Here is a 65,584-nt window from a genome sequence, read left to right on the forward strand (position 1 = left end):
ATGACGCGAAACACTGGGGACAAAGTTTAAAATAGTGCTGCGTTAATATTTTTATCAGAAATTAAATTTAAAATTGATTTTCTGAATTCTGTATTTCAGTATTCTGAAATAAAAAACACGAATTTGTAAAAAAAAAAAATTATTTCAGAAACAATTTTTTTCTTTTTTTAAATCAGCAGTGGGGACAAGTGAGGGAATGACATATTGGTATATTTTAATTACCTAAAATAAATAAAAAATAAAAATTGACAATTTTATTTTTATTCTTTTGTTAGCTTGCATTCTGAAGGACACTTTCCCTGAATTTTTTTTTTCGTAAGCTGTAAAACAAACATAAAATATACTGGGGACATGAAAATGACTGTTTTTGTGAGAATGACCCATATATATATATATATATATATATATATATATATATATATATATATATATATATATATATATATATATATATATATATATATATATATATATATATATATATATATATATATATATATATATATATATATATATATATATATATATATATATATATATTATGTAATGTTAAAACAATTATATATTAAATATAATCCATAAATAGAGCATTTATCTAACGCGCAAACGTTTAAAAACCTTTCCCACAAGAAAGTAATAATATTGATCTAATTATCTCAAAAAATGTGATGATGTGGCTTTAGTAGCTTGGGAAATTGATCAGACCCACGCTACTGAGACCTATTAACATTTAAATATATTGTCCAGAAAGATATAAAAATCCTCTTTCCAAGGTCAAATGTGTTATTCTCTACCTATCCACCAGCATGTAAGGTTGTCATTCTGGGGTTCTGGCCCTTACTTTAATAAAATTATATTATGATTCCTGCATTTTCCTGTATCTTTTTCAAGAAGCACCGGCCACACTACGAACTTACAATGTTTAGGCTTTCAAAGCGTAACAAATATATATATATATATATATATATATATATATATATAAAGAGAAAAACATATAAAAAAAATTTAAATGAACATTGGAGCAAGGCTTTTCGTTTCGATGTTTTGTCACATGAACTGTGGAATGTGATTTAATTAGTTCACCTGATTGTTTCACTTATCATAAAAGATCAGAAATACCAGACTTTTTATGTTAAACATAGCTTTATAGTGCTGCCATCTATGTGTGAATGAGAGTATCGTATTATAATAGTCCAGGGTCACATTGGACACAGTAAACTCTTCATGCGTTGAGAGGAAATGGGTGTCAGGCGTTGGGGCATTGCTGGAAATCGAACTCCCGTTCTGTCTCTCATGTGATGGATTGATTAGCCCTCTCGGCTGTAATATGTACCCAGCTGCAAGGAACTAAGAGGTTTCATTAGATGGGACTAATTGGTGCAATAAAATTCTGATTGTTTAACCGTATTTTGTGAAAGCTGTTAATAAACAGTTTTTCTCACAGATAATGGTTACCATCTAATTTATGGTTATTTGACTGATTTTTTTTAATATGGTAAAACAACAATTAAATAAATTTGTTATTTTCCTATTTTTCTGAGAAATTTCTAACAGTGTGGCTTTAAGAACAAAGGAAGAATAACAAAGAGTTTGATAATTTTTTTCGAAGTTCTTTGGTAAAGATTTTGGTGAAACTAACAGTGAAATAATATGTTAAATTATGTAATGAAATTTGGTAAATGTGGTAAATTTAGGTAATTTTATCCTGATACCTAATAGCATAGTACAGAAATAATTTATTCGGTAAAATTTACTTTCAAGTTTCGCACTTTTACTAAATATGTGGTAATAAGAACTTTAATTTTGAAAACCTGAATTTCCGGTTAACCGTTACGATATAAACAGAAAAAGTATTAACTGCTTGGTTTAAATGCCGTAAATTTAAGTCTTATAAACCAGAATTGTGTTTTCTTTAATCAGAAAATATCATTACCATGCAGCGCGATAACTTAACTAGAATTTTCTTCTCTGTGCATATTGTATTGAAAAAACTAAATATTTAAAAAAAAGTTTGAATTAAGAAGTCTAAAAAAAGAAAAAACTAAATATTTGAAAAATGGTAATTTCTATTATTTTTAATTTAAAAAAAATGCTTTTTCTTTTTTTATAGTTCTTTGAAACTTAACTTTGATCATAGGCTGTTTTCTACGATTAAAACATTTTATTTATTTATTGAATTCTTTTTTTACTGTTTATCGTGTCTAAAACCAGTTTTGACGTCAAGAAGCAATGCAACTTAGGAATTTTACAGAGTATGCAACACTGGAGATAAAAATAATTTTAAAAAGTAATTTCATTAAATAGTAAAACACATTCCCGCAAAAAACATTCAAAATATTCGTAATAATTCAAGACAGCTAGGCGACTCCCAATGACTTGACAGTGTTCGTAACAGTGAACTTCTTACAAAACCCTCTTCTTTCTTTTTTCAATCTATTTCATTTTCCAGCTTAATGGTATACTTCTCAACCCAACTTAATACCACCTATTCCTCTTGCACGTCATGAAATTCGTAAACGGCATAACGGCACGCGTCACATTTAATGACGCTTCAGTTGACTGACACTACGAACATAGGTGCCCTTCTAACCCTCAGTCAATTAGAGGGAAAAGTGCATAACAGGCATTTTTTTCCCGTCTCTCCGCCCCATTTTTAAATTCCTACAATTTTTTTAAACTTATTTTGTAATTAGTAAGATTATGTATCGGGGGATGGGGAAAGCATTTTGTGGTTGTTTAAGGGAGGGAGAACAAGATAAGGGGAATGTTTGTTGTTTCGATTGAATTTGCAATCGAAAATCTGTTTTCCCAATAAAGAAATGACTATTTTTGCGGAACAGATTGTTGCAAACTCGGAAGGAAACGTTTTGCTAAAAGTTGGATGAATGATATGTTTCTGCTATGATGATTTCAAATTTGCATGTTCGGAATTACAGCTTTCCATTTTTATCAATTTTATTTTATCAATTCTTATCCCTTCTCAAGAAATTTTATTTACTTGTGTGTAATATTTTTGTAACAAAAACTTACCTACGTGTTATAAAAGAAAAATATTTAATTATTTCAATTATTTAATTTTCGAAATTCCCATGTAAAATTGTATGGGAATTTCGTATTGCTAACATATTGCTATCATGTATTTGCTTTGAAAATAATTTACACAGCATTAAAACATAAATTGTTTTGTTGTATTTGATAAAGTCACACTTAAAACATAAAATTTCCTTTCCTTTTTTATCAATGTTTTTGTGAGAAATAAGAAATATTATTTACCTGTGCATAATATTTTAGTAACAAAAACCTATTTTATAAAAGGAAAATATTTAATATTTTTTTTCTTAGTGTATGATACGTACTGTAAAAAAAATCTGATTCAAATTACAGTACAAAGTTCTGGCACCTTGGGTACATTATTTGTAATATCATTTTTACCGTTAAATACTATATCGTAATTTTTACTGAAATATTTATTTCATTAAAGTAATTCCGGTTAAAATGGATTTTACTGTCAAAGTTACCGGCACCCTGGCTGCCAGTATTTTTTATCGTAATTTGATCTGAAAATTTTCACAGTGCAGATAGTAATTTTTTCAGGTTTATTTGAAATTTTTCTGGGATATTTTACTAATCATTAAAGTTATAGCGTAAATGTTTCTAAAATTATTTCTTGTTGTTTTGTTAAAACCTAATGTTATAAATTTAACATTATTATAAAAAAATTCGAAAAAGAAGTAATAATTAAATTAAAAACAAGCAAATAAATTTTTTATGAAGTTAAGCTATACACCGAAGAGCCATTACATTATGACTACCCTCTATCTATACCCTTAATTCTCATAGAACAATCCCTGACGTCTGTAAGCTACTTGAACATAGTTGCAGACCAGGTTCACCCATTCATGGCAACAGTTTTTCCTGAGGGGGATGGTGTTTACCAACAGGATAATGCACCATGTCATAAGGGTCGAATCGTCATGGATTGGTTCGAGGAACATTCCAGTGACTTTCAAGTCATGTCTTGGCCCCCAAATTCACCTGACCTTAATCCAATAGAGCATTTGTGGTCCTACTTGGAAAACCAAATTCGTGCTGCCACGCTACCCCCTCGCAATGTGAGGGAATTGCAGGACCAGTTGGTGAGAGCTTGGTGCCAGATACCTCAGACTACCTATCAACACCTTGTGGAATCAATACCACGGCGGATGCTAGCAGTTTTGAGGGCTAAAGGTGGTCCTACATGTTATTAGCAGGGTGGTCATAATGTAATGGCTCTTCGGTATATAATTTTGTAATAACAATTGTGAAAAATTTGTTTTTTAATTTATTTAGAGGCAAATATTAATTAAACAGTAAAGTTTCGTTTTTAACAAATGTTAACAGTTTTTAATTTACCTTATTAACGCGTCATTTTGCATTCACATTTAATTACTCAAAATCTGGTGATATGTATAGTAACTAAATTTATTGTTGCCAAAGATAATGCAAAATATATAAATCCTCTATTTTATTTAAGAAATAAAAATCGTCTTAATTCATAATTCCAATAAGTTGTGGAAGATAGGGTGCTAAAATGATTTTAAGCGCTTTATATCTTTAAAACATTGTTGCGATTTTGACAGTAAAATGATTAATAATGGGTTCTGAATTATATTTTTATAGGTTCTTATTGTTTTTAGTTCAATCTAAAAAAATTCCAGCCCTTCCTATCAGAGAACATTAAAACTTCGTTTACAAAAACAATATTAAGTATAAAATCAATAAAAAGCTTTTGTTTCATTAATGGTAAGAATTTTTAAGAAAAATATTTTAGATGGGGACTTTTGTTATCCTCTTCTCCTATTCAATATTATATTTTTTTGAACGCTGGAATTTCTGAAGTATAAATTATTGTTGGAACTCAACGTCAGTAACAGAAGTAGGTTTATTCATTCCACTTTTAAAATTAATGAATACGCATATAAATGGCTCTATTTTAAGATATTGGATTAAATTATTTTAAAGTCATTTGCATAAATATGAGCAAAGTAAAAGCTAGAACTATGAATGAGATATTAAATCTGAAGTTTAAAGAGATTCAAGTAGAAAAATGACTTAATTTCAATGAATAGAAAGTATTATAAAAATGTTTTCGAAAATTAATTTTGTTTCGGTGATTTTTGTTTAACTGATGTTATTTTGTTGCTTGATTTAAATGCAAGGTTAAAACTTTTAAGGAATTAATTAATTCTTGCGAATCCTTTTAAGTAACTGAGACAACTTTTGAACAAAACGTGCTTTTCTCAGAAATTTTTTTTTATTTAAAAAAGAATGTTTCTGTGGGCTTCCGAAACTGTATTGGCTAGTCCCAAATATTTTTAGGCAAAATTTTTTTAAAACATATTTTTTTTTCAATAAAGCAAAAAAAATTTTTTTTTTACATATTTTTTGCAATAAAGCAAGACCTAGAATAAGAATAAACATAAGGTTATATTTAACGTTAGTTTGTTACTTATTTTATTATAAAAAAATTTTGTTTCAGTACTTAAATTGAAGCGCTGCATTCAGGAATGCCAAATGCAAAAAAAATATTAAAAAATGAAGAACATTCCATAATAATGTACTTAAGGTGATCAAATTTTAATTTTTCACAAAAAATTTTTCTTTAAAGAGGGTTTTTTTAATCGAATGTAAAATGTAATTTTATTTTATAAACACCCTTTCTATTTTGCTATCCGATATCTTTCTTGCACGCTTATGTTAACGAATATATTTGGTTGCTAATACACATTTTCTCTGTTCTTAGTCCAACAAAAAGATGTCTAAGCTGCTGTTTATCACTTCATTTACATGTCCATTGAAGATCCATCAATGATCAATCGGTTACAGATTCAAGCAATATGTATACGTTTCTATTGCGATAAAAGTATGAATCGTTCAATAGGAATAGTGAAATTGATTGAATGATAGTCGAACACTGACCTAGTTCAGCCTCTGTCTTAGACATATCTATTGCACGATTTATTTATTTAGGTCTCAAAATATGCATGGTTAGTTAATTTCTCCTTCTGTTGTTGTTCTTGACGTATGCCTGTTTAGGCAGAGGGGGTGCGATTGTTCTTGTTTTTCCAGTGGCGCCATCTATGGCTAAGAATTTGACTTTTGCCACACCATACGTCACACCCGTTTATAGGGCGGACCCATTCATACATCCATTCATTCATTCACAGATCGTAGTTTTGACCTAAATCAGAGAACGATCGATCGATATGATCCAGTACCCCCAGAGGTATTGATTTGTTATGGGAACATGGAGGACTTTTGCGACTCGACAGATTTAACGTGCATCAGTCACTTTACTACACGGGGAGTCTGCAGCCGGCGGGGTTCGAACCCACGAACTCTCGGACATGGGACCAGCTCCCCACCGACCAGACTATCCCGGGCCTAATTTCACCTTCTAGAATTTCTAATAGAGGCAGTAAATACGATTAGTAATTAAAATACAATAATAAAATATTTCTTTTTATTTTAGCGGCATTTCTAATTAATAATTAGAAATTCTAATTAATAATTCGAAGTTCTAATCAATAATTAGAAATTCTAATGGACGCTGTGGTTAGAGACTTTAATTCGAAGCGTATTTATTATAAATTCTAATTACAAACTGTAGTTAGACATTCTAATTAAAAACTCTAAATAGAAGCTAATTCTAACTAATTAGAATTTTTAATTAGAAACTATGTCGAATTTTTAAAACAAGGAAATTTCTTATGTGCATGAATTTTTAATATTTCAGAGACTGGGTTTTTTCATACACTTAGAAATGCATTTGAAATAAATAAATTTAAAAAAAACACTTGTTATCATGACAGAAAAAAAAAATGCTGTGGCATAAGTACATCTTAAAGTTAATTTAAAACATCACTTGCTTTCATTTGAAATAAAAAGCCTCGCATTTCCCAGAAGTTAAAATTGTTTTTAATTCGTAATGATAATGAATCATTTTAAGATGAAGTCAAAAAATTTAAAAAATTAACTATTAAAAATATGGATAAAAAGTTTAAGTTGATTCTTAATGCTAATTCTCAAGTTCTCAACAAAATATACTTTACATAAGATATTATCTGTATTTGAATCATTTATGAGCATAACAAAGGTATTAAAACCACGAATAATAAATAATTATTCAGATTTTCATTTTCTTTCAAAAAGAGTACTAGAGAAATTGCTTACTAATTAGTTAAAGAGTACTAATAACGCTTTGACTCTATACTTTATCTTTTTAAAAATAAAAATGCGCAAAATTATGAACAGAAAAAAATGATGTAAAACTCTTCCGCCACAAGGTGTATTTTATTTAATTTGAATTGAGCAGAAAAAAATTAATTGTTGCATCTGTCACGGAGCATTTGTTCGACCACTTCAGTTTCCGTCGCAAGATTAAAAAAATATTTATAAATTAATGGACGATAATTGGTTAATTAGTTTCTGTTTGAAATTTGAAAAATTGATTACATTTCTGTTTATATTGAGATTTTCAGTTACTTTGTGAGTAATTAATATTTTATTTCTTAGTACGCTTCCCTAGTTATTCTGACTGAAATTTCAATTTGAATGCAACTGAAAAAATAAAACAAAGCTAAATTTATAGCAAATAACTAAGCAATTTTATTGCTTTTCTATATTTTTGTAAAGAGTTAGATTTCTTGAAAAATTATAGACTGTATACTTCTTATTTCGTCGAGGAAATTTTTATTTTCGTTAATGTGGTATACGATTTTTTTAAGCGTTTGCATATAATTTTTCTTCTTGCTACAAAGATAAAGAAAATTTTGTCTTCAAAACATTTCAATATAAGTGGTTTATTATAAATTAACGATGAAGAAAATATAAATGTTATTTTCCATAATGATTTGTTTTATTTGTCTATGACATCATTTGCAAGACGGGAATAAAATTTTTCATACATTTTCTTATTTTGCTTTTGAAATAAACAATAAATTTGAAATTTTTTTTTTTTACATTTAAGATTTATAAATTGACGTTGCGAAAATATGAAGACGTATTATTTGTATTTTTATTGGTATTTATTTTTTTATTAGCAGCTATATTTTTGAGATCATATTAGTTCATTACTTTTCGTGAGTTTTCTTATTTTGGTTACTAAAACTAACTTCATTTCTGCTTTTAAATATTTCTTCGATAAAAGCGATTTAGTATGAAATAATATTTCTTCAAAAAATTTGCTTTTTCTTAGTTTTTTTTCATTTCTACGTCGGCGCTTTTATTTACGGGATATTTATTTTAATTTTTTTTTCCCTGGTAACTGAATTAAAACAAAATTTTAGTTTTCAGGTAAAAAGTTAGATAAAAATCTTAATATAACATAACGTTGTAGTTTAAATACTTTTTACAGTGTGAGGCAAAAAAGCTATTGTACCATAGAATAGAAATTAATTAATTTCCTTTTAATTTCTGCTTTCTTTTGTCAACCATTTTAATTATAAAATATTTTATTATATATTTCTTAGTCTACGTATTTCTTTTTGACTCTTTTACAATTTCAAGCAAAAGATCTGCTATTTTGGAGATTTTTAAGCAAGGAAAACGACAGTGTGAGCAAGTGTTCGTTTGCTCTGCACACAATCGTTGTACGCAAATGTTTGGTCTCTCTTAAGCAATCGCTTCGGTGGGAATAGAATAAATAAAAGAACGAAGGCTTGTGGCCCATTGTTGAAAACTTCAATAAGTTACATTTTTGAAATAAGGATAGTTTCAAATTTTTCCAACACTGTCTCCTTCTTGATTCTAAAGTTATTAGCATTTTGGCGTTACAATATCATCAAATAAATGGTAATACATTTTCTTTTGTTTAGTTATTTTATTTGTAAAAGGATCATAATACCAGGTGCAATCAGGAAAAAATCATTTAATTTAAATTTCTTTTAGCAATATATTTAGAATTTTTTTATTGAATATTAGAGAAATTTTCTGTTTTATTTAAATATTTTTATAAAAGTTTTATTAAAAGAGTATCCTCTAATAGAAAACAACACTGTTTTCTAAATATTTAAACATCAGAAAAGCAACATTAAATTTTCAAAAATAAAAACATTTAAATATCTGATAAAGAAAAAATATATTATCAACTAAATGAATAACATGAGCGATGTTTTGTGAAAAAATGCTACAAATAAAAGAACACTTTTCACAACATGTATACAGAGATGAAATGATGTATAAAATCTTAAAATACTAGTCTAAGATAATCTTAAAAGTTTAATAATTTTTAATATCGAAAAATTTATATTTTATATTATTTTTCAGGACAGATTATATGTAACAATATAATTGAATTTCTTAAGACATTTTATGGCAAATAAATGGTAATTTTTTAATTAACTTGCAACGATTTTGTGAGGTGTAAACTGAAAAGAGGTTTCTTTTTATATAGTAGTGATAAAAAATTAAATAACGAGACTTAAAGCTTAATTTAATAATTTTCAATGACTTTATTCTTGTTTATTATTATGTTCGTTCCATGACTGTTACACTAAAATGATGCGATTGGAGAAATTCGTGAAATATTACAGAGTAGAACGTAAGTGAGGTGATACATGAATTAAGATACATAATATGTCGTAAAGAGCATTAGACACGCACATTGATTTGAATGAGTTGTGATGAAAATTATTTTAACCTACTCTATGATTTTGCATCAAAATGGTCCCACAAAAAGAGGAAAGTCTTTACACACATTAAAACATAAAGTTTGGATTGAGATGTGCTTCATCTGGCTCCGAGTGTATGGAGTTGTAGCTTTTGTACACTTTGTAGAAACTGAAGTAAGCCAAGAAAGGACAGTAGAAAGTGAGAAGAGTCCCAGCTGCGGATGCTACATAGGCCCAGCCGATTCGGCAAAAGTCTAATCCGTATGCATGTGCTTTGTTACCACAATGAAGTCTTCCAACATATGTATCCAGTATTAGAGGATATAGCAGAAGTCCAAGTGTTTGGAGAAGTCCTAAAAAAAGGAAAGGATTCTATTTAATGGTTTGCAGTGAGAAAAATAAAAAATGTAACACCTAACAATCTTCCGATTTAATAATCTCATTTTGAAGTAGAGGAAAGATGCCTAATATGCAATAATTCCCTAACATGCGAAATCTTTATTGCGCTGTAAGAAATACCAGATCAAATTAAATAAAGTACCGGCATCATCCATGAAATCCATTTTACAGTAAAATAAAGTTTTGCCATCAAATATAAACCGTGATTTTTACAGTAATATTCATTAATCTAGAGTGATTCAGTGATTTTATGGTAATTATTACAGTAAAAATTCCGGTATAAAGTACCGGTACTTTGGGTGTATCATCCGTAAAATCAATTTTACCATAAAATTTGTTTTTACTGTAAAATATAATATAATTTTTACAGAAATATTTCTTTAATTAGAATGATTCAGTGATTTTACGGGAATTATTACTGAACCTATTAAGGTATGTCAGATTAGTTGTTCCGTAACGTATTCCGGTAAAAATGGATTTCAAGGTAAAAATTACAGGCATCCAGAGTGCCGGTACTTTTTACTGTAATTTGATCCAGAATTTTTTTGCAGTGTAAAACCAAAGGAGGTAGTAGACTCAAAAAAAAAAAAAAAAAAAAAAAAAAAAAAAAAAAAAAAAGCGCGCGTAAAGAAGAAGACTTTAATTGATGTGGTGTTTGAAAAAATTTCCTTTGGTAAGTTTTTAGTTTGTCATTGAAGTGTATTATTTTAAATTATTTACAACAAATGGATACTTCGTTACGTTTTACACACTTTTTATCATAAATTTTTTAATTATTGAATTGTATATGAATAACTTGATCCAAGATAATTAGAATTAGAGCTGACGTATTTATAAAATTTTGGTACCATCGCGAATTAGGATATCTTTTCTAAATTTTGGATTAAATTTCTAAGATATCTTTTCTACATACTGCCGTGTTTCTAAGTTTGATAAAGTCGGTTTATTTTTATGAAGGTTTATACCAGTCACATGTACAATGCGCAAAAAAAAGAAGGAAAAAAAAACATTGAATAACTTTTGATCTAATCTATCGCGTACTAAGAATCATATTGATAGTTCGAGGAGGTGACCTTAAATATGTTAATTATTAGGTGCAGATGATGTTTTAAGTTACGAAATCGGGCTCAAAATCTTTCTTTGAATAAACATATCTTTTTTGACGGATTTCAATTTCTGACTTTCAAAATATAAGGTCTGGCCGTATTCTGAGAAATATCCACCCAGTAGTTCAAATTTTGGATCCCTTAATGTTTGTCAGGGAAATTTTTGTTGAAGATGTTAATGATTAGTTTTCAATTGTTCACTTTTCTATTCCAGAGCTATATAGACAACAATTCTATCTATATATAAAATCGTAAACTGCTATTATGAAGAATAAAATTCGATAAATAATAAAATTCTTTTATTTTTCCAAATATGGAGCTCTATCAAAATAAAAATTATTCTTTATATTTAATATACATATAAATTACTAAATAAATAAGTTTGAAAATGACCCGGAGGGTGTGGCTGCAGTGCTGAGTTTCACAAGACATCTCCGTCTATCAAGAAATCAAAAAATTAAGTGACATATATAGATGTTAGAATATGTTTCACCAAAAAAAGTAAAGGATTTCATGCGTTGGCTATTAATTGCTTTAATTTATTGCCAAGGCTCCTTTTCCAAGATTTATGCATTCAAATGTATTGGCATAGAAGAAAGTGCGCGAACTTTATTAATATAAAACATTTAGCAACCCTGTAACGTTTTTCAAATTCTATGATAATGTGTTAGGCAGACGTAGAGGGAATCTCTGATAATAGAATTAATTCTGAACTCAAATCAAGGCTATTGAAAAAAAAAGATTACGAAATATATTTTTAATTTTTATATATTGAGAAAAGGATTAAATGAAAAGTAGTTTTTAATAATTTTAGCCTTATGACATTTAGTTTTTCATTGGTAGAAAATATATTATGTCTTTATAATGACAATTTCATTTCATATTTCCTGTTTACAGACTATTTAAGCATTGTTTAATTGCAGAATAAGCTTAAGAACTTTTTCGATAGAGCAGGACAAGGTGCGTATTAGTTTTTTAATAAATAAATAAATAAATAAATAAATAAATAAATAAATAAATAAATAAATAAATAAATAAATAAATAAATAAATAAATAAATAAGCACGTCGCGCATATTCAGAAATTTAAACGAAACGGAGTTCGACATCGTGTGCATTCTTTTCTAATAAGAAATAAAAAGCGCGCCAACTGTCAAGACAGTGCAGAAAAAACGCAATGCCGCCAAGAGGTAGGCAGTGAAGAAAACACCTAGGAATGTCATTTGCAGATAACCATTGGCGTCCTGGACGAACGAGCATAACTCATGAGGAGAGGTGATCTATCAGTGAGCATACGTTAAAGGCGTCACGTTCGATATTTACAACTCCGCATAAAATACTCAATCACGGCAATAGAAGAGAAATTCTCGTCTGCAGTGAGCTTCCAGAAAAAACATTCTGAATAATGTATTTCAAGAAACCCTGAAGTATAAGGTTGCATGTTTACTCTGAAGGTTTTTGAATAATGCAGCAAGAAACGTTTTTCCTGTTATTCGAATTTTTGTTGTTGTTTGCCTGTTACAAGCTACTGGATAAGCTTCGAAGTAGTTTTTCTCCCGAATTGCATTATAACTATATATAGGGCACGAAACAGGAAGAAAAAAGCAGTTTGTTTAGTTTTTAGATCACCTTTTCTTTGGCTTGTGGCGTAGAATTCTTTTTAGATATGGGTATTATACAACAAATGAGTTTGGGGGGGGGGTAAGCAGGTTATACGGACTTCTACATTTGTCGCGATTAAGTAAGAATTTGGTGAGCCAGAGATATATTTAAAAAATATTGCAGTTTCATCTAACGTGCGACAATGAGTATAAAGACATTCTCGTAAGAAGTTAACAAATGTAAGAAAATCCTGCATTTTTATAAACTTTTATTTTTATAAATAATAGATTGAAAGGAATTTTTTAAGCATTGCTCAACTCAAAAAATCTATAACTGTTAAGTAATTGACCAAAAAAGCGTCTTTGCTACTTAAATTTCTCCAAAAACGAATATTTTAAATGAAAAGTAAGAACACAATTTTTACACAAACCATTCTGTAAATACTTTTCCGGGATCTTTTTCTAATTTTTGTTAATGAACGTTTTCCTTTATACAGAGAGATCTAAACTATTGTCAATTGAACATATTTTACTTCTTAATTATGCATCAATGTCCTGACTTTTAATTAGGCATCAATTGACTGCTAATATCAACTACCATAAACAGGGAAAATATGTTTTTGCCATAAACAATCAGAAGACTCAAACAATTTGTGGATTGTTAGAGGACAACTAATCTAGTTCAACCTCACTGGTTAGAGATGTACATTGAAAATTGTGCCTAGTTACACTTTTGGGGCAACAATTTGCTTACAGCAATAATTTAATAATCGTATTAAATTTGAAACCAATTTCGACTCATTCCTTTAGAATGTTATCATCTACTTAAACAGTCCCTTTGAGCCTTAATAAAATATCTTTAGATTATCAAAAATATTTATATAGATACGAAATACATACATATATCTGATACTTATTGTCATTTATATAGATCTTCGGGAATATGCTATCAATTGACGATTATTAAATAAATAAATCCTATCCAAAATATTAACAAAAAATATAGATTGTTTTTGAAATATTTTTAGAAAGGATTTGGAGTATATTTTTTAAAAAAGATGTTGCATTATTTAGAAATATTCTTTTGTGTAAACATCTCAGCATAATGAATTTTTAATATAATATTTTAAGTACTCATTAGCTATAAAAATAATTTTTGATAAAGAAATATTTTTTAACTCCTCACTTTTTTTCTTCATATAATGAAATTAAAACGTAGCACATTCAAAGCTTTAATATGTGTAAGCATCCAATTTAAATTATGCATTTATTTTATACAAATTGCTACCTCAAATTTCTATTGTACAAAGAACTTGTTGATTTGTTAAGCGTAATATTTAATTTAAATAATGCAAAACACTGTGTCAAAACGTATAAAAATGTTGTGAAAAAAGAACGAAACCAAGATAATTCTACTCATTGCAATAAGATTAAAAACCATTTTCCATTTTTCAGAAATTGTTAATTAAATTTATTTATATTTAGTTCTTTTGTTTAATTTACCGAGTCATTAGACACATTACTTCTGAGGATTTATTTTTTATTGGTACAAAAAAGACAATAGGTCCTTCAGAATTGACTTTTTAGTTAATCATTATAACAGATTCATGTATATTGAATCAAATAAAGATACATATATATATATATATATATATATATATATATATATATATATATATATATATATATATATATATACCTTCATGTTTATTGTTAAATGATAATGTCAATTTTTTTAAAAGGGTCATAGTTATCACATCATAAAAGGTTGAAATAAAATTGTATTTGATAAAATATTTAAATAAAATGTCTTCTCAAATAAAATTATGCTTTTCTGTAAAATGTTTTCTTTTTAAATACATTTGATGGAAATGAAAGAAAAACAATTCGCATTTGAGCTATTTTAATGACTTACTTCATTAAAATGTTTAGGGAATTCATTAAAAATTCTTTCTTGAAAAAGGACATTGACCACATAAAAAATGAGGTCGTAATTCAGGAAGTTTAGAAGTTCAAGAAGTTTTGATGCTATTTTGCTTTTAATATTTTATCGCATGCTCAAACACGTCTTAAAATATCAAATTTTGAACTGTGTAAAATGTAAGTATCATCTTGATAAATGCAAAGTTGGTTTATAGAAGGCTGAAATTATATATAACTTACAAGCGAAGGTGGAAATATGCAAAGTAAAGTGATCAGATTTTACGCGTCATGGAACTTGGGCAGCGTTGCATTAGAGAATGATTTGATTAGAAAATATTTTTTGAATTGTGTCAGTGCCATTCAAACTGAAAATAAAAACAGTTCTGTATTGATTTCTTAAAATTCGAATAATTAGATGGCATTTGAAAAATCTTAAATATTCGAGATTTCAATTTAAGTATAATATTGTTTTAATGTTCATTTGATGGCTTTACTTAAAAACTTTGGTGCACACTACAATAACAAAACAATTTTTGAACAATTTACAAAATATACTATCATAAAAAATGCTTGCTGTAATATAAAAGAAATTTAAATTAAATGATGGATTATATAAAATTTTGTTTTTTAGAAAATATTTTTAAATATAAATTTAAAATATCAAAAATTACAATTTGCAATAATGTTAGAGAATGAATTAATTTGTCCTTGTCCACAATACATGTCCTTCCATTCCTGAAAAAAATTAATAATCTATAAAGTTTATGAAAACATTTCATGGATTTTTTTATTGGAGCACTTGCTTTGTTATTTTTTTAGAAGTATATGAAATATTTTCCCTAAAAAGGATTTGCCATCTTTGGAATGATAATAGGCTAGAGGGAAATAAATTATTTATGCAGATGAGTTAAAAATTAATTCGGCGTTCATAACTTAGAATAGGTTAAATTCATTATTCACTTAAAAAAAAACAATCCCACTGGGGAGCAAAGTTTTTGTTTTTTATAAAAATGCTTGATCTTGCCTAATTTGGGTAAGAGAATTTCAATTCTAAATATAGCTTTATCCCTGAAGCTTTATTTATTTATTTATTGTTCTAAAAAAGGACATTTTTAGTAAATTTTTTGTTGCAATGTACTTGTTTAAAAGCGTTACATATATAATAGAAGGTTGCGACAAACATCTGGGTAGTTAGGGCATGTCATTAGTATTTAAATTACATTGAAATCGGAAATGTCGTCACATGCCGCAAGGAGCTTTTCCCAATTATCAACTGTTTCTTCGTGTGCTTCTGAACGGGTTATTGTCGTGAAGCGCCCTTAACCGCGTGTTACTGCACTTCCAAGTATAGATTCTTACACAATTTCAATCCTGATGATGAGCCCTAACTCCCCTATAAGTTTGTCACAACATTATCGCACAATCTCCAGTTATATTTTAAATATGTATATTTTGACAAAAAATGGACTGAAAATGTCATTCAAGAAATTCCGTAGCTCTCAAAGAGAAATTCATTGCATATTTGAAATCAGCGATACGAAAATAGCTAAGATCTGTTGAAAAATTCCATCCAGTAGAAATTTTTTCCCTAGTTTTATTCATAATATACATTGCCAATAACATATCCTTTATATAAGATCTCCTTTATCAGGAACCAAAATTCAAACATCTTCCACGTTTGAACAAAAAAAAGTTTCACACCACATGTCAACAATCGTAAAATCAGCAGAATACAATCCCAGAATGCAACAGTCTTTCTTTTTCAAATCAGTTTCATGGGTATTGCAAGAGGAATGAACCTTCCTCAATGCACCACCTGAATCCCGAAATTCCTTCTCGCTTTTCTTTGTTTTACATATTTTTATCCCTTCATTCTTAATCGGAAGACATTCTATGTCACCGAGGGGATGAGAAGGAATAAAAAACTCATTTGAATAATGTTTCATTCCTTGAATCTGGCAGAGCTGAGTGTGTATCGTGCACCCAAAGGATGGCCAGTTACGAAAATGGTGAAATATGCTCGTTCGTTCGTAAAATTCGATGACGTCAGTTTGCAACCGATGATGCGCGAGGAAGTGAAGTGAAGAGGTGCACAGATGCGTTCGTCTGCCGATGTTAGAAAGTAAACAAGGAATGCCTTGGAATATTGGTGGGGGATAAAATTGGGGTTTTCAATTCTTGGGAGATTTTTATGCTTGAGTTTTATAAAACTCGTTCGCGTGTAAGATTTCTCCCATGAGAAATTTTCATAATTTGAATTAAATTGAGTTTTACTGAGCAAACAGAAAGATTCATGTAATATATTCTTCTTAAACCAAACGATTTATTTCGCTTCTGTAATGTTTGAAGCCAATAGTTTTGTAAATGAAAATTTCAATGTAACACTATGAAAATTAGGTAAATAACTTTGTAAAATATTATACTTAGTGAAAATGTTATTGTTTAATTATTTTTAAATTTTAAGTATAACTAGCCGCCTAAGGCGGCCAGCTGTCTGCCACGCTAAAGGTTTTCACAAATAAAGTTTTTTAAAACATAGCAGGAAATCTGAAGATTAGTGGACAATTAAAATGTTCCTGTCCTGCAATTTTGTCGTCATATCCAGATGAACAGCGACAAATATATCAAAGCGAAGCGTTCTTTTTACGTATCGAATGAATATGTTGCCACATTTTTAATACAAAAGTTAAACTTTTCTCCACTTTGATAGATGTAAACTAATGCGAACCTTACAATTAAATTATTAGTTCTTTCATATATTATTGGTTTAAGGTGTCTAAAATTAATATTTCAATTGTAAGGTTCGCATTAGCATACATTTATAAGAGTGGAGAAAAGTATATGCATTTTTTAATAGTTTTTTGAATATGGCTTTATGAAGACGAAAAAGCATAGATTTTCTTACAAAATGACTGATAACTAAAAAACTAATCCAAATTTTCGAAAAAGAAAAAAAAATACACATTTATTATGTCAGAACACAATTATGTGCCGAGTTTCGTGCCTGGGCGAGGCTTCTGGGGCGATATATTGTGATTACAGACAGACAGACAGACACACAGCCGCGTTTGTTATTATGTATAGATAATAATATATATAAAAACGTTATAGTTAAAACTGGCTTGACTCTTATGCGATGGATTTTTTTCATTTGTGTTAAAAGAAAATATCTTTTATTTTGAGTGAGAGTATTGGATAATAGGTAATACTACGAACATGAAATTTAAATTTATTGCGCGTTATAAAAGCAGATGCACAACATAAAATATAAATAGAAAAACTTCTTTTTTATTGATACAGCTTAGAATTAAAAATTAAGTTATCTTGAAACAATGGATTCTCTGATCACTACGACCATGGCTTGACTGAATTTTCTTTAATCTTGTCGATTTTTTATCGAATAACTATAAAAATTTATTTATTGCATAGTTCACTATAAATTAACACTTAAGCTTTCTAATTACGTTTCGAAAATCTTGTTAAATGGAATATCGATTTTTTTTTACCCGGAAGATTCTTTTGCAAACTTTAATGAACTATATTGCAAGTAAACAATAAATTTTAATTTGTAGTGTGAATTTAGAGGTAGTGAAAAAAATTTTGTTCCAGAAGTTATTTTCACTCCTCTTAAAACAATTCGTTTGGGCTTAACTTGAAACTTTTAATGGTCAAATTAGCAATTTTTTTCATTTAGTATGCATCTAAGAGTTTTGATTTCGATTACGATTCCTATAAGGAAATTGCAAATAAAATTTTGATATCGAAACAAACTTTATTTTTTCTGTACTCTGAGAAAAAAAGTACGGTGAAAACTACCAGAATATGGTAAAATTAACCATGTTTCTGGCTCTATGGGAATCTTAAATAGCTCGTAAATTTGTATCGAAACGCTTTGGTAATGATTTTGGTGAAATTAACAATATGGTTTTGCAATATATCATAAGAAACGTGGTGAAATTCTGTTATTTTATAATGATACCTTAGCGCAGTGTTTCCCAAAGTGTGGCACGCGTACCCCAGGGGTACGGGTACAGTTTAGCGGGGGTACGCGTTCTTATGTGAAATATCTTGAAACGAACGAAAATTTCAAAAAGCTTTCAAGGCTAGTTATGAAGATTTACGATTACTTATTTTTCTATTGGCTATTTTTTGCAGAGTTAACAGTTAACAGTTAGTGGTGTTAACCAGCCAGTTGTGATTTTTAACTTCTGCGCAATTTTTTATAGTATAAAGTACATTCACTTTTTTTATTAGTGGTGCACAGCGTTACAAAAAATTTAGAAAGGGTACACAAAAGTCATAAGTTTGGGAAACACTGCCTTAGAGCATGACATTAAAATTATTTATTTGGTTAAATTCATTTTTTAATTTTGTATTTTTTTCTAAATTTGTTGTAATGCGCGTGCGTGCAAGAATTTCTGGTAATCCGTTATCCCATAAACGGAAAAAAATATCAAATGATTAGGTTGAATGTCGGATGTTTCAATTTATTAACCTGAATTATGTTTTTTTCTTCTTTTTCTGCCAGAAATGCTTTTTCCGAACAGTATGGTAATTTTACTAGAATTTTCTTCTCCACGTAGATTTTAGTCACCTGTTATCGATTATGTTATTGATTTTGAAGTCACTTGAATGGTTCCGAAACTATCTTTTCTTCGCCTTCAGAAATAAACAAAAAAACGATATAACTGTGTATAACTTTTAATTTAATGATTAGATCTTCTTATTCTAGGACTTAATCACAATGGTTCGAAAGGTTGACCTCAGCTATGCTAATTAATCAGTGTAGACGATATTTTAAGGTTCAAAATCAGACACCAAAACGTAATTTCTCTGAATAAACATACCTTTTTTTTCTCAACAGATTTGGATTTCGGACCCCCAAGATATAGGCGATCCAAAGTTTGATGCTATTTTTACTCTTTGCGTATCTCCCCATATCTCAAACACTTTATAAGCGAATTAAAACATTTTTGCTCACAATAATAAAATTCGTTCGTCCAAAGGTAATTCAATGCAAAAAATAAGTTTTAGTGAATATTTATTATTTTTATTACTGGCCATTCCATAATAGTAGAAAAAATTTTGAATTTCAATGTATTCAGGGTGATTCATTTTCTATTTTGAGCACTGTACAGTCAATAACCAAGCTGAACGCACTCATAATTAGGAAAAGAAAAATCGCAAAACAATATTTATTACTTATAACATTTAGTTTATTTTTATGTCCTAAATATACCTCATCAAAAAATTATTAGGCCATAAAAGTAAAAAAAAAAAACTTTAATCATTTTTATAGGGTTATTATTGTCTTTCTTCTTGTTTGAGTGGTTTTTGAAATTCATGGTTTAAGAGTCCTTTTTCTTCCTCAAACCTCGTTCTTTCGAATTTCTGGTCTCGCATTTTTGCTTCTATTTCTATCGGTTCTCTCCTTTCTGGGTAATGAGAATGCACAGGTAATGGGTTTTAGGTAATGAGAATTTTAATCAATAAGAATTTCTCTCATAACTTTTGTAATAAGGAACTGAAAATTCCTTATATTAATTACACTTTTCTCAACTGGCATCAATGCATTGAAAGTTATCCCAGAAGAAACTAAGTAATCTCTAGATCAGTATTTCTTTTTCTGAATGTGGAAATCGAACTATGTCATTCAACAACAGCAGACACAGAAAGTTAATTTACAAAGTATTTTTATAGTTATTTTCGTTTATGTTTTTTTTGGATTTCGTTGGAAAACATTACGAGAATCATATTAATGAATTATTAAGAAAACCGTATATGGTAGGTATCATCGAAGTAGTTTCCCAAATGCTGTTCGAAGTTTAATTTTCATTTCAAATAGAAAATTTTCGTAAATGATGTAGCAAAGAATTTTTAAAAAAATGTACATTGCAGGGAATGACAATGCGTGCAAGATTTCATTTTCATTTCAAATAGATAATTTTCGTAAATGCTGTAGTAAAGAATTTTTAAAAAATGTATATTGCAGTGAATGATTCTGCTTACAAGATTTAATTTCAATTTCAAATAGATAACTTTTGTACATGCTATGGTAAGGAATTTAAAAAACATTCTTAATATTAAATTAAAAATAAATTAATTAAAAATAAAAAATTTAATTTAATAAAGAGTTGAAAAATGACTGTAAAATAGTAATAGAAAAATCTTTACACAAAAATTACACTATTAATCCTTTTTGAAATGGAGATCCCTTGAGCTAAAAATAGACGTATGTCTTTCTTAATGCACAATCGAAACCACACGATGGCTGCTATCTTTTTTTCCTGTTATATTCATCTTAAAACGTTTTTTGTTTTCTTGAATAATTTAGGATCCATTTAAGTGGACTCAAATGAAATGACATTTTGAATTCAGGGTTTCACAATCTATAAAAGTATCGGTAATATTTTCTTTTTAAATTTTAATATGAATTTCAAAGTAAAATATTTATCGACGAAACCTATTGAAATTAAATTGAATTAATTTTAGTCTATTAATGATTAATATCGTGTGTTATGTTTAGAAAAATTTTATAAGTCATTTAGGATATTAATTCAGTCTTGGAAGCAATGCTCTCACTTAATTTAGAAAAACCAATACAGCCGTTCATGGAACGCTTTAACCTCTTAACATATCATTTCTTGATATAGAAATGATCTTTGATTGCACTGTTTACAATAACTCGCAACGGAATGTTGACAGAGATGCCAACTGCTCGAGACACGCAAAAACTTAGTACTAGATAAAATCAATTTCTTGGTGTAACGAGTAAATTCATATTTTGTTTGTTTTATGCAGGAATTGAACAAATTTGTAATAATCACTACTTATTAATTATTAAAAATAGGATAAACCAGATAATACCTCAAAAGGTGTGTCTGTGTAAAGCTTGATGCCCGGTATTCTCTACACTGCAGTCATCACCCGGTATTCCCTACCCTGTAAAGTCATTACTCGGTATTCTCTACCCTATTTTCGAGGTAAATGATCTAAAGGTACATTGATGTTTTCTTAAGTCTAAGGGAAATTGCTAGTTATTCCTTTCACTGATGATTTAAATGAAGAATCAGTAATAAAAAAACAAAATTAGCCTTTTAAAGTAAAGTTTGTGTTTCATAAAAATAAAAATTTATTTTCGTAATGCAGAAAATATCATTTTTCGCAGATCCGCAATTAAGTAATAGTAATTGAAAAAGGAAAAAAGTAGAAAAATAATGTGCAATTCCTTTCTCTGTGATTTACATAAAGTAAAACAAGCTATCATACCTTGTTTAAAAAGAATTTGTTTTTTCCCAGTGTTTAAGGTAAAATATATTATAGTTCTCATACCTTAAACAACATCAAAAATTCTATACATCACTGCTACCGTACTTATATTAATGTCTTTTTACTGATGAAAGAAAAAAACAATAGAGGATTAAAATTTTACTAATCCATTTAAACCTGCTTAAACGAAATAGACGCAGGAATAAAACGAATTTAATTTAGTTGCAGTATAAATTTAATTTAATCTTAGAAGAGAAACTTTTTAAAGCAAAGGGATATAAATGAGAAATGCCAAATGGAAAAATTCTTATCAAGGGTAACAAAACATTCCTAAAATGTTTTTAGTTAAAACAAAAAAGTTTCAGGGGAGAAATAAGCGCAATAATATAAAAGCAAACTAGAGAAAGGAATAAAATTGGAATTTATCACAGGAAAAGTTAATTACATGAAAACAGAAACCCTGTTAGCTTCAAATGAAATGGGTTGATTAGAAAAGAACACATTCGTAAGGAATTACTTTTGCAGAAAAATAGAAAAGTGTTTACACTGTTTCCCAAAGAACTTCTCTTGAGTTAGAATGACAAAGATTCGGGAAAATATTTGACGTAAATAAATAAGCATTATTAGGCTTGGGTAAGAATACGAAATGGTGAATTTAAGAAGACGAAAAAGAAGAGAAAAACATCTCCAGCATAAAAATAATGTAGACACTGTTCGATTTAAAAAGCTAGTTTGCTTTATTAAAGATACAAGATAAGGAATATAGGAATACAAGCAGAAGATTTATTTACAGCAAGATATAAATAATGCTTTATTAATAAGCCTTTGCGTTAAAAAAATTGAAGCAAATTCCTGACAGTTTTATTTAAGTTCTAGAAAGTGGATTAGAGAAAGGAATCTGTTAATGAATTACTAACTTGGGAGATTTTATAATTTTTTTTTTTAAAATTACGCCCGCCCTTATGTCTTCTCAGACATAAGGCGTCTTGCAGTCCAATACAACACTGAAGTAGCTCCAGAAGGTGAGAGGGCACAAAAGTCATCACAGGAACGAATGTCAAGAAGAGAGGGGCAATCAAATAGATGGTCCCCAGTCATAGGCAAAGTGTTACAGAGCACACAAGGAGGTGAATTGACCAGGTCAATTTTAAATAGATGGGTCTGCAAGTAGTCATGTCCAGTAATTATTCTAAGGCAAGCAACTCCCTCTGCTCTGGGAAGGAGGGAAAGGTGAGAGCGCTGCTGGTCATCAAGAAGGCTAGCCCAGGACTTTCCATCAGCTAAGTCCCTAAGAACAGATATTGTTCTGTGCTTGAATTTGCTCTTAAGAAGCCGCCTTGCATTTATAAGAGGAACTGGATGAGAAGATGGATGCAATGCTGAAGCCTCTCTAGCCAACATGTCAGCCCGTTCATTTCCGTAAATGCCACAATGGTCAGGGATCCACTGGAGGACCACCTCTCTTCCAGAACAAAGAAGAGAGTCGATGCGTTGTTTACACTTAAATTCAAGTTCAGAGGGGTATAAATTATATTCAGAAATGGTCTGAATAGCAGCCTGAGAATCGACAAAGATAACAATGTTTTGTTCAGATAGTTCACCGATAGCTGTAACAGCGATAAGGGTTGCAAACATTTCTCCATCAAAATTATCTGCCCAAGTGTCTCCTAGGCTGAAATATTTGGAGTAAGCACCGGCTCCAGCTCTACCAGCTGAAGGAGCGGCGGATCCATCAGTAAAAACCTGCAGCCATTGCTGGCAAGGAGAGATTTTATCTTGCTTTGTTCTCACTATGCAAGGGTCTGGTGAGAGTATCATGAGATGAGATATGTTCTGCTGGTATGGAAATGGTGGCATGGAGTTACTAAAAAGAAATGGATATTTTGAATCAAGGTGAATCAATGGATATTATGAATCACTGGAGAGAAAAAAGGGATACCCTGAATCAAGATCCCTTGGCCGGGATAGCCTGAACCGTAGGGCGCTGGGCCCATGTTCAAGGGTTCGTAGGTTCGATCACCGTCAGTCGAAGACTCCCCTTGTTGTAAATGGTGACTGATGCACTTCAAATCTGTCGAGTTGCAAAGTGCATCAAGTTCCCATGACAAATCAATACCTCTGGGGGTACTGATCCAGAAGTTTCCTTGTCTTCTGGATTGGTTCAATATCACTAGGCTATGGAGTTCAACATTAGCAGTCGTAAACCCAAAAATTGGGTTTACGATTGGGATACAAAATCAAGATCCCTTGAGCCACGAGGGCTCAAGAGATAGAGTGTTCGCCTTCCAATGAGGAAGAACCGGGTTCGAATCCCAGTCGATACGAATTCCACATCTGGCTTGCGCCGACCGCAGTTTTGACGACTTGAAGCATCCTGAGTGGTAGACGGATCATGGGTCAGAGTCTTCGTGCCGTCAGGCTAACCGTGGGAGGTTCTCGTGGTCTTTCTCTCCATGTAACGGAAATGCGGGTTGGCTCCATCAAAAAGTCCTCCACGAAGACAATTTTTTCACCCAATACTCGATCCAGGAGCTCCCTTGTCTTCTGGATTAGGTTCAAAATTACAAGGCTATGGAGTTGAACATTAGTAGTCGTAAACCCATACAATTGGGTCGGCTGTTCAATGACGGTTATAAAAATAAAATAAAATCAAGATCCCTTATTTTAATAAGTTGCAAATGTGTTTTGGCTACGTATTTAATCCAATACTAATGCATAAATCTGTTTTAATGAGTGTATTCAGTTGTAAATTTAATTTTCGAGTTCTCCTGTTAGATAGTGAGAGAGAATTCGCATTAAGCAATAGAAATCCGAGTCGACCAGTAAATTAGATCTTCAAATATATTAATAACTGTATGTTAGATCTATGTAATAAGTTTTGAAATTGGTGTTATTTTGTTCTAATAGATGCGATATTTAATTTAAACAGACGTTAACCAATGAACTATGGTATATACATTAAGTCCCTAAACGCAGCTGTAATTAATCTCAAAATTTTTCCTTCTCTTATTTATTATTATTTTTTAAATAAAATACAATCAGTCATTTGACCGGGTAGTGTTTTTCAAAAACAGAAAATATTTTTCCTATTGCGCGTTACTCATGGGTCATATAACGAGAACATATCACTGGACAATAACGGATCTCCACTTGACCACGTACCTCTTAATTTCGTACTTCGCTATGTTAAAAGAAGAAAAAGAAAAAAAAATATAAGCCATAGAAAACAATAGTTTCTTAATTTCAAAAATTTTTCAGAATAACTTTTAAGACAAGTGGTAATTTTTTTGTTAGTATTTTACTCAAAACCTCTAAAAATAGTATTTTCAATGAATTTATTTTTTGATTTTTATCTGAGAGTTTTGACGCATAATAAGTCAATTTCTAACTCAGTATTAGTATAATGTATAATGTAAATAAGTTCTTAAATTTTTTTCATTTGTTGAGGATTGGGATGTAAAAAAAATCTGAAATCGAATGAGGTAATTATGGTGAAAATATTGCGAAGTTTAAAAATTTTGGAAATGTTTCATTTCTGGAAGCTTGTATTACTGCAATTTTAAGCAGATGGACTACGATTGATCTCTTCGCAAATATATTTACTTTCTGTAAAAAAAGAAATGTAGTTTTATTGAAATTAATGTAGGATAAAAACATTGTACAAAATGTTTAATTTTATAAAAGAGTAACTGAAAAAATTTTGTGGGTACTCTGAAATACTATTTCTAAAAAAAAAATCAGTTTGATAATAAAAAAAATCAATAAATATTTACTATCAACATCTATAACCAATTGATGAAGTATTTTAAGAATATACAATAACGAAACAACAAACAATAGCGAATGAACTTTTCAAACAAACTCTTATGTGTCTAAAAAAAAACTTACTTATAAATTGCGATATGTATATGCAGATAAGAATAGAATTTTTATTACAATTCAGAGAAAAACAATTACATTCAAATTTAGTGATGAAAATTTAATAATCAAAGAAAAAATATTCATATCAAAATTTAATAATGTAACTTTTAAACGTAGTTAATAAAAATATTTCGTTTTTAACACATACATCCGTACAATTATTAGTGCTTAAAATTTAATAAGGCGATAATTTGAACCACATTATTATGAAAGATATACCTTTTTAAGCGTGTTGACATAATATATTGGTTAAAAATAAATGAAAACATGGTCAATTGTAACACTTTCTTGATGTTTTAGCAAACTTACTCCTTAGTATGATTTAAAACTGAGAAAACTGAACTTTTCATAACACATATATTTTATTTTATAACCGCGTTAAAAAGTCGACCCAATCCTGACTTTACGACCAACAATGCTCAACTTCGTAAATTTGTAATTTTGAACCCAATCTTGAAGACAAGCGAATTATTGAATCAAACACTGGGACAAACTAACCTTTAAAGAGTACTTTTTGATGGAGCTAACCCACATTTACGTTACATGGAGAATATAACCACGAAAGCCTCACACGGTTAGCCCACCGGCAATTTTTACCTATGATCCGTCTATCACTGAGGATTTATTAAATCAGCAATGTGGTCGGTGCGAGCCGGGAGCAGAATTTGCATCGACCATCCAGCGCTGGGATTCGAACCTCAATCCCTTCAGTTGGAGGCCAGCACCCTTTACCCTTAGCCATCACGGCTCTCGTAATATGCAGGGTGTCCCTTAAATGTTGCGATAAACTTCTAGGAGAAGTAGGGCACACCATAATGATTAAGAATTACCTCGGAAACCATGACCGGAAATGTTATAGTATGTAGCTAAGGGCCCTTTCCTATTATGAACTGTTACATCGTTTGCTTTTGAGCATCTGGTACTTTTGTTTATCTAAATTATCTAAGTTTTTAGTTTTCTGTTAATTACTGTCGAAAACTGCTTTCAAACAGGTACAGTATTAGCAGTTTCATCGTAATTTAATGATTTGATGACTAACTGAACAAGCTCGCCTAATCATTAAATTACGATAAAACAGAATTTCTAAACCTATTTTAATCGGACTCTCAACAATAACTAACATTGAACAACAAACCCAAAAATTTGGTCGGCTGTTCAACGACGGTTATAAAATAAAATAATAGTAACATAATAACTATAGCGGCTCAGGGGATAGAGCGTTCGCCTTCCAATGAGATGAACTGGGCTCGAATGCCAGCGATAGCTGATGGATACGAATTCCGCACCCGACGAACTCCGACAACAGTGCTGAGGTAAAATATCCTCAGTGGTAGACGAATCATGGGTTAGAGTCCCCTTGCAGCTAGGCTAACCGTGGGAGATTTTCGTGGGTTTTCTCTCCATGTAACGCAAATGCGGGTTAGTTATATCATAAAAGTCCTCTACGAAGACAAATTTCTCCCAGTACTTGATCCAGGAGCTCCTTTGTCTTCTGGATTGGTTCAAAATTACAAGACCAACATTAGTAGTCGTAAACCCAAAATTGGGTCGACTGTTCAAAGACGGTTATAAAATAAAATAATAATAACATGAAATCAACAGGAAATTAAAATATTTTAGAGTATTAAAAATGCAACTTCAAAGGGACACGAACAACATGTCCATAATAGGTAAATACCCTAGCAGCGTAAGATGACATTTCCGCTCATTACTAGATAATTCTTAATCCTTATGATGTGACCTATTTCCCTTATAAGTTTGACACTATCTTTACGGGACACCATGTTAATAGTTAAAAAAACAAATAATGAATATTAAAAAAGAGATATAAAACCAAATCAAGAAGCCTATGATAACATTTTATTATTAAATTCTTAAAACCTAAAGGAAAATATTATAAAGTAATTTATGTCTGAACTTATTTACAGAACTTTTTAGAGATACAGTTTAATTTAAACTTTGAAATATCATTATCGTTTGCAGATTACATTTTTTTAAAGTTAAAGCTTGCTTAAGAACTTATGTTTTATTTGTGGAAAAACATTACTTCAAATTTAAAACTATAAGCAAATAATGTATGAATTATATTTGCTCAAATATGAGCTAAAACGAGTAAATACCTTCTGCCATGATATCTATTAAAAACGATTTTATTTAAATAAAAGTTTTATGAAATATAAGCGCTTTACCTAAACTTGCATTAAAATGTATAAACTGATATATTTTGGGGACATTTCGTGGTTGATATGTCACGTGATGTAGCGTACGGTAGAAACTTAAGATAGCTTTAAAGAAGACGCTGCATTAAATAACTTCAAAATATGAAGTACTTCGCATTTATTTGATAACATTTATTGAACATTTTATGGTAATAGTATTTAAATTTTGTGATTTACATGCAATAAACTATCGCCCTAAAATTTTGACGCTGAAAAATATTCAACTCAAAACCATCGAATTGAAGATTCTAAGAGTCTTGGTAATTCTTATTTCATTCGGTCTACAGAAAATAAATCTTCATACCTGCTTTACTATTTATATTCCAGATTCGTAGGAAAGAAACATCGAACGAAATATTTAAATTCGAAGCATAAGAGAAAAACTCTTAGAAAAGTTTTTCTGAATTGATCGAAACACGCAAAAGAAAGCGTTTCTTCACTTGCCGAAATGGTAATAAAAAGTTTCATAAGGAGAAGTCTGAAAACAACTCAGCTCTTCTTGTTCCTAAAGCCAAATCGAATGACTTTCGAAAAGTCAAGAGTAAGCACTTAGAATTTTCTAAAAAAGATCTGATTACTAGAAATCAATAGACACATGTCGTTTCTGAACTTTGTTTAGTAAAATAAAAAGAATTTGGGACTAGTAGAGAATTTTTCCAGTTATTTAGGTAAGAAAGTCTTTCTTCTAATTTTGCGATATCTGCAAAAATATAAGAATTTTTTTGGAATTAAAGGAAGAAAAAGTCATTTCAATTTAGGATAATAGTCAAGTTCAAGAGAGTGTTTTTAAAATTTTAAGTTTCGAAGGTATTCTTTAATACACTGTTAGATAATTTTGAAGCGTGTTGAAGCATGCTTCAAATTTTCTGAATCTTTAATATGGTGCATAGTTGTACCATATTATCGGTAAAACTTGAACAAAAACATGATTGCCCCTCATTAAGGTTGCAGCACACTGTTAGAAATTAGTCAGTAAAATGGTTAAATAGCAATTTATTTAACTGTTATTTTACCATATTTAACCAAAATAGACAAATAACAATAGAAAGATGATATTTAAACTGTTAAGTGTGAAAAAAAACTTTACTGATTGGTTTTTCCTAATACTGTTAAACATCCATAATTTTATGCACGCCAACTAGGCCCCCCTTATACAGCCATTTTGTTCCGTGAATCTGGGTACACTCTGTAGCTAAAAGGGCTAATCAGTCTATCTCATGTCCAGCTGAACAGGGGTTCGAATTCCAGTGTTGATACTACAATATTTCTTTCATTTCTTCAATACATGATGAGTTTCCAGTATCCTGCACTCTTTAAATGGTGGCTCTGAACTATTAGAATACGAAATTATCATTCACGCATAAATAGCGCATCACCCACAAAGCTCCAATATCCGTTTAAGTTTTATTTTAGAAACTATGCTAGTTGTAAATGGCAATAAAACTGTATAGTCTTGTATTCACGTTTTTTTACCGTACTAGTTGTAAACGGTTTTAAAACAGGGATGATAAAATTTTCCTAACCATTAACTTTATGGTTAATCGAAAGGACAGATTGCTGCTGATTATTTTACCGTAATTTAAAATTTAAAATTTTAACAGTGCAAAATTTCACCACATTATGATTTTTTCATTTCGTTGATCAATGATTATAGTGGTTTTTAATGTCAGTATTAACTATAATGTTTGTACGGGCGTATAACTATAAGATCAGTATGACTATAATATCAGTATGACTATAATGTCAGCATGGACTATAATACCAGTACTGACTATAATATCAGTATGTTCGTTGAACCATACTGATATTATTGTTCACCCTTTCGGTAAGTGTATTGTTTTAAAACTTATTAAAGTAACTTTTTTTAATTTCTGGTTTTATATATTTGTTGTAACAACTATATGCGACTCATAATTCTTTCGGATTCCTTTGTTTAATGTTACGCTAAATATAATTTTAAAAAAGTTTACTATTTTTATTCATTAAAAGTTAGTTATATTTCTATACAGTTATATTTCCATTAAAGTTATATTTCTATTCATAAAAAGTTTACAAATTTTGTAGTTTTAATTGTGTAACTATTTGAAAATAAATTTTCTCCTTCATCTTTAATTTATTCTTAAATTTCTGGAACCATTGAAATTAATGCAGAAATATAGATATACCTATGCTTAGGAAGAAAAGAAATTCAAAGATTATTATTAAATAGCTTTGAAATAATTTATCTTATTTAGACAACTCCTGGTTAAGAAAAATATTGCTAATAGCTAATAATTGGGGAAAAACGTTGTACGTTATGGGACATATCTTCCATTTATAATAATTTTATGTTAAAATTAGTTTGTTATTTATAAATTACATTACTATCTAAGTTTGAAAATGGCATCTTCGATGGCATCTATCGTAGTTTTGACATCAATGCCTTAAATTTGGGAACTCTGGAAAAGTCTGAAAATTCGAAATAGTTTTTTATGTTTATTTTCGCTTCAGATTCATTTTTTAGTGTGATTTTTATATTTAGGTAGCGCTTGAACAAAAAATTGCCTATTTTCTTTTGCATATTTTCCCAAAAGATTTCTTTTCAAAGTAGGTGCCTACCTTATTCATCCAATACCAGTCGGTTCTAGACAGTAGTTCAAAGAAGAATCGATTCTGTTTCTATTATTTTTACTTCACTGTGTGATTCATTATTTTCAAACAATATTAGATTTTGTAAGTGATATAAATTGTTATGCTCTAAAAAATAATACATTTTCTTTGTCACGTACTAAAATATAAAATAGTTGCTGTTTATCTGATATCTGATGCATGATACCATACTTTTTACAGATAAGAAAACCATATTCAACCATATGAACTACCATGGTTTAAAATTGATTTCAGGTTTTCAAATTTTTAGTTCAAATATTCGATTTAATTTTATATTCTTTAAATTAATCTATGCAACCTAACAATGATTATCTGTTAAGCAAGCTGTAGAGATTGATAACTCCCGAAAACTTATATTTTATTGATTTAGATAGTCTAATTTAGGTTTTAGACATTTACATTCTCACACTGAGAAAAAAAAGTATGGTTAAAACTAACAGGATATTGTAAAATTTACCATATTTCTGGCTTTATGGAAACACCAAAAAGCTTGGCAACGGCACAAAAAGTATTACCAAAAAATAATATAAATAGCTAAATAATTGCATTTTATCATTAAAATATTTTAAATGTGATTGTAAGTGAATTGTGGTTGATAAAAATTTAAATATGAAAATAGGTATAATTTAAGCAACTGTCCTGTGTGGTTGTGCACAATGAACCCAGTTTCCTGTTTAAAATAGCATATTTTACGGAATGTTCTTAACAGTGAAACGAAACAATTTAAAAAATTTAAATGCATTAATCAATTCCTAAATTAAAAAAAAACATATATTTACTCGATTTCCTAAAATATAATACATAAATCTTAATACTCTCAATATGTATAGTAGTCTTTATAGACATTATATCAACGTTTTAATGGCACTACATTCGGGGCAATCTTATATGTCTGATGCAAGATAGCGAATCGCTCGTACCTTTCCCTTATGAGTTCATGAAAACCAGCCATAAACCGAACATCACGCCTTCCGAAATTGTCTACTGCACTTAAATACCTATGGTCACACACTCAAATGCATTTTATCAGCCAAGCCTCCTGACATTGCAGATATGGGAAGTAGTAAAAGCTATATTTCCACGCGACATCTTTCCACTATTCCGGAGACACTGGATATTAACCACTTCCTCTGGAAGCTTGGTGGATGGTCTTTGATTTATGGGCTTGGCGAGAAACGGGTTTGTTTTAGGAGAAGGAAATTAACGAGGCGGAGGTTTCCAGTATCTCACAGCGTTTCCAGCTTTTAAAAATTATGCAAAATTTCCTCTCAGACGGAGACGTGGCGACGACTTGCATAATTTCTCATCCCTTGTAATTTGACCTCTCTGCCTATGATCCACGAAGCTTGTTGCTCTATTGTGGAGGAGGAACGTCAGTTGAGATTGAGGAAAGGGAGGCGGAGGTGGATTAATCGTCTGGGGTGGCAGTGACACCGAATGCTCGTGTTCTATAAATTAGATAACTAAAGAAATAAGGTGTTGTTTTCTTTTCATACTTGACACAAGTTGGGAATTCAAGAAAACTGGCGTCATTTATTATGCCAATCAACTTTGAAATGTAATCAGGTTGTTTTTAAAGAAAGGAGAATATAAAATAAGAAGATAATGCGGTTAAACATTGTATTTATTTACGAATAATTATTATTTTTCTTTTAAAAATGAATTGTAAAAAATACTGGATCAATTTACGGTTTAAAGTACCGTCCCTTGCATCTGTAAAATCTACTTTTAAAGTAAAATATTACACTGTAATTTTTACAGAAATATTTAGTTAACCTTTTGCCTGCTGCGTTTGATAGCACCTGCTGTTCTGGATCATTAGTTGTGCCAGCTGTAAGTAAAAGGTTAATTACAGTGATTCAGTGATTTTTGGGTACTGTAAAAATTACAGCATATCAGATTTGTGGAATATTTCATGTTCTGGTAAAATTCGATTTTAAGATAACCCGTGTGAGAGCTTCATTAAAAAAAATGTTTCGTATAAAGAAAATGTTATGAAATACTACTTATACACTATTGTTTGGGCAAGTTAAAGTTCTTGTACTCAGTTGGTATTTTTGAGTGTGGTAAAAAATAATATTTTTCAAACTCACTGCAACGTTAACTTAGTTGAAAAATATTATTGTACTTCTTATATTTGATTGCATGTTACTACTGTTGAATTAAAATGTAAACGTGAATCAATTATACACATTACTAACAATGGAACAAATTTGCACCGAATTATGGTTCAAGATTCCAATATTATGATACAATGGTGCCAATATTACTAAATATTATTCCCGTACACTAAGTTAATTTTACCAGAATTTTTTCCGTGTGCGAATGCATAATATATAACAAATAATTTTACATAAAATATATGAATTTGAATTTTATATTTGTTTCTTTTTCTTTACTATTTTGTTTAATAATATTCAAAGGAGTTTTAGATTATGAGATAATGAGCTTTTACACCTTTTTAAATTTTATAGTTTGAAATGTCAAAATGCAAAAATCAAACTTAATCTATCAAATAATTTATGAGACATAAAATTTAAAAGTGGCGTAATTTAAAATTTTTATTTCCCAAGCACAATTTGATTAATTTCATTCAAATTTGTAATTCTTCCTAAGCTATATGGTTTAAAGGAACATGAAAATTCGCATGAATTATAATTCAATATTTAATCGATCATTATTAAATAATACATTAAAATGTGACAGCCAAGTATTAAAAAATATTTTTCATGTGGAATTATCTTAAGATAAATGAATTTTATGAATGTAAATGAATTTCATGAATGTAAATAAGTTTTTATTTCGCATAAAAACCTCCCGAAATATAGCAAAATGCACCAAAAATGAAATAATCACTAGGGGACCCTTTGTCCTCTATTTCCGACCATTACCCAGGATGCTTAGACAATAATTATTGATTATCCTTCATACTTCGATGGTCAAAAATTCACTTCCGACAAGAATAAGTATGCTAACTCAGAGAAAGTACGTTTTAGTATCTTATAACTAAATTTAATTTATAGTTAGCACTGCTTAATTATCTTCTTAGAGGTCAAACAATCGCGCCATCATAGTTGGCACTTAACACTTAGCATTTGAAATTCGATCATTAAAGTAAAAGTTATTCTGTATGATAACTGCTTTTAACTCAATGTATACTGCTTACAATTTTACTTTAAAATATTTCATTCAATGAAATTTTGATTATGCCTAATTAATAAATAACTTTCATGTTTCTTTAAATCAAAGAAAAGGCTTTATTATCTATATATTCTTTGCATAAAGACTCAACAAGCATGTTAAGAAATAAAATATTTCTGAATTAAAATGCTTTTGTAAATCAAAACGGTTTAAGCAGATTCGGTTAATTAATTTCTTCGGAAAGTAAACAATGTGCTAATAAAACTAATATTTGTCTCATGTTCGGAAACTAATAACAATAGCATTGTTTTAACTTCTTTTGTTTCAGAAGCTTTTAAAACAAGCTTATAAAGAATTGGAAAAAATTAATAATTAAAATATCTCATATTTTTAAAAATTCGTTGTCAAATTAATATTTTTGTGTAAAATATTTTTTTTACCTAATGCAACTGCACCCTAAATAATTTTACTTGAATTAATTATATTCTAAATCTTAAGTAAAATCTAATTCTGGTATAGATAATAAAATGCTTTAATATCCAAAAGTATGGGAGTCAAAAGTCAAGATTTTACTCAAAGAAAACAGGAAAAAAATGAGAATAGAGATTAAAAAAAGAAAAACAATAATAATTGTAAATAAGCCGAATGATTGTATATACTCGATTGACAAATAACGAGCTAAATTTTAATCTAACTAACTGCTTATTCAAAAAGAAAATTGCTTCTAATCAAAGTTTTAAAAAATTGTTAATCTTTATAACGATGTAAAAATTCATATTTTAGTGTAAAATATTTTTTACCTGATGCATTTGCACCCTAAATAATTTTACTTGAATTAATTATATTCTAACTCTTAAGTAAAATCTAATTCTGGTATAGATAATAAAATGCTTTAATATCCGAAAGTATGGGAGTCAAAAGTCAAGATTTTACTCAAAGGAAACAGGAAAAAATGAGAATAGAGATTAAAAAAAGAAAAACAATAATAATTGTAAATAAGCCGAATGATTGTATATACTCGATTGACAAATAACGAGCTAAATTTTAATCTAACTAACTGCTTATTCAAAAAGAAAATTGTTTCCAATCAAAGTTTTAAAAAATTGTTAATCTTTATAACGATGTAAAAATCTTTGTGCATGAAAGAAAAAAACGTAAAAGCAGGTAAGGAAATTTCTTATTTTTACTAAATAAAATGAATGAAAAAAACCCCCATCATTAGTAACATAGCTTTACAACCTATATTAAAAAATGAAGGAGATAAGAATATAGTTTAGTTTTTAAAATTACTCTGAAAGATGTAAGTAAAACTTTCTTCTGAAACATTTTTAATAGTTAAAAAGTGATAAAATATTAAAGTGAAGTATGAAAGTTTTTGAATTTAAATTTCTTCGTGATTAAATTTTCTTCTTCATTTTTTAATGCATTTTCAACTTCCATTTTTTATAATCTTTTTAATAGATTAAAAGGAAAGATAACTTATTTATTATGAACGCCCTTAGACGTTTCCTTTCTTTTCAATGCCTTAATTTAAATTATATATTTAAAACTGTCTAATAATGTAAACTTGATTTGTTTACAAATTTGAATCAATTTTTTTTACTATAATGTATTTCTTTAAAATTTTAGATTCCATTATTTTTTCACTTAACTGTTGCAATTACATTGAAACATTCCTTCTAAATTATTTTTGCTTCAACATCAATTAATTTTTTTAAAAAACTATCACTATTAGTTGATTAAATAAAAAATTTATTTGCTTCAAAAATATCTAAATTGAAAATAACATGTTTCAGGTGCTCAAAAATAAGAGCTCAATTTCGCCAATAGTGAATAAGAAGAAACAAAAGTGATTTGAAAAAATAAATACATAAAGTTGCCAACGAAAAATGGAAAAATAAAGGTAAAAAACAGAACTAGAAAAACTGCAGTAGTGGAGAGAGAGAAAAAAAAGATAAACATAACCAAAAAAAAAAAAAAAACAGTGGCTAATAATAATAACAGTAGCTAGTAATAAGGGTAAAATGCCTTATCACCCGGTTCCGCAGTGGACTGATCGTTAAGACACGGTTCCTAGCAGATCACCGAAGTCAAGCATCACTGGCTGCGGTCAGTGTGCGGGTGGGTGACCACTTGGATCAGTCTGCGTAGGGAACGAGGGTGTGCGGTATTGGTCCTCGTTAAACTGTGCTACCGTAAAGTGCTCGACTTCACGCGCAGGTCGTCGGGCTGCCGAAGCGGGGGTGCCCTCCCCTCCGCAGAGGATCAAAATTGTGATGACATGTCTTCGGATCATCCTCCGGGATGTTTCCCAGACCGTCGCCAATAGCCCATCGCCAATAGCCTCTAGTGCGACGTAAATTAACAACAACAACAACAACAACAGCCTTTTCACCCGCTTTGTCATTTAGCCCTGATTTACACGTCTCGGTCATTGTGGTTTTTCTTGCTCTGTATTTTGTCCTTTTTTCTCTGTCGGCAACTGCGGTTTTTCTAGTTTTGCTTCTTATCAATATTTTTTCATTTCTCGCTGGCAACTTTACGTTTCTAATTTTTACTTTTGTTTCTCCTCATTCACGTCCGGCAGGTCTTGAAAATAAGAGCTTATTTTTGAGTGCTTGAAACACGTCGACTGTTATTTCAAATTTAGATATTTTTAAAGAGAATGAAGATTTTTCTTCTTAAAAAAGAAGTAATCTGACCACTTTAGTTTTTTGGAATTATTTATTTAATATAAGCATATATGCTCTACATTTGTTTAAAGAAACAATACAAAAAAATTTTGCTAAAAATATTTTATAAAATTATGATTAAAGCTGCAGATTACAGAAGTGTGTGCTTTTTTTGTAATTACAGATTACTGTTGACTGAAAGAGAAGTAATAAATATTTTTTTTCGCTTATGATAAAAATCCTACTTTAAGTCTTTTATAAAAATACATTCATTTTTGATCATTCTCATAATGAGACTTTAAAACGAGTTTAACCTCACAGTTTACTACTCTGAATAAATGATTTGGAAAGGTATTTAAAGCAAAATAGAATGAAATTACGAAACAAATTGGATTATCTAACAAATCATGCGAATTCTCAAGAGTGGGCCATTACTTTAATAAGAGAGTATGATTCCGAATTCGTTTTTCCACTTTAACAATTGTTCAAACTTCAATTTTCTTTAATTTAACAGAATGAATGTAAGGGAAGAAAATTCTTTTAGCTGTTGTAGCATAACAAACTTTGTTCTTTTGATTTTCAACTCCTTAAGCATTGTAATAATTCCAAATATATATATATATATATATATATATATATATATATATATATATATATATATATATATATATATATATATATATATATATATATATATATATATATATATATATATATATATATATATATATATATATATATATATATATATATATATATATATATATATATATAGGGTGTCTCAGTTAAATGTTTCAGAACTCCTAAGAGGGGTAGGGTGCATCCTGACGACTCGAAATCCTATAGCAATGTGGGGTCGGAAATGCTTTCCTGAAGCGGTTCACCCTTTCACCATAAAGAAAAGAGATCGTAAGTGAAAAATCGCTTTAATAATACATTGAGAAAAGCATAAGGTACATGGGCCAAAGTAAGTGTTCGAAGTTTCTGCCACCGGCTACAATGCACACCTCACATCTCTGGCGCATGGACATCCGAACATTCTGCAATATTCCTGGCTTATCTCGAATTTCTCCGGCAGCTACTGCGATTCTTACAACCAGCTCCTCAGCATTGTCAACAGGGGTGTCATAAACCAGCGTTTTCATATGACCCCAGAAATAAAAATCTAGACATGATAGGTCGGGTGACCGAGGAGGCCAACTCACTGGGAAGCTCGGAACTTTCGTACAACGCCATCTACCGCGTCTGGAAAGCATTTCCGACCCCGCATTGCTAAATGATTTCGAGTCGTCAGGATGCACTCCACACCTCTTAGGAGATCTGAAACGTTTAACTGAATCACCCTGTATATATTCGCAAGGTATGATCTTTTGAATTTATTTTTATTAAAATAAAAGAAATGAGCTCGTTAAGAAGCAGATATTCCTATTATTTATTTGCTTCTCAATGCAAAGGAAAATATATTTGTTAGTAGTGCTTATTGTAAAAACAGAAAATTAGGCGACATTTTACTTATTAAGATTAATAATAATTAGAGGAGAAAATTTCTATTACTTTTGTTAACATTTTCGCAAAATTTGATTTCTTAAATTTATTTTTATAAAAGAAATGAATGCTTTGAAAAAGAGATATCATTGGTTGCTTGCTTCACAATTTAAGAAACGAGTATTTATTTTTAGAAGTGCTTATTGTAGAAACAAAGCATTGGGAGAAATTTTACAAGATCAAGATATAAATACGAAAAAAAATTCTGGTAAATTTACCTTACTGTACGGTAAGGACATTTCTGGCAAAAAGAGCCCTAATTCTGGTAAAAAATCCAAAATATATGGTATATAAACCATTCATTTAATAATGTTTCCGTTCATATGGCAATGGTTTACTGAAACTTCTGTTCTTCAATATTATAGTTCTTATTATCACACATTAAGTAGAAAAAACAAAATTGAAAAGTAAATTTAACCGAATAAATGGTTTTCATGCCTTGCTATAAAGTATCATGATAAAATTACCAAGTCCTTATATATTTACCGAAGTTTATCGCATATTATAAATTTATTCTTTATTATTAATTTTACTAAAATCATTACTAAAGTGCTTAGATGAAATTTTCTGACCTTTTTCTTTTTCCCTAAGTGCCAGGAACACGGTAAATGGTACCATATTTTATAAGTTTTGACCATATTTGTTTTCTCAGTGTAATAATTAGAAGACAAAAACATATTACAAATATTTTTTTAACATTTTTGCAACATATTATGCCATAAGTTTATTTTAGATTAAAATAAAAGGAATGAACTGCTTGAAAAGCAGATATTTGTTTATTGCTCAATTTAAAAAATGAATATCGAAATGATTATTTGTTTACATTTACAAATTTAGCATTAGAATTAAATATCTCTTTGCTTATTTTTTTGCAGGTTGATTATGAGAAGAAAATAATTTTTGTTCATTTGTTGAAATTTTCAAGTTCATTATTATGAATTACTAATAAAAATATTGCTCTTCTCAAATTCTTTTATCTTAATGAAATATCATGAATACAGACTCTCTATTTTTAGAATGCGTATCCAAGTCTATTCTTATTCAAAAAGTTGATTATATCAGGAATACAAGTCTAAATTGTTTTTAATATTCGATAAATATAATTCCATTATGAAAAAACTCCATTATTTATTTGATAGCATTTTTGCAAGTTCATCGCGAGAATTTTCGTTTCGTTTTATTGTTTGTTATCATTAAATTCATTTGTTCATTATGAGGAAAAATTATTAAAACTATAATTCTTTTAAATGTTTTTTAATTAAAAGACTTTTACCATAAACCATCCACTTTTAGAGCACGCATACCTTAACTTAAATTCATTTGACAAATTAATTAAGGCAAGATAAGATGTCTAAATCTGTTTAAGTTTCGTCTGAGTAAGTTGCCTAAAGCAAAATTCCAATAACAATTAATGATTAAATCTATTGACTAAATATAATCTCTTTCTATCTAGTTTTAAGACCTCTCTAAATTTTTTTAAGAATATATATATATATTTTTTTTCTTCGTGCAAAAGATAATTAAAAACTTTTTAAAGCATAAGACGCAAAAAAGTTGACATAATTTTATTTTTAACTTTTGGTTTCAAATCTTGTCTAAAACATTTCTTGTATAAATATAAAGCCAAAACATTGTAAAAAGTTTGCAATTTTTCAAAATCTTAGGAAAAAATCTCAGTGAGCGGATTAAAAAGTTTAATTACTTGATCACATTTCTTCTTATTTTTTTTTAAACTTAAAGGTGATTAAATAATGTACCCAGATAAACACAAACCATTCACGCCATAATTATTTTGTCTTTTAAAAGTGCCATTTATAAAACAAAAGATTTAGATATTTGTTTCCAAACACGTCGGTTAGGACATTATTATTCATTACCACATTAAAAATCGCATTTCTCAGATCATTTAACGGTTATAAAACTTTTCTGGGTAATTAAAGTTCCATCTTGATAAATTCCTGTCATTACAATACACCGAGGTTTCTTCCATTTAATGGAAAGATCGGTAAACTATGATGATAATGCTTTATCGGAACATCCTTAACTTCATCATTCATGCCATCTTCGAACTATCTGTTTTTGCATCTTGCTTCTTTCATGGGCGGGATCTATGCTTTGATAACATCTCGTGATTTATGACTTTTGTCATTTTTTCATATTCCTCTCTTTATTTAACATTGCTTCCGGATAACGTCTTGCCATGTAGGGCAAAGTATAGTTAAGATATCGTATTTTATTAGTTATAAATAGTTATTGCTTTCTTCCTTCGAAACATTGTTCCTTTATCAAGTGATTATCGATTGAAAGAAATTCAGCTTTCTGTAAGGCAGAGTTATGGAGATTTGATATTATATTCGATATAATGTCTAAGTGGAATTATTGAAATATTTTATAGTGAGGTATATTTTTGGTATTTGCGGTCGTATAAAAATGTATTGCTTTTCTAAAAAAAGAATTGAAACTTGGATACATTCTTATTTAGAATAAGGTTAGACACTGTGAAAGAAAAGGTATAGAAGAGTAATGAACAGTAAGTCCGGTAATGGCTATTTTAAATAGATCGTTTATGAATAATTTTAAAAAATGAAGCAAAAAATTAGATAATTTGATATTTAAATAAGCCTTGAAAACTAATTTATTCATCTAGAGAAAGAAGAACGTATTTACCTCTTACTTTTTGCTGTTTATAATGACATTTAGATAAGCTAAGCTCTCCAGCTATTGGCTTTTTGCGAATCAAGTCATTAGGGCACGTCTTCGTTTGGAAAGAGAGCACCACAAGGGTGAAGGAACGTCTTAGTTCAGAATCTCACGGATAGATGGCACCACCATTTATTCGTGTTTAAGTTTGCTTGGTTAATTGAGTACGAATAGTTTTCTAAATATATGTTTTGCAATAATCTTAAGGGGGGATCATTACGGAACGTGTGTAAAAATTTACAAAAGCAGTAATTTCACAGTAAAAAAAAATGAATGATGAACATACATAGAAGTGAACATATTCTTATCTGAAATTTAAAGCTCATTTGCATAATAAAATAAAAGCTATTTTTAGCTAATAGTATTTTTCAAACGTTAATTGTTATATGATAAAGGAAGAATAAAACAAATGTATTAAAAAATGACAAACTATTGGTATACGAAAATATAACTCAACACAACTTCTTTCTTTTGTTATCTGATTTTTTTTTAAAAATTTTAAAGCATAATTTTCGATTAAATAATTCACATACAAAAAATTTAAAAGTATTAACATCATATGAAATGACCATTTATAAAAATTGTATTTCATAAATGCATGCCTCTTGAAGTATAGTGGGACTTAACTAGTTATGTAAGAAACTGGTTATTTAATTTCAAGTCTAAACTTAGCTCGTTCTCCTGACAAACTATTGGGACTATATTTCTCGAATTGAGGCTTCATTTCATATTTTGAAGGGTTAGAAATTCAAATTCATCGATAAAAGAGTTTTTTTATTTAAGGACAGTCTATTTTTGTGTCCAATTTCGTATTTTAAGCTATCTATTATATTTTAGTAATTTAAAATGTATTAAATTACTTTATTTGAAATCACTTCCTGGAACCATAAAGATCGAGTACTAGAGTGTAAATATCCGATCATTAGATTGAAAGTTATTCAGTTTCTTTTTTGTTTTTTAGCGTGATACGTAACTAAATATGTACGGTGAGCAAAAAATATATATTACATAATAATAATAAATGTCTAATATTGTTTAAAATCATAAATATTTACTAAAAGTTTTTTTTTGCATAGAATTATCTTTCGATGAACGAATTTCATAATTGTGTGCAAGAATTTTTAATCAACTTAAAAAGTTCGCGAGATATGGTGAAATATGCAAAAAATAAAATTAATCTTAAGGAATCCAAACTTTAGACCGTTTTCTTGACAAAACTATTTGGACCATATTTCCTTGATTGAGGTTACCACTTCAATGTTGAGGGCCAGAAATACAAATCTGTGGAAGAAAAGGTAGGGTTACTCAGCTACAGCACGATTTTGTTTCTGATTTCGTAACTTAAAATATCGTCTGCACTAATTAATTAGCATATTAAAAGTCACCCTCTCAAATCATTAAGATTCTCATCTCAATGAGATTAACATCTCACATCATTTCTAGAAGGTAAAGATTCGATCATTAGAACAAAAGTTCATCAGAGTGGTTCTTTTATGCGTATTGTACATGGTACTGCCAAATTGTACAAATTATTTATTCTACGAATTATCTAGGTGATATGAAGAAGATCCATTAAATCCATTAAAATGCTACAATCTTCCTTCATTTGTATAATTATTTAGGTAATCTGTAAACTACCTAGATAGTTTGCATATTATCAATTAGGCAACTGCTAAAGTAAAAATAAGTTTTTTACTGGAATATCACCACCGAAATCAGCAAATTAGCATAATGTTATTAAATTATTTTTCACTAATCTAAGAAATCAAGTTGCGACTATAAGACAATCAGCATATCAGTTAATAATATCAACCATCACTTTAAACTCTGTGATACAAAGAATTAAATGGCTCAAAAAATTTTAACGATTACGAAAATAAAGCATAAAATAATTTATCTATTTTTCAATATCTAAAAAATCTAGTTAATTAATACTACCAAACAATTAACAAATATGTTGACAGAATGAGAGAAGTAAATTTTTGAATTTCAAAGATACGGAAATGTTAATGTGCTCTTTATCTTCGTAATTTAGAGAATGTTATGACCACACACTTTTTATGGAAGTGTTATGATTGAGCAATTTAACTTATCACTCTAGTTAATTTGCAGATTAGTTAGACAATGTTAATTATGACGGTTTTTGAGCTTTAATAGTCGCATATATATCATACACAAGACTATTGATTTATACAAATAAAACTTAAAAATTTATATACTTTTTTGTCGTGAGATTTAAAATGCACTATTTAATTTTGCAAAATAAATTTTCAGAAGGAAGAGAAAGATTTCATTATAATCTACTTCCAAATATTCTCAGAAATTTTGCATTTATTTGCTTTTCTGGTTTGTTGCATAAAGATAAAAATAACAATTTCTAGTGAATTTTCGGGAACATTTCTAGCAACGGTTGAATGTTTTTGGAGACATAACTGAGTTATGTTTTTTACCTGTAGCGGAAAAGTAGTAAATACTTGAATATTTTTTGAAACTTGCATATTTCTAGTAGTTAAGTTGAGGAAAAAAAATAAAATATAGTTTTTCTGTTAAATATCACGTTTGATGTAGAAGATACACGATGACGTAAGTGGATGCAGGTTGTCCCGAAAAAGAAAAAAAACATTCGAGACGTATTGATTTATTTTTAGAATAAAACATTTTAGGTGAATATCGGTTTTTAAAATTTATGTTACCATCAATTTTACAATATTTACGTCTGGATATATTTTTGTACGATGACAGCGGAGTAAGTTACCACAAAATGATGCAGTATAACTATATACATCTTGTGTATATTTAACTATTTAGACAAACATTTATTAAAATATAGTATAGTATACAAAAACTTTAGGTTTACAGAAATATTTTATTACAACTGAAGTAATATACACTGTAAAAATTGTGGTATAATACCTATTCAATTTTGATCTTGAAGAACTGTATACATTTGTGGGTTATCTCAAGTTAATACCGAATTGAACTTTTATGCATATTTTAAGGGGTAAAATTAAATATAAACTCCAATATATGAGAGAGGTTACACAAAGATCAGATGCTAGGAATTATTTTCGCTTCTAAGAGCACCAACGTTGGAGCATTTTGTGCATCGCCAGTAGTTTAATTATGACGAGTAAAAGTTAACTGAGCTAGTTGTTTTATTCCACGCCGTTACACAATGTCTACTGAAACAAAAGTTGCCGTTAATATTTGTTGTAAGTTTTTCATTGAGTAGTGAGGATAATTATATTTTAATTTTTAAATGTATTAAGTAAATTTATAATATTCCTTCAGTATAAATTTATAATATTCCTTCATCTCCTTCAGTTTTGTTAAGCCTAGTTCGAGTACATTATTATTCTCTCTGTGTGGTTTTTGAGTTAGATTGACAAAATAATTTTGTTTCAAGAAATATTGTACACGTACATCCTATATTCTACCTTATAACCGTTGTTGAACAGCCAAGTCAATTTAGGGTTTTCGACTACCAGCTCTGTATCCTAGTAATTTTAAACACAATCCAGAAGATGGATCGAAATTTGGAAAAAATTTACCTTCGAGGAGAACTTTTTGATGGAATTAACCCGCATTAGAGTTACACAGAGTGAAAAACCTCGAAATTCTCCCACGTTAGCCTGAGGGCAAGGGGACTCTAATCCATGATCCGTCTACCACTGAGGATGTATTTTACGTCAGCACTGTGGTCTGTGAGAGTCTCGTGCTGAATTCGTATCCAACAGCCATCGCTGGGGTTCAAACTCGGTTCACCTCATTAGGAGGCGTGGGCTCTATATTCTAAGATACCACGATTCATGCATTCTTTATTCATGATTCTTGCTTTATATTGTATCATGAATGTAATTTTACGGATTACTATGTGTATCAAATAGTATAAATATATAATAATAATTATAAATTTTTAATTATATTATTATATATTGTAATATAAAGTTTATCTATATTGAATAACAAATATTCTGTTGGCTGCTTTACACAAAGTAATGTTAGTGTAGCTGCTTTACACAAAGAACATTAGTGTAGTGGAACACAACTTAGGTGTAAAGGAGGTGCCAATAATTTTGGAGTTCAGACACACCAATATTTTTACAATGTTGACTAAGATAATTCGAGGCTAAAAGTGAAAATATGAAAAAGTATTTCCTTCATTTTTTTGTTTATTGAATCCATAAAAAATAAAAAAATAGACAAAATTATTTCGCTTACGAGCGAAAATAATTAATTCAAATGAATATTTTTCAAGTTTTTTTGAAATCTCACTTTGAGGTATGGTGTGCTTCATGAAAGCAATCAGCTGTTTTAGTTTTCTACAAATTAAAATCGAAATTTATGAAATAAGTAAGTCAAAGTGTGAGAAATGATTTGTATACAATTTTTGCATGTTTTTTTTTAAAAATATTCATTAATTTTACAGTAATTATGCACTTTTACGTTACCAGCTAAATAGTAATGCTATTTTAAATTACTGTCTGCACTGTTCTTTCATTCCTTAGTGTCGCGTTACAAACTGATTGAAAGCTTCGTTACTTTCTTCATTTTAATATATTTAACTAGTATGCCGCAGATATTTAATTTTGTTGACATGTCGCCATTTTTATTATAAAAGATTGAAATTTATCCCTTTCAATAAAAAATAAAAACAAATTCAATTCATCACCATTTTTATGCAATTTTTTAATGATATGCAATTGGAAAAAAATTATTGTAACGGAAAAATATTAAAAAATAGACAATTCTTTCAATAAAAAGCATAGTCAAGAGCGTCTGGCAAAGATCTAGGTTGAAATTTTCTTAATTTCTCTATATTTTCTTTATTAGCAAACGCTTTTCTTAAATTTAAAACGTAGTTAAGTAATATAAATTTGACAACATAAATTTAAAATAAACTTTAAGAGTGCATTCTTAAACATAATTAGACTAAACATAATTAGATAATCGACCAAGTCTGCAAATTCTCTTAATTTCTAACACCAGTGTATTTACAATTAAGGAAATGCAATCTGGCCTATCGTTTCTATTTAAGAATAAATTAAGAAATGCATTTAATGACTACGAATGTTAAGTTGTAAGCTAGTTTAACGTTTAACTTAATTTTACATGCATTTTTCTACAGTTATTATTTTAAAAAAAATTTCCAGCTACATTTGCTAGCATATAATTCAAAAATGATCTTTTTTTAATTTTTTACTTTATTTTTAGCGAATACGCTTATTTTCCTATATTAGATAAATAATTTTGTTTAAATGTGCTTTTCTTTATACCTACCAAGTTAGCCATATCTGAAACATTTATTTCGCTACAGGGAAAAAATTGAAGGATAAAAGTTATTGCACAAAAGATCGAAATGCATTTTTTCCTATTACTAAAATATTTAAGATTTAAAAATGTGTAAAGAAATAAGTATACGTTTTTCTTCACTGTTAGATCACATTCTAAAATTACAGTTAAATAACCGGCAGCAGTCTGTCTATCCAATGAACCGTAAAGCTTACGGTAAAGAACATTTTTCCTTAACGGTTTCGTCACCGTTAACAGCTAGTATGTTTTTAAAACCATAAATACAAAATTATAGGTTTTTTAATCATTTACAGCTAGAATGGTTTCCTCCCGTAATCAATTTGGCTGGACATTGGCTCTAGGCTTTTGTTTAGGTAATGGGAATTGGAGAGTGCGAGACACAATTTGTTAAGTGGAGAGCACTGAAAACTCTTTATCTGTTGAAGGGAATAGTGGAAATATCTTGGTGACTCGAAACAGGATTCTGTTATCCATGAGACTGACAGATTAACCCTCCCGGTTATAATATCTACGGATTTGCAAGGAACTAAGTGGCTTCAGTAAGTGAGCATAGTTTTGGTTGTTTAACCGTATTAGGTAAAAGCAGTTAATAAACGGTTTTTCTCCCCGTTAACTGTTTAAATACCAACGTATTTGTGGTTATTTGATTTTATTTGAATATGGTAGGTAAAATAACAATTGAATAAACTGTTATTTAACCATTTTTCTGAGAAATTTCTAACAAAGTACGGCGGAATATACTATTTCCTAAACTTAGAAATTAAAATATTTTCCTGACTTTTTAAGGTTTTCCAGGTCTGAATTTTTCTTTTTCGACTTTTCAAATTTATCTAAGCTATTTAGGATGATAAAAATAGGTTGTGTTGAAAAGTACTATATGCAATTAATAAGGAACAAATGTTATGGAATTTATAAATGACATAATAGGCTTTGTGAGTCTTGTTTGCTCAGCTGTTAAAGGTAATTTGTCATTGTAAAGGGCCGGAGTTCAATCCTCACAAGGGTTTAAGGGACTATTGTAAGAAATATCAAATTATAAAAAATAGAAAAATAAAAATTAAAAGATATTCACCGGGTATTTTTTTTACAATAAAAATTTTACTTTCAGAATAAAAGAGCAACTATTTTTTGCAAAAGTAATGGGTATTTTACCTCCTAGTATCTAAAAGACAATAGACGTAAATGTTTTATAATTATTGAATTTTTTAATTTGCTGTGTATCAAAGCCATACCATGTATGTTTCCAACCATTTTAAGTTATTACAATCCTGATTCTTTATCATTATGACAGTTAATTTTATTTAATGTCAGTTTTATTTAAATTTACCCGATATTTTTATTGAAATAGATTCATCATAAATTTAAAAGTAGACCTAATATAAATAATGCTTCATCATCAGGCAAATAATATTACATCATCTTATCATCAAGTCATTATTTCGATTTTTTCTATCAGCATTAGATATAAATATATTTCATATCATACTTTTTTATTTCTTCTAATATATTAAATAAAATGAATTTGAATAAATTTACCTGATTGTTTGTAAAAAAAAGCAGGTATTTTATATGGGTCATTCTCACAAAAACAGTCATTTTCATGTCCCCAGTACATTTAATGTTTGTTAATAAAATAAAATTATCAATTTTCATGTTTTATTTATTTTAGGTAATTAAAATATACCAATATGTCATTCCCTCACTTGTACCCACTGTTGATTTAAAAAAAGAAAAAATTGTTTCTGAAATTTAAAAAAAAAAAATTATAAATTCGTGTTTTTTATTTCAGAATATTGAAATATAGAATTCAGAAAATCAATTTTAAATTTAATTTCTGATAAAAATATTAACACAGCACTATTTTAAACTTTGTCCCTAGTGTTTCGCATCATTCCCTCACAACAATGTTCTTATCACTTGCAATCTTCTTAGAATCAAAATATTTTAATAAAAACTTTAGCAGTTAACAACTGGCATCATAGAACAAAATTGCAGTATGTTTCCATCGTTAACTTAAAGAAGCTTTGCTGTGGAATAAATTTGAATGAATCAAACCAGGTAAAATGTTTTACATTTGTCATTCCCTCATGTCGTTTTTTAGAGTAAAATGAAATACAACTTCATCGAGAAAGTGGATAATTATATGTTGCTTTCTTGTATAAATATAATTGTATGTGATTGATTTCAGAAATTAATTAGGCCTAACTGTTATTTTTAAATTTTATTAAATTTGTCATTCCCTCACTAGTGTATAAAGTGAATGATACTAAAGTGAGGGAATGATTCAAGATGAGTATATTATTAAATTTTTTTTTGTTCAATCATGCCAGCCAATTAAATATAATAAATATTAGATATTATATAAATCTAAATTATAATAAATATTAGATATACTTAGTATGTTATCATTTTCAAACTTAAGGTAGCTGTAACTTAAAGAAAAACATGTATTAAAATAAAATGTCATTCCCTCACTTTTTTCAATAGTGAAATTAATTAATTAATTTAAATATTAAGTATAATTTATAGGATATATACTTTCTTTATAATGCCATTACATATTTCTATTAATATAAAAAGTTTCAGAGTTTTTTATTCACTTTACTTTTTTGGGATTTTATGAACTGAAAAATGACAGTTTTCGTGAAAAAGACCCATATATTACAATGACCGCCTCCGGCTATCGGCTAATCCGACTTTTTATATAAGTAGAATTTCAAGTATTTCGACATATGACATATGTTATCAATAAAAAACAATTATACTAATTATCTAAGTGGCTTTTTTGATGGATAATAGACCAAATTATCAACTATGACAGTAATTAGTAACTTTTAGGAAGAACTAAAAGACAACATAATCAAGAAAATGAGTATCAATTTTAAAATGTTGTAATCAGTCTTTACATTTATTTGAACGATTTAATTGGTAATTAAAATGGACCTTTGCTTGCCAGTCATTTTTGCTTAACTTTTTAAGCTCAGAGAAAAGATTTTTGCTATTAAATCTTTCCTTTCTTAATATTGAGACCCAAAAGTTGGGACTTAACTAATTTAAATCTTAAATGAGTGAACTCAGACTTACAATTTATGTACGTTTGAATAAATATGAAGGAAAACGTTTTTCAAATTAACAACAAATCGAGTTTCCATATAGAATTCAACGGGTGCTCTAAACACCAAAAAATGCATTTACTCGCTTCTACACCATTCGTTCAATATTTTTACTTCTGAAAACTTCAATGTTGGCGAGTTTTGATTTCGTCTGTAATTGTTTGCAATCGAAAACGAGTTGGCGATTGTTTCCGTCTGTCTTCTATATAGCTTTTCCTCTGCAGAAGCTTAATTTCACGGTTAAAAATATGTATGTGCGTTTTCAGTTATGTAATACAGAGGAGTCGTGATGACTCAGGGGATAGAGAGTTCGCCTTCCAATGAGGTGAACCGGATTCGAATCCCAGCAGTGACTGGTCGATACGAATTCCGCACCCGGCTTGCACAGACCACAGTGCTGACCTGAAATATCCTCGGTGCTAGATGGATCATGGGTTAGAGTCCCATTGCTGTCAGGATAACCGTGGGAGGTTTTCGTGGTTTTCCTCTCCATGTAACGCAAATGCGGGTTAGTTCTACCAAAAAGTCTTCCATGAAGGCAAAGCTCACCTAATACTTGATTCAGGAGTTCTCTTGTCTTCTGGATTTGGTTTAAAATTACAAGGCTACGGAGTTGAACATTAGTAGTATTAATTGGGCGGACTGTTCATCGTGTATAACATAAAATAAAATATGTAATTCGACTGTTTAAATTTTAATTTTCAAGTCTGATTAAATTGAATTAAATAATTTTATAATATGTAATTTCTACCCACTCCTGCTCTGTTAAGCCCATTTCAAATTCGCCTTAATATTCTCTCTGCTACTCGTATGTTTGATTTGTTTTAAGAAGTGCAAAAGAAACATTCCAGGTGTTTCACAGCACCAGGAACTATCCTTGGTTTTTGGTGTATAAGAACATCACTTTCGTACAAAGTAGTTGCCACCTTTTTTGGTGTTCATATGCATAGTGAATACATAAAGTACAGGCGCAAGAGTTTTAAATAATTAAAATTGTTGTTTCTTAAAAAGGTAAGTAGTTATGAAAGATTCCGAAAAAGTGTTAACCTAAAAGAAACCATGAAAAAATTCATTTAAAGCTAGTTAAGAGGATTTTTTTACAATAAACAACTAAATAAGTCTCCTTGCTATTGCTTTTTGACATAAAATTTCAAATTATTTGATCTCGATAAAATATATTGACAATTATGATTGAATTTTTCGGGTACCATAATAATAACCGTAGCTCTGAAAGAAACCATCTTCATTTCCAATACAATCTATCCATATCAGAATCACAGATGAGTGAAACTACCATTTCGATCTGGTCTAATAAGAATCTTTCATCTAATGTATTGTCTTATTTCTTTTTCTATTAATCTAAAGAAATAACCATCTTTGTGGGAATGTCCATCTGCTTGACCGGTTCTCTCCTGGGCCTTGCTAAGAACATCTCTGAAGATTACAGACGAAGATTTTCTCAGGACTTGGAAAAAAAATCCTCACTCAACCAAAGTCTTCAACATTGTTTTTTTATTTAGAGCTAAAATATATTTAGAATGCAATTGTTAAAAGCGTTTTCTTAATGAAATTTCACTGATTTTTTTCTTTTTAAATGTCCGTTCTTCTTCATTCGTATTTTGAATTATTATTGTAATGGCATTTAATTATAAAACGCACTTAAAATTTTAACGCATTTGTTAAATCTCATAGTTAACGCATTTGGACGCACTTGTTGTCCATGTTATCAAGTAGCTCTTAAATAATATTGAATGTGTAGGAATAATGAAATATTAAATGCCACTAAATTTCCGCTGCTTTTTACTGCATATTTTTATTAATTTGGTTTAATATCACTGAGAGTGTAATTTTTCAGTAGAAATTTCTACCTTTTTCTGACTAGCTGGAGCACTCAAATATTGATTAGAAATCAGAAGTAGATAAAAATTCACATTCCAATCACTTACAGTCTCTGCAAACGTAATTTATCGTTATGTTATTCTGAAACTAACTTTTCAACTTTTTATAGAGCTCAAATTTCAGCTGAAGCTCTGTGCCTGATCCCAAAATACGATTATTGCCAACTATATTTTTGAAAATAGAGTTTACTGTCTTTTTATTGCCGATGTGCAATCACTATTTTGATCACTGTTCGATCAGCTAGTGTGTTGTTCACATTTGAACTGAATGACAGTATGAATTTAAATCGCATCCTTTCATAGCCCTCACACAAAATCATGCAAATATGTTTTAAAGTGTCAAATGGAATATATGGCTAAATGAATTATTGACCATTTTCTAAAGTAAACAAACGAATGGACTCAGAATTTAACAAGAAAGAAAATGCGAAATAAATTTTTTTTAAAGAAAACTGCATTTTTTAAATAAACCCAGAAAGAAAAAAATACGTTCTTTTCAAATAATACACTTACTTTTGCCAAACCTAAAACAAAAAACGTTGGGTGCGTCACTTTTATAATAAATTTTTATCAGCATCCAAAATCCTCCTTATCCTACATTTCTTGAAAATGATGCGCTCGATGCTTTTCGTTTCAAGTTACACAAGTAAGAGCAAAATTGTTTTCTCATTTTTAGTCCATCTAAAAATTTTTTTTTTAAAGTATCTTTATTATTATATTTATAAATAATAATAAATATTATATTTATTATCATATTTATATTTATAATTATATTTATCATTATATTTATGTTTATTATTATATTATATATTTATTTATTATTTCTTCACAAGAAAGTTTTTCTTTTAAAATTATCATTTTTCAAAAAGGTATTTTTGCTCACAATTAAAAGAACACAAGAAAGTTTGACCAATCATATTCTCCTACCATGTTCTTAATGTTTTTTTATCAGTACTACAGGAAACAGAAATAGTAGTATATTTGATTATTAGAATACATTTTAAAAACAGTAAAAACAGTAAACATTTTAAAAACAGTAAAAACAGTAATTTCTTTAATGAGAAGCAAATATTTTTCAATAAGTTTTTAAACACGAAGAAAAAAATTCTGGGAAAATGGTAATGAAACTTATTGTAAAAAAAATGATTTTAAGAAATAAAACCAAAATATATATAAAATGTATTTAAATCATTCATTTGGTAAATTTTCCTTTCATATGGTACCAGTTAAGCAGAGTACCACGATAAAATTACCAAATTTTACCACATTTACCAAATTTTATCGCACATTATAAAATTAATTTTACAAAAATCATTACCAAAGCTCTTTGGCAAAAATTACCGAGCTCTTTGGTGTTCCCATAGAGTCAGAAAAACGGTTAATTTTACCATATTCTGATAGTTTTTACCACACGTTTTTTTCTCATTGCATACATTTTACATTTAGCTATAGAAATCAATAAATTATTAACAATTTAATTACTCAAGTTAGTTTATTAATAAAGTTTATTAGATCATTACAATAATTTTGTGATGCATTTTAAGATTGATGCATTTTAAGAATTTTAAAAAAATACAGAATTTTCTAAAAGGTGAATCTTGTAGCACGCGTTGCATCAATTTCAGTCAATAAACTTCACTTTAAATAACGAAAAGATATTAAATGGTGATTAGTTATCAATAGATTCATCGATATGAAACTTTAGATTTTATTTAAGCTGTGTTGCCTTTAAACTCTTTGAAGTTTCCTGTAAACTTAATTAGATCCTTTGTCCAATCTTGATAATTTTAAAACTTATTATGGTTGGTTTACAAATTTTCAATTAAGTCGGTATCGCAATTTCAGATATAATCTGGATTAGGAGTAATATATGTTATTAGAAGGGTGGTATTCAAAACCACTTTCTTTCCTAACAGTTTTAGTAAAATTAAAAGTGAATAAAGTGTATGTATTTTCGATTACCATTAAGTGTTTCTATTTACCATTATTTTACATTTAACTCTCCTTATGATTATAAAAATTAACATTATCACGTATTTTAGGAACTATGAATTAAAAACCATTATATTCATTATTCATTCTAATCTTGTCAGAATAATAAAATTTAGAAAAATACATACCAGTTGCTTAATAATTATATAAGTTTAAAAATTGCATACCCCCTTGGTATTATTGATTTTTTTTAAACCCATAATATAACTTTTTTTCATTTAAAAAAAGTCTTAGTTATTGTAATTGGCTTTGACACAGGCGTAAAAAGTGTATGATAACGACATATAAAATAAATAGTGCACTTGTTAGCGATACATAGAATAGTGCAGTTTGTTAACGATACATAGAATAAATAGTTCACTTTGTTAGCGATATATAGAATAAATAGTGCACTTTGTTAACGATATATAGAATAAATAGCATAATTACTTTATTATACTACCATTATTTTAAATAATATTTATTAACAAAGATAATAAAATAATTAATAATGACAAAAAATAATTTACATTTCTTTCTTTTTTAAGTGTCTCGTATTATTCATTTTGATCTATGCAGCGGTTAGTTTTGACTACATACATGCGTTAAAAATAACATGAAAATGGTGCTGATACTTTTTGACATAGTATGCAAATTATTTGTTTAAACACCATGCGATTACTTATTTGGTTGGAAAATTATGAAAAATATATATCATTGGTTTTCTGATTGTTAATTTTTGAATTGGAAAATACAGTTTCGTTAGGATTGAGCAGAGTATAGAATAAAAATATAAGACATTATAGTCATATGGTTTCATTAATTCCCTCAACAATATCATGAACGCTTTTTTACTCCACAATAAAATGTACATTTTTAAAAAAATTTCTACTAACATAGTCAAATATAGCTTTGTAATTCACCCGAGGTTTTAGGTTGGGTTATTTTAAGACCCAGAAAACAGTTCAAAATAATTTTTTATTAATATATTATGATATCCCGCATACTTTTTTAATGATTAAGTTTTAAATATGTAACAAAGCATATATAATTTAGATTAAAAAAATTATTTTGAAAATACTGCATTTATAATATTTCTAATTAAATCCTTTATATTCATTCTCTAAGGGAAACTTGAGAGATGAGAAGAGCTAATAGAGATATAGGCTTCATTATTGCGATCTAGACAAATGAGGGATTGTTTCCGATGCTCTTTTTACGAATCAATTGAAACTAATTTCAAGTTGTTAAAACAAATAATTTAGATATTTTGGTAAAAGTACAGTCATAAACTTATATCTAATTACCTAATAGCTTGTATAAAATGATATCTTAAATTTCTGACAGTGCTATCAAACTAATGAGGCAGTGCTTCGTTTGTATTTTTTTTGCACTGAATTAGAGAAAAAAACCCGAAACAAAGTAAATAGGATTGTAAGTTTGAATGTTAAAAAGTTTGAACGTTAAAAGTTTTGAGTATTAAAAAGTTTGAATGTTAAAAAGCTTAAAAGTATTAAGAGTACAAATCTGTACCAATACTAAATTACTTGTATGACATAGCTACCTAAGCAAGTGACGTATTGATTCCCATATATTTTCTTACACTGAGTAGAATTTAATCAAAATCTTAATTTAGAATTTATTAGTATAAAAAAGGTTTCATGTAAGCAAAATGCAATTTAGATTTAAACTTATTCCCCCGTCAGGCAACATGCGATGCATTTTTCATCATATATACTGTATTACGCTAAGTCAATAAAATCAAAATTAAGTCTATAGAATTAAGAGTTTGTAAGCAATAAGAATTTTTGTATGGCAATTATAATATTTGATTATATTTTTTTCATCGTATAACTCTTTCAACTTCAAAAATATTACTTCTTTAAATCATTTTGGTTTTATTTCTAATAATAAATATATGATATTTATATGTAATTGTTATTGCCTTATTTTATGTTGCACAATGTCAGTTTTACAATCGCATGATCAATATGTATCTTCTTTGTATAAATGAAAAATAAGAAGTGTTTTCGGTATTTATGTACATACGGAAAAAATTAGATTTACTCAAATTTTAAGTATGTATTTCGCAAAGCAACATTCTTTGTATTCCCGAAATTGATTTTATTTTTATTTTCATTCAATTTGATTAAAAACTCACACTATATTAACTATTAATGAAGTTTTCATTGTATATGCGCTTGTTGTTGTTTTGATTGCAGTAGTAGTCTGTAATTATTTAATTGATAAATCCTGCCTTTCAAGATAATTTCGTTCAATTAGAAAAGTGAACGTTTTGCTAAGACTAATTTCTATTTAAAAATAAATGTGCTCTCGAAACTAACTTAATAATACACATTTCATTAAATGTCGTAACAAAAATCATATAATTCCTTTTAAAGTGGCTTTCTTTGTTTAAATATAAAATTAAAATTTGAAATTAGTTATCTTAAATATTTTATTGCACTTAAAACTTTTTTATTTGACTGAAAAGTTAAACTTTTAAAATGATTTTCTTTTAAGGAAATTAATATTTGTTGGTCAGTTATGCATTTACTAAGCATCTAATTTACTAAGTTTCAAAAAGAATTCGAAAAAAACGGCTTATTCGAAAAAAACTTATTTTTTAAAGTACGGCTTTATTTACATCTGATTAAAATGTTCCTTTTGATATAATTCTTTCTCAGTAGAATAAGGTTTATAAAAAATATTACTTGAATAGCTTTCAAGTTTTATATCCTTATAAGTGCTATTGAATATATGTTTGCATAGATAAAAAATGATAAAATTTCAAATACAAAAAATGCATTTCTTTTCAAGCCATTTAAATCTTGAAATTATTTTTTTAATATATATTCTAGACACTTTTATGTTAAAAATGTATATAATAAAATACTAAATGCAATAAATTATTTAAAAAAGTATTTTTAATTTTTAAAAGCTAAAAGACTTTTTTAAATATTTAATTTTCGTCAAATTAAAGAAATTCTATTTTAAATAGAAAATTGAGCAAATCTATTTCAATTTTTTAAATATTGTTTCTGAATTTTTATTTAAAAAAAAGCAGGATGACTAAACCAATCAACACTTCAGCATTTATATGAGAAAATTTTAAACAAAAAATGAAAGAACATTATCTGTTTTAATGTCTCAGAAAATAATGCTAAAAAATAATTTAATAGTTTTTTTCATTTTATTTTGGTGCATAAAAAAATAAAAATTAAAAATTTTTGGGTCTCGGAATCTCAATTCAGAAGATCAGATCTCGATTCAGAAAGATTTTTCTTAACTAAGCAAATGTTTTCAAAATTTTTTGAGTTAATTATCAGTTGACTATCAAAAATTAAAAGAACACTTTCAAGAATTGGATAATTTCTTAACTTTCACTAATGGTTCGCATTTTGCAACTTATTGACATAAAATATCCTGTTTTAAACATGCAAAAGTAACAAACTACTCAGTAAATGTAATGGAAATACTATATGAAATTGTTAAAAATTTACAAAAATGTATTTCAATAAGTGAGGTTAGGCGAGGCACTGAAGGAGACACTAAGTACACGTTTCTCTCAATAGTTCTAATAATACATAATTTTTCTATCTAATGTCTTTAAACTACAGAAATACTATTTTTTATTCTAAAATTCGCGGATTTCCGTTGGTTTATACATAATTTCCAAATAATAATTACATGATTTATTTACATACTAATAAGCTGCTCGCAATGTTTGCTGACATTCCTCAATCTGCCCGGAGGATAGCTATCCTATTTTATATGGTTTGATATGTAACCATATAAGGTCACAACCATGATTTTGACCTGCAAACCATGCTCGCTTTGCTCGCTACTTAGTAAAACTTATTTAAAATGCGCTCTAGCGTTAATTCTTAAGAATTTAAATCAATTATCTTTTAATTTAATTTTTCTCAAAAAAATCCTTTTTAGTCAATCATAAGTTATTAAAATAAAAAACTTAAATTGAAATAAATGGCATGTAGCATTATTATGCTTTTAAGGAATAAAACAGCACGACAAATACTAATTTTTCAATGAACAACAACAACAATTAATAAAATAATAATTACTTAGTCAGCATTAGCATAATTAAACATGTTAAGGTCACTTTGTTAGTTGATACCATTTGTTAGATCACTTTCAACCTTTCAATTCTTCCTAACCTATTGCTCAGTTTGTTTCATGCTTTCGTTGTCCACGTGAGAAAAAAACTTCATTCTGAAATTTATAAACAAGTACGTTTGCACGCTTTCATGAATGTGATAGCTCATACGCTTGATATTTCAATTCGTTGTTGTCAATGCAAAATAGGAAAAAGAAATGGGGGATTTCTTTCGTAAATAATAAATAGTAGTAATTTAAAGTATATAAATTTTTAAATTTATTTATATGCATCCCTTAAAATTAGAAAAGACGTATTCTTTATTCACAATAGCTTATTTTAAAAAAGGCAATAACACAGTTTTTCTTATAACTAAGAATGTAAAAGCATAAAAATTGAAACTTTCTATTGTTCCACAATATCTCACTGACTATGGTACACATCAAAATGCATTGTTGTACGGTCTAAATTAAATTATATAAATGGCAGTCGAAAAAAAAACTCTTTGTGTCATCCCCAAAAGTTATTTTCGCGCTACTTTTAAAAGGCTGATAATTTTTAAGGGATAAAAAAATATCAAGACGCCATACTTACCAGCAGCAACATGTGCATATGAAGACAAGAGTGCACCAGCTCTTCTAATCGCGCCACTTTTATTCACAAGACAAATAATCAACAAAATAGTTCCAAAGCCTTGCAGCACACAGCCCATGCCGTATAAAAGACACGTTCCTTGCCATGCTGTAGATGGAAATCTGGTGATCTCGAATCGATGACAATGAAAACTTGCCTGCATTTTGTCTCTGTAGCAGACATTGAACATACTCAGTGTGTATACAAGAGAAGATCGGTCGTAGGACAGTATAGTCTGTTCATTGGAAGTGCTGTTCTCTCGTACGAACCACTCTGTTTCGACAAATCCTGTTGTGCAAGTGAAAGTGACTAGAAGAGATAAGAGTGTCCACATTACGACCACAGTCCAAGATGTCTCCCAACGTTCGGCGTTGACATAGTGTTTATGTTCGACAATTTCCTTCGAAAAGGAATACCAGAGTGGTTGTCGAAGAAGAACGTAGTCACTAGAACGAGTATGAGTTTGTTCTAGTTGGAAATATTCTAGAATTTCTCTATACATGTTTAGAAACTAATTGTTCTTATTATGAGTGGGGAAAATATTTACAACAAACTTGCAAGTCCTGATGATTGTCAACAGACATAACCTCTAAATATCAGTTTTAAGCTATCATTGATATTAAATTTTTTTTTATTTATTATTTGTTTTTGGTAGATAAATGACTTTAAAGATTCTATGTTTCTGGTAGTCTAAATCTGATACAAATACCTTTACCTACTAAGTTAAAATAAAATAAAATAATTTTATTTCAGGTAGTTAGTTCGTTTTCGGTTCAAATCAATAAGAAATAAAACTTAAGCTAAACTCTTCAAAGTCTTAATTTTTTTTTGTTTTATAATCTTTTTTTATTTCTTCTTCTTTTTTTTGCTATGTTATAATCTTCTTTATCCTTTAAGGATTCCTTTTATAAATTTTAAACAATATACACAGTTAGATTAATAAAAATTTTACGCAGTTTTACTTAATAAGAACAGTTTGCATGCATTAATCGGAAGCGAGCTTCTTAGAAAAAGATTTAAAACTAATTAAAAAATAAATTCAACCTAAAACAAATACCCAATCAATTATCTTCTGAAACTGGGGAAAAAGTTTCGTAGAACAACGCTTAATCCCCTATTAACGAAGCAGCTCAATCTCGTAAGAAAACAATTTCACTTTGAGATTGCTAATTTTGGATAATTGCGGGCCACAATGAAACAGGATTAGTGGCGCGCCGAGTTGTCATTAAAACGAAATAAGTCGGTCTAGGCGTTAATGAGCAATTATGAGGCATTAGAATTTCTGCAGAATCTAACAAACCTTCGCTAACGATCTTTCATTAATGAGTTTTCAAGAGAAGATTAGATTTTGCCTTCATTCAATCGGGTAAAAATTTTTGTCTCTATAATTCTCTAATTACATTTTTAGTGCAGGTGATAATAGGTCTCGCGAACTTTTAAGTGAGTTAAGCTTAATAAACAATTAGTGTCTCCAAAAGATAAACTTATTTAAGTGATTGTTTCTACGCGAATGTAAATCTTCATAAGTTTTGAAAGCTTAAAATGTTTAACACTATATATTTATAAGAAATGAAAGATGAACTAGATGAACTACCATATATCTAAGATATCAAAAAAATTAATGTAAATAAATATGGTAATTTTCAATACTTTATAATAATTTAATATTTATGAAGTCCATTAAATTAAAATATGGCCATCTGTTATTTTTATTTCATTTAAAAAAAAGAATACATTTTAGTTGTGATATGAATGTAAAGTTTTTATTTTATAATTATATCAATGATCTTTGATAGTTTTAAAAATAAATAGTGAAAAAATATATCTGAAAGAATTTTTTATGGTTTGTTTTAAGAAAAGAACTATATTTAAAATATTGAAAAATATTTTTTAAATTTCTCTGATTAATTAGACCAAAATTTAAACATGTTAAAAGTCATACCTGCAAATTTTTTCCACAATGATAATCCTTTATGTAAAAATTTTAAACTGACACTTATTAACATTTAAATGTATATACATATTTCTTGACACTTATTAAATTTTCCTGGCGTGTTAATTTTACTTTTAAAATTTATAATCTTAATTTCTTATAATAACTTATTCAAAATCAATTCGTGATTTAAATCCTAATTGTTTTTGAAAGTTAACATAGGTATTTATGGAAGCAAATTTAACATGTTTTCCCGAAATTTCCATGTTTGGAACAACACGTGTTGAATAAAATTCCGTAATCTCACATATTTCATTTTTTAATCCTATTCGACCGACTCGTACTCGTCCATTGAAGAAGCGCTTCCCGTGTCAACTTCTCTTATCCAATCCGTCGGCGGTTTGGCGACTTTAAATCTGATCGCCAACAGCGCCAATCTAGAATTAAAATTAATTTCGCGCTTCAGTTTTGATAAGTAATAGCGTAAAGCAATTATATTTTGAGATTTTGCAATTTGTTAAAGATAATGAATCAAACATCGGTAACCTTTTATCGTTATTTCAGAAAAAATGAACAGATTAAAAACTTGTAGTTGTTTTTGTCAAGAATAAACTAGTCAAAATTCTCAAGATTATTTTCTTTTATGCACCGTTGTCAATAATAAAGTATAGTAATGATAATTAATTTTGATTTTTAAAGAATATCAAAGCAATTTTCGTATTCCATTAATTTCTGTTTTAAAAATATGGATATGATAGTAATTTAAAAGCAACAATTAAATTTTATGCTAGGAATAAAAATTTTCAGATACATAATTTATATTGCTTACTAATTTTAAAGTATATAATTTCTTTTGCAGAATTGGTATACAAATATTTGCATAAACAATAAAATTGCTACAATTTAAAAATTATCGAAAATTAAAATCTTAATATTGAGTCGGTTATGTTATTATATTCATATATTTCCCAAGTTTTCAGAAATGAATAAAAATAAATTCATATACACATGAAAAACAGAAAATAATTTAATTTTTCGCAATCTCCTAAAATCATTTAGATTTTTTTTTATTATATAATATCTATTAGTTTAAATTTTTAAGCAAGTATATGGTCTAGGAAGTATATGGTAAACTATATTTTACAATCTCAAGTATTATCGAAAAGAGTCAATTAAATTTAATCTTGTTTTTTTTTTTTAAAAAAAAAAGTTAGATAGCAGTTTCAATGTGCATGAAGCTGTAATCTGATTTAATGGTATCAACGTGTGCGGTTTCAATGTGCATGACACTTAACTAAAAAGTTTTCACCTGAAAAACTTTTGAAAGACAGTATTTAAAATCCTTGTGTTTTAGTAAATTAATTGCAAGCCCTCCGTATCCACATGTTTTAGCTAAAGAAAAAGAACTCTTGAACGACGATCATTAAAAATAAACTTAAATATTATGTGAGATATTCCTTGAAGGTGCATATAGAGTTCTTTCAATCTCTTTCGAATTTTACATGAAAGAATTAATACATTTTATTAATCAAAATTTTCTAGTTTTAGCAATTAAAGGAAAAGATTTATTAGGTTAAAATAAAACGTTGATTGCAAGTTTGAGAATTTTAGTTATATATTTTTGAGCTATTCTCATGAACTGTAATGTAATTTAATTAATAAAATAATAATTTAGTACCTGAGTTTAAAATTTTAAAATCCATTGTTAAACAATATTCTTTTCATTTTTTTCTTTTTAGACAAAATCTGGAAAAATCGGACATCAATCAATAAAGCCTTTCGATTAAAAATGTTTCAGCTAAATTTAGATAGAAAATTTATACGAATTTAAAAAGCCTATTTAAACTTTATTTTAAAATATATCATTAAATGTAGCACAGTTTTTTAAATGTAGAAAATAATCTTACTTCCCTTTTAAAAAAGTATAGCATTATTATTTCAAAACAGGCATTGATCGATCCATTATCTATAATTTTATTTTTAGATCGGGATTATTTAATATCTTAATTTATATCTGATAAATTTTTATTTAAATAAAAAAAGTTTAGTTTCACACTATATTATTTATATTGCTTAGAAAAGCATTTCAGCAGTTCAAAAAATTTAAACTTTGCACGCAATTTCTGTCTTGGTCAAAGCATAAATATCAAAGAAAAACGTTCATCGTATGGTAATTTTTGTATGAATTTTTTTTATAATGAACCACACAGAAATGTTAGTATTTTCACAGTAAATCGTGTTTATAAAAGAACTATGCTAGTTTAATGCCCATAAAATCCGAAGTCATAGATTTACAACGTGAAAACATTAAATATAAATTTTTCATTATTTATGCTTCAAATATGTCATAAGCATAGGTACAAAACCAAAACTCAGTATAAATTTTAATCATTTCCTTCTTCGAAAGTGATTTTATTGTAAAAAAATAGCCTACTAAAGTGTACAAGCATATAAATTGATTGATTGATTGCAGTTCCTCAAATTATAGATTTTTTTAATTTAACTAACGGTAACTAAATAAACACTTTTATTTAGTTACCAGTTCTAGTCATTAATTTTCTCAACTCCCGACTAACTGATTATATGATTTGTTTTTCTTCTTACCACATTCTTTTCATCCTTTATTCACTCGCTATATCAGAAAAAAAAAATAATAATGTATGATATCATGACATACTACTCGTAAAAAAAGTTTGAATGATGATTACGTAAGTTCATATCCGCGTTTCCACATTTAAAATATTATAATAATATTATAATATTATAAAATATTTTAATATTTTAATGTATATTGCAAATCTGACTCAGTGTGCTCAATGCTGAATGATTCGTAGAATTCGTCAATCTAATTTGCTAGAACAAAATATTTAAGTACGATTCATTTATGTACATACATAATCTAATAGTGAAGAACCGAAACTTCAAGAATAATTTATATCACATCTCTTTTAGTAAATTTGTACCCCTGAAAGAAAAAAAAGAATCTGAATCGAAAACAAGATTCGTTCAAAGAGAAATATACCTGAATGGTGCAGTCTCTTTGTTCGAATTTCTTTCCAAAAAGACCATTACGTGGGGTGAAGCAAATAGAGAAGGACTTTTTGCTGGTAAAAGAAGGGGAAAGCGTGAGAAGTAATAAAAGGAACACCACAATAAAATTCTCCCATTTTTTTTGTTGCTAATCGAACAAGGGGGTTGCAAAAACTATGCGTAAATGGAAATGGTACTGATTTGAAGTAGCGGATAAAAGGAGGGTCAGTCAACTAAAGTAATAGAAAAGGGATTTATCAGTTAATAGAAGAGAATTGAATGAAAAACAATTATTTCAGCACTTGAAGAGTGGTTTGAGGTGGTTATTATAACGCTGGGAACATGATTTTGATAAACGAGTAAGGATTAATTTTTGATGGATGAAAAGAAATGTTTGTTGCTTCAATTTATTGTTTGAACTTTTTCGTTTATAAGAACAGTTTTTATAGTTTAAACGACAATCTATGTTTTGGTCAAAGCTCTAAAAAGTTTAAAGAGTTTTCTTTTCATTTGAGTGCTTCTTTAATGAAGCTGAAAGTTTCATGATTATGTATATTGTTTAAGGACCTATTTTTAAAAAAAGTTTTTTTGTTAAAGACCACATGAGACATGTTAAAAAGAAGAGATAAAGAACTTCGTGTTTTAATATTCAAATGTAAATTAAGGAAAGCCATGTTTCTTTTATACTTTTTTTCCTTTTTTCTCCTTTAAAATGTTTGGCAAAAGCTCGAAATTCTTGTGCAATAATTTTAAAAAAATGCAACAGGCAAATAAGGGTCACATTTTATGTGTAGGTTATGTGTTTTTGGAAGATGAATATTAAAATTGGATGCAATATTCTAATTTAATAATATTTTTAAATATTTCGAAAAAAAGATTTAAAATTTTTTAACTCTAATTCTAATTTTATTTAAGTTATATCTATTAAGTGTAATGAACACAATTGTTTTCTTGAACAAAGTTTGACCAATAAGATTGCATGTTTTAATATTTAAATATAAATTAAGCAAAGACGTGGCTTTAAAAACTTTTTTTTTGTTATCCTTGAAAATGTTTGGCAACAGTTTTAAATTCGTGTACAACGCTTTTAGAAAAAAATGCAACATAAAAATTAGGGCCAAACTTTATTTATAGGTTATATGATTTTGCAAGTTAAGCATTAAAATTTAATGCAATATTTTAACTTGATGACATTTTTAATATTATAAATATATTTTAAAATTTATGTCTAAAGTTATGCCCATTCAGTGTAACGGACACAATAACTCTTATAAACTACGATATATTTGAACATTATGACTACTTTACTTTTTAATTTATATTTAATTACGCGTAATTGAGTATAAAGTATAGACTTCTGTTTATTTCATGGAATCTTTACGTTATTTGTATTATATAAAATGTAAAAAATACAGTAAAAAAATTAAATTATATATTTTTATTTTTAAAAAAGCCGATTCCGATTGAATTACTTTACTAACATTTTACTAAGAATGAAAAATCAAATCAAAAGAATATTCTCCTTAACTATTATTGCTATGCACATGCCTTTTAATCAATAAATAGTTCTTGATATTATTAGAAAATGCTATTATGATATTAAAATCGTATTTCATGACATTGCTTTTTTTTAATCCTAATAATATCTTACTTAACTTAATGTTTTATTATTGATCATAATATTTTTTTATTGATCATAATATTATTTTATTGATCATAGTACTATATTTATGTACTATATTAATGTTATCAAATATGATATTATCTTTTCGATTACAATATTATCTTATTAATTATTATTTTTACGCGAAATAAGATACTAATCGAGTAATTTAAGAAGGTCATAAAAAGAACAAATTTAAATTACAAAAGTAACGTATTTGTTTAATATTAACAGTGATTTCCTTAAAGAATATTTTTTTCTAATAAAATATTTAAGGTAAATATAGAATAATTACTGAAAATTCTTCCACAAAATATTAGATTTTTAACTATTTCATACTTTCAGCCTCTAAAAACTCATGGTATTATGAAAAGGGCTTTAACGCATTCTTAAAACTACTTTATTGGGGATAATATTATAATAATTATATAATTTCATTTTCATCATAACAATATTTTCTGGTTCATGATATTACTTTAAAATCATATTATATGTTTCTGTAATTTTGTTATCTTATAAGTCATAATATTATCTTATTGATCATACTGTTATTTTTACATGAATATGACTATTAATGTAGAAAATGATGAAATTGACTAAAAATACGAAATAAAATAACAAAAACAATATATTTCTAAAATCAATGCCCAAGTCTACTCGAAAAAAGCTTTTATTTTTAAATATATAAAATGATACATTAAAAAACTAATAAAAAAGCGTGCTAAAATAAAACATGAGCTTTCAAACTCTTTCATTGGTCAATATTTATAAGAAAATTGAAGTTTCACGATATATAATACGATTCTTTTTTCCTAGGCTATTCATTTTCAATGATCTTCCCAAAGCATGGTATTCCATTGAATTCAACCTTATCCTAAGACGTTGTCAGCGGACTTTTTCGGCGATGCTTCTTGAATAGATAGAAAATTCAATTCAAAATCCAGTTTAGGAAAATTGAGAGGAAAATACGAGGAGAGAAAATTCAATCGGTAAAGTTGTAAATGGACGTAGGAGTGTTTTGGATTCTGAATTTGAAGTCAAGTGGACAGTCTATCTATATTTTCTTAGGGCGTAACCCTTATCCCAAGGTGACAATATTTTAAAGTTCAACTTTTTTAT

At 28.4% G+C, this 65,584-nt stretch overlaps 1 protein-coding gene across 1 annotated transcript; it reads right to left on the reverse strand.

The window, feature by feature from the left end:
- Positions 1 to 9,467: 9,467 nt before the first annotated feature.
- Positions 9,468 to 60,128, reverse strand: LOC107440497 (LHFPL tetraspan subfamily member 6 protein). The gene is made up of 2 exons (XM_016053440.4): positions 57,801 to 60,128; positions 9,468 to 10,003 (listed from the first exon to the last, which is right to left on the reverse strand). Exons 1-2 carry the CDS (start codon positions 58,339 to 58,341, stop codon positions 9,738 to 9,740), a joined length of 807 nt encoding a protein of 268 aa, XP_015908926.1. The 5' UTR covers positions 58,342 to 60,128; the 3' UTR covers positions 9,468 to 9,737.
- Between the last annotated feature and the right edge of the window lie 5,456 nt (positions 60,129 to 65,584).

The sequence above is a fragment of the Parasteatoda tepidariorum genome, chromosome 2 (assembly GCF_982258835.1).
Source record: "Parasteatoda tepidariorum strain Cologne lab strain chromosome 2, Ptep-v5.0, whole genome shotgun sequence".
Classification (NCBI taxonomy): Eukaryota; Metazoa; Arthropoda; class Arachnida; order Araneae; family Theridiidae; genus Parasteatoda; species Parasteatoda tepidariorum.

Bases quoted from the DNA above. Each gene is read 5' to 3' on its own strand.
- LOC107440497 (XM_016053440.4), bottom strand. From the start codon at position 58,341: ATGTATAGAGAAATTCTAGAATATTTCCAACTAGAACAAACTCATACT. The intron at 10,004-57,800 runs GTAAGTATGGCG...TCCTTTTTTTAG, and splicing joins ATATGCACATGTTGCTGCTG to GACTTCTCCAAACACTTGGA.